This window comes from Oncorhynchus tshawytscha, unplaced genomic scaffold, assembly GCF_018296145.1.
Source record: "Oncorhynchus tshawytscha isolate Ot180627B unplaced genomic scaffold, Otsh_v2.0 Un_contig_3056_pilon_pilon, whole genome shotgun sequence".
Lineage (NCBI taxonomy): Eukaryota > Metazoa > Chordata > Actinopteri > Salmoniformes > Salmonidae > Oncorhynchus > Oncorhynchus tshawytscha.
This window is the reverse complement of record NW_024609584.1, coordinates 78,761-150,016: the sequence shown is the minus strand read 5'-3', so window position 1 is coordinate 150,016 and position 71,256 is coordinate 78,761. Positions and strand designations below refer to the sequence as shown.

The 71,256-nt window shown below is 44.7% G+C and overlaps 3 protein-coding genes and 1 long non-coding RNA gene across 4 annotated transcripts in view; 2 read left to right on the top strand and 2 right to left on the bottom strand.

Annotated features, from left to right (window-relative positions):
- Nucleotides 1–839, bottom strand: part of LOC112247768 (E3 ubiquitin-protein ligase RNF128-like) — a 2,032-nt gene extending 1,193 nt beyond the window's left edge. Inside the window, exon 1 of the mRNA XM_042316069.1 lies at nt 1–839. This exon is cut by the window's left edge and continues 1,193 nt beyond it. Coding sequence (XP_042172003.1) covers nt 1–647 — 647 coding nt within the window. The 5' untranslated portion in view covers nt 648–839.
- Nucleotides 840–15,774: 14,935 nt separating this feature from the next.
- slc24a5 (solute carrier family 24 member 5) lies at nt 15,775–33,177 on the top strand. The gene is made up of 9 exons (XM_042316063.1): nt 15,775–16,093; nt 16,423–16,602; nt 16,685–16,768; nt 16,905–17,008; nt 19,370–19,470; nt 21,917–22,188; nt 23,172–23,378; nt 30,728–30,829; nt 31,433–33,177. The coding sequence occupies exons 1-9, from the start codon at nt 15,934–15,936 to the stop codon at nt 31,753–31,755; spliced, it is 1,533 nt and encodes a 510-aa protein (XP_042171997.1). The 5' UTR covers nt 15,775–15,933; the 3' UTR covers nt 31,756–33,177.
- A 698-nt stretch (nt 33,178–33,875) lies between these two features.
- Nucleotides 33,876–47,800, bottom strand: myef2 (myelin expression factor 2). The gene is made up of 17 exons (XM_042316064.1): nt 47,623–47,800; nt 46,366–46,766; nt 45,500–45,552; nt 44,529–44,536; nt 41,973–42,066; nt 41,467–41,664; nt 40,984–41,137; nt 40,118–40,167; nt 39,703–39,767; nt 39,404–39,504; nt 38,923–38,967; nt 38,756–38,815; nt 35,502–35,606; nt 35,092–35,151; nt 34,744–34,892; nt 34,419–34,470; nt 33,876–34,259 (listed from the first exon to the last, which is right to left on the bottom strand). Exons 1-17 carry the CDS (start codon nt 47,706–47,708, stop codon nt 34,096–34,098), a joined length of 1,845 nt encoding a protein of 614 aa, XP_042171998.1. The 5' UTR covers nt 47,709–47,800; the 3' UTR covers nt 33,876–34,095.
- Nucleotides 40,692–40,920, top strand: LOC121845204. The gene is made up of 2 exons (XR_006082430.1): nt 40,692–40,770; nt 40,884–40,920. It is a non-coding gene; the product is annotated as an uncharacterized LOC121845204 (long non-coding RNA).
- Nucleotides 47,801–71,256: the final 23,456 nt, after the last annotated feature.

The window sequence follows — 71,256 nt, the reverse complement described above, 5'->3', positions numbered from 1 at the left end:
ACCCTGAGACTATGCAGTCGGTGGGCGGAGATGAATCCGAAGTAGACAATGGAGGCGCCCGTCACAATGAAGAAGGCGATAGACAGGAAATAGAGCCAATAGGTGTCCATCCAGGGCCCATGGGCTTTGCCCACCTCGATCACCATGGAGACGGCCACACCACTCCGCACTATGTTGGCGATCTCAACCCCCTGGAGGTTACCGATCATGATGGCCACAGTGCCAGAGGTGTCGCTGTGAGCCATGTAATCTGAGCTGTTACCAGTTCCATCCAGGTTATAGACCACTACGGCCGCCGCCCCCCTGGCCCACGCTGCCCTGATCTTCTCACTGAAGGTACAGTTTCCCCTCTTGACCAGAGCGATCCAGAACCCCTGGGTGGTGGTGTTGGCGTTGGAGGGGTAGGGGTCCAGGCTGCAGCCCTGGGGGTCTGAGGCAGGGAGGACAACCATCCCGGCAGCACTCTCCAGAGGGGAGGAACGCCCGTACACCCCACACTCACAGAACCTGGTCTCTGTCTGGTTAGTGCTGCTGTCGTAGAAATGTACCCCGACGTACGCCGTCCAGAATATCATCGCTGTCGTAGACTGGACCAGCCCGGACAGACAGACGAAGAACAGGACAAACATATCTGTCTGTTTAGCCATGGTCGCTCACTAACACTACCACTAGGACCAGTCTCTCTTTGTTAGGACTTCTTCAGTCTTCTGTTTGTCTGCTGTTCTGTTCTGTTCCACAGTTGTTAGTTAGTTAGTTGTTGTTCTCACTGCGTTCAGCGTCTCTCTACCTGTCTACCTCTCTCTCTCTAGCTGTGTTTGTGACCTGTGTGTTGATAGTAATCAGATAGCAGCCTGCTGTAACCCTGCCTCGCTCTGCGTCAGCTCTTCAGACTTATTATCTAAATGGACATTGGACTGTTGGGTAGAGACCAACTATACAGCCAGGCAGAAGGGCTTGTGGTCTACATAGTACAGGTCTAAGGCCACAGGTTCCAGGTACCGGCTACGGTAAGGAACAGCACAGCACACAGCCATAAGGACATAAGCAAACACAGAGATAACAACGCCATTAAGGAGCATTCCAAGGGAACTGTTGTGAAACTGTTAGTTTTAGATGTGTCATGCTGCTGAGAGGATACGCCCACAGTTATAACAGAGGTTTTAATAACTAACTGTGGCACTTTATCCTCTTACTTCTCAGAAGATATTATGTTGTTTCCATGAGTCACACAAACCAGGTGACAATACACTGGGTATACTAAACATGCTCTTTCCATGACAGACTGACCAGCTGAATCCAGGTGAAAGCTATGATCCCTTATTGATGTCACCTGTTAAATCCACTTCAATCAGTATAGATGAAGGGAGGAGACGGGTTAAATAAAGATTTTTAAGCCTTGAGACAATTCAGACATGGATTGTGTAAGTGTGGCATTGAGAGGGTGAATGGAAAATATTTAAGTACCTTTGAACAGGGTATGGTAGTAGGTGCCAGGCGCACCGGTTTGTGTCAAGAACTGCAATGCTGCTGGGTTTTTCACACTCAACAGTTTCCCGTGTGTATCAAGAGTGGTCCACCACCCAAAGGACATCCAGCCAACTGTGGGAAGCATTGGAGTCGACATGGACAAGCGTCCATGTGGAACGCTTACGACACCTTGCAGAGTCCATGCCCCGATGAATTGAGTCTGTTCTGAGGGGAAAAGGGGGGATGCAACTCATTATTAGGAAGGTGTTCCGAACTGCAATCAGGTCAAGACCCTGGTGAGGATGACGAGCACGCAGATGAGCTTCCCTGAGACAGTTTGTGCAGAAATTCTTTGGTTGTGCAAACCCACAGTTTCATCAGCTGTCCGGGTGGCTGATCTCAGACGATCCCGCAGGTGAAGAAGCCAGATATGGAGGTCCTGGGCTGGTGTGGTTACATGTGGTCTGAGGTTGTGAGGCCGGTTGGAAAACTGCCAAATTCTCTAAAATAACATTGGAGGCGGCTTATGGTAGAGAAATTAACATTACATTCTCCGGGCAACAGCTCTGATGGACATTCCTGCAGTCAGCATGCCAACTGCACACTCCCTCAAAACTTGAGACATCTGTGGCATTGTGTTGTGTGACACAATTGCACATTTTAGAGTGGACTTTAATTGTCCCCAGCACAAGGTGAACCTGTGTAATGATCATACTGTTTAATCAGCTTCTTGATATGCCACACCTGTCAGGTGGATGAATTATCTTGGCAAAGGAGAAATAATATTTTTTGTCCGTATGGAACATTTCTGGGATGTTATATTTCTATCAGGACTCAGGATATGACCCAGATGCAGACCCAGGAGGCAGATGGTTCAGTTCTCAGATCATTTATTATAACATGGGGAGCAGGCAAAGGGCAGGTCGAGGACAGGCAGAGGTTCGTAACCAGATCAGAGTTCGACAGGTACTGGACGGCAGACAGGCTCAGGGTCACGGGCAGGCAGAAAAGTCAGAACCAGAAAAGCTAGAAACAAAAAACTAGAGAGCAGGGAAAACCAGGGAAAACGCTGGGATGACCGGACAATACAAGACGAACTGGCAACAGACAAACAGAAAACGAAGGTATAAATACACAGGGGATAATGGGGAAAATGGGAGACACCTGGTGGGGGGTGGAGACAAGCACAAGAAAGGTGAAACAGATCAGGACGTGACAATTTCAGCTCATGAAACATGGGACCAACACTTTTTTGCGTTTATATTTTTGTTCAGTTTAAAATATTTTTCTCCCAGAATTGGACACTATGAAACACACACACAAACACACGCACACACACACACACAGGGATATATAAGTGGAGTATCTGTCTGTAGTAGATGAAACCTTTAGAGCTAAAAAGGTCTGAGGAACTGCCTGCATTCACACAAGCACCCTCTGACTCAGTCACTTTGCTTGTGTGTGTGTGCGTGCGTGCGTGCGTGCGTGCGTGCGTGCGTGTGTGCGTGCGTGTGTGTGTGTGTGTGTGTGTGTGTGTGTGTGTGTGGCTTTAAATCTACTGATCATCAAAAAAGGCTATAGGATTATACAGCTCCCTACATCCATTAAGAGGCTGGATCGTTAGTCACATGACTTGGTAAAACCTCATTCCATCCCGAGGCCTGAGATAGATGACCAGCTCATAGAGATGTCCATAGTGTCAGAATAAAACACTGTTCTGCATCTATCTATCTATCTATATATCCCTCCCTTCCTCCATCCCTCCCTCCATCCATCCAGCACTCCATCTATCCCTCCCTCTCTCCCGCCTTCCATCCCTCCATCTATCCCTCCATCCATCCCTCCATCCATCTATCCCTCCCTTCCTCCCGCTATCCCTCCCTCCCTCCGTCCCTCCTTCTATCCATCCTTGATAGTCATACTGGCTCCTATTGTCTCTAACTCTAATGAATGACGTATTAGCTTAATTGCGGTGAACTAAAAGGGCTGGAGAAGGTGGAAGGGAAGAGAGGAAAGGGGCAGGGGGCTGGAGAGAGTGGAGGGGAAAAGAGGAAAGGGGAAGGGGGCTGGAGAGAGTGGAGGGGAAGAGAGGAAAGGGGCAGGGGGCTGGAGAGAGTGGAGGGGAAGAGAGGAAAGGGGCAGGGGGCTGGAGCGGGGTGGAGGGGAAGAGAGGAAAGGAGCAGGGGGCTGGAGAGAGTGGAGGGGAAGAGAGGAAAAGGGCAGGGGGCTGGAGAGAGTGGAGGGGAAGAGAGGAAAAGGGCAGGGGGCTAGAGAGAGTGGAGGGGAAGAGAGGAAAGGGGCAGGGGCTGGAGAGAGTGGAGGGGAAGAGAGGAAAAGGGCAGGGGGCTAGAGAGAGTGGATGGGAAGAGAGGAAAGGGGCAGGGGGCTAGAGAGAGTGGAGGGGAAGAGAGGAAAGGGGCAGGGGGCTGGAGAGAGTGGAGGGGAAGAGAGGAAACGGGCAGGGGGCTGGAGGGAGTGGAGGGGAAGAGAGGAAAAGGGCAGGGGGCTAGAGAGAGTGGAGGGGAAGAGAGGAAAGGGGCAGGGGGCTGGAGAGAGTGGAGGGGAATATAGGAAAGGAGGCAGGGGGCTGGAGAGAGTGGAGGGGAAGAGAGGAAAGGAGCAGGGGGATGGAGAGAGTGGAGGGGAAGAGAGGAAAGGGGCAGGGGGCTGGAGAGAGTGGAGGGGAATATAGGAAAGGAGGCAGGGGGCTGGAGAGAGTGGAGGGGAAGAGAGGAAAGGAGCAGGGGGATGGAGAGAGTGGAGGGGAAGAGAGGAAAGGGAAGGGGCTGGAGAGAGTGGAGGGGAAGAGATGAAAAGGGAAGGGGCTGGAGAGAGTGGAGGGGAAGAGAGGAAAAGCGAAGGGGGCTGGAGAGAGTGGAGGGGAAGAGAGGAAAAGGGCAGGGGCTGGAGAGTGGAGGGGAAGAGAGGAAAAGGGAAGGGGGCTGGAGAAGGTGGAGGGGAAGAGATGAAAAGGGAAGGGGCTGGAGAGAGTGGAGGGGAAGAGAGGAAAAGGGCAGGGGCTGGAGAGAGTGGAGGGGGAGAGAGGAAAGGGGAAGTGGCTGGAGAGAGTGGAGGGGAAGAGAGGAAAAGGGAAGGGGCTGGAAAGAGTGGAGCGGAAGAGAGGAAAGGGGCAGGGGGCTGGAGAGAGTGGAGGGGAAGAGAGGAAAAGGGAAGGGGCTGGAGAGAGTGGAGGGAAAGAGAAGAAAAGGGAAGGGGGCTGGAGAGAGTGGAGGGGAAGAGAGGAAAAGGGAAGGGGGCTGGAGAGAGTGGAGGGGAAGAGAGGAAAGGGGCAGGGGCTGGAGAGAGTGGAGGGGGAGAGAGGAGGAAGCCAGGGGGTGGACAGACTGGAGGGGAGAGAGGAAAGGGCAGGGGCTGGAGGGGGTAGAGGGGAAGAGAGGAAAATGGAAGTGGCTGGAGAGAGTGGAGGGGAAGAGAGGAAAAGGGAAGGGGCTGGAGAGAGTGGAGGGGAAGAGAGGAAAAATGGGCAGGAGGCTAGAGAGAGTGGAGGGGAAGAGAGGAAAAGGGAAGGGGCTGGAGAGAGTGGTGGGGAAGAGAGGAAAAGGGAAGGGGCTGGAGAGAGTGGAGGGGAAGAGAGGAAAAGGGCAGGGGCTGGAGAGAGTGGAGGGGGAGAGAGGAGGAAGCCAGGGGGTGGACAGACTGGAGGGGGAGAGAGGAAAGGTGAAGGGGGCTGGAGAGTGTGGAGGGGAAGAGAGGAAAATGGAAGGTGCTGGAGAGAGTGGAGGGGAAGAGAGGAAAAGGGAAGGGGCTGGAGAGAGTGGATGGGAAGAGAGTAAAAGGGCAGGGGGCTGGAGAGAGTGGAGGGGAAGAGAGGAAAATGGAAGGGGCTGGAGAGAGTGGAGGGGAAGAGAGGAAAAGGGAAGGGGCTGGAGAGAGTGGAGGGGAAGAGAGGAAAATGGAAGGGGCTGGAGAGAGTGGAGGGGAAAAGAGGAAAAGGGCAGGTGTCTAGAGAGAGTGGAGGGAAAGAGATGATAAGGGCAGGGGGCTGGAGAGAGTGGAGGGGAAGAGAGGAAAAGGGAAGGGGCTGGAGAGAGTGGAGGGGAAGAGAGGAAAAGGGTCTGGAGAGAGTGGAGGGGGAGAGAGGAAAAGGGCAGGGGGCTGGAGAGAGTGGAGGGGAAGAGAGGAAAAGGGAAGGGGCTGGAGAGAGTGGAGGGGAAGAGAGTAAAAGGGAAGGGTCTGGAGAGAGTGGTGGGGAAGAGAGGAAAAGGGAAGGGGCTGGAATGAGTGGAGGGGAAGAGAGTAAAAGGGAAGGGGCTGGAGAGAGTGGAGGGGAAGAGAGGAAAAGGGCAGGGGCTGGAGAGAGTGGAGGGGAAGAGAGGAAACGGGTCTGGAGAGAGTGGAGGGGGAGAGAGGAAAAGGGAAGGGGCTGGAGAGAGTGGAGGGGAAGAGGAAAAGGGAAGGGGCTGGAGAGAGTGGAGGGGGAGAGAGGAAAGGGGAAGTGGCTGGAGAGAGTGGAGGGGAAGAGAGGAAAAGGGAAGGGGCTGGAGAGAGTGGAGGGGAAGAGAGGAAAGGGGCAGGGGGCTGGAGAGAGTGGAGGGGAAGAGAGGAAAAGGGAAGGGGCTGGAGAGAGTGGAGGGAAAGAGAAGAAAAGGGAAGGGGCTGGAGAGAGTGGAGGGGAAGAGAGGAGGAAGCCAGGGGGTGGACAGACTGGAGGGGAGAGAGGAAAGGGCAGGGGCTGGAGGGGGTGGAGGGGAAGAGAGGAAAATGGAAGTGGCTGGAGAGAGTGGAGGGGAAGAGAGGAAAAGGGAAGCTGCTGGAGAGAGTGGAGGGGAGAGAGGAAAAGGGAAGGGGGTGGACAGACTGGAGGGGAAGAGAGGAAAGGGCAGGGGCTGGAGGGGGTAGAGGGGAAGAGAGGAAAATGGAAGTGGCTGGAGAGAGTGGAGGGGAAGAGAGGAAAAGGGAAGGGGCTGGAGAGAGTGGAGGGGAAGAGAGGAAAAATGGGCAGGAGGCTGGAGAGAGTGGAGGGGAAGAGAGGAAAAGGGAAGGGGCTGGAGAGAGTGGGGGGAAGAGAGGAAAAGGGAAGGGGCTGGAGAGAGTGGAGGGGAAGAGAGGAAAAGGGCACGGGCTGGAGAGAGTGGAGGGGAAGAGGAGGAAGCCAGGGGGTGGACAGACTGGAGGGGGAGAGAGGAAAGGGGAAGGGGCTGGAGAGTGTGGAGGGGAAGAGAGGAAAATGGAAGGTGCTGGAGAGAGTGGAGGGGAAGAGAGGAAAAGGGAAGGGGCTGGAGAGAGTGGAGGGGAAAAGAGGAAAAGGGCAGGTGTCTAGAGAGAGTGGAGGGAAAGAGATGATAAGGGCAGGGGGCTGGAGAGAGTGGAGGGGAAGAGAGGAAAAGGAAGGGGCTGGAGAGAGTGGAGGGGAAGAGGAAAATGGAAGGGGCTGGAGAGAGTGGAGGGGAAGAGAGGAAAAGGGAAGGGGCTGGAGAGAGTGGAGGGGAAGAGAGGAAAAGGAAGGGGCTGGAGAGAGTGGAGGGGAAAAGAGGAAAAGGGCAGGTGTCTAGAGAGAGTGGAGGGAAAGAGATGATAAGGGCAGGGGCTGGAGAGAGTGGAGGGGAAGAGAGGAAAAGGGAAGGGGCTGGAGAGAGTGGAGGGGAAGAGAGTAAAAGGGAAGGGTCTGGAGAGAGTGGTGGGGAAGAGAGGAAAAGGGAAGGGGCTGGAGAGAGTGGAGGGGAAGAGAGTAAAAGGGAAGGGGCTGGAGAGAGTGGAGGGGAAGAGAGGAAAAGGGCAGGGGCTGGAGAGAGTGGAGGGGAAAGAGGAAACGGGTCTGGAGAGAGTGGAGGGGGAGAGAGGAAAGGGGCAGGGGCTGGAGAGAGTGGAGGGGAAGAGAGGAAAAGGGAAGGGGCTGGAGAGAGTGGAAGGAAAGAGAAGAAAAGGGAAGGGGGCTGGAGAGAGTGGAGGGGAAGAGAGGAAAAGGGAAGGGGCTGGAGAGAGTGGAGGGGAAGAGAGGAAAGGGGCAGGGGCTGGAGAGAGTGGAGGGAAAGAGAAGAAAAGGGAAGGGGGCTGGAGAGAGTGGAGGGGGAGAGAGGAGGAAAGGGGGTGGACAGACTGGAGGGGAGAGAGGAAAGGGCAGGGGCTGGAGGGGGAGGGGAGGGGAAGAGAGGAAAAATGGAAGTGGCTGGAGAGAGTGGAGGGGAAGAGAGGAAAAGGGAAGGGCTGGAGAGAGTGGAGGGGAAGAGAGGAGGAAAGGGGGTGGACAGACTGGAGGGGAGAGAGGAAAGGGCAGGGGCTGGAGGGGGTGGAGGGGAAGAGAGGAAAATGGAAGTGGCTGGAGAGAGTGGAGGGGAAGAGAGGAAAAGGGAAGGGGCTGGAGAGAGTGGAGGGGGAGAGAGGAGGAAGCCAAGGGGTGGACAGACTGGAGGGGAAGAGAGGAAAGGGCAGGGGCTGGAGGGGGTAGAGGGGAAGAGAGGAAAATGGAAGTGGCTGGAGAGAGTGGAGGGGAAGAGAGGAAAAGGGAAGGGGCTGGAGAGAGTGGAGGGGAAGAGAGGAAAAATGGGCAGGAGGCTAGAGAGAGTGGAGGGGAAGAGAGGAAAAGGGAAGGGGCTGGAGAGAGTGGTGGGGAAGAGAGGAAAAGGGAAGGGGCTGGAGAGAGTGGAGGGGAAGAGAGGAAAAGGGCACGGGCTGGAGAGAGTGGAGGGGAGAGAGGAGGAAGGCCAGGGGGTGGACAGACTGGAGGGGAGAGAGGAAAGGGGAAGGGGGCTGGAGAGTGTGGAGGGGAAGAGAGGAAAATGGAAGGTGCTGGAGAGAGTGGAGGGGAAGAGAGGAAAAGGGAAGGGGCTGGAGAGAGTGGAGGGGAAAAGAGGAAAAGGGCAGGTGTCTAGAGAGAGTGGAGGGAAAGAGATGAAAGGGCAGGGGGCTGGAGAGAGTGGAGGGGAAGAGAGGAAAAGGGAAGGGGCTGGAGAGAGTGGAGGGGAAGAGAGGAAAATGGAAGGGGCTGGAGAGAGTGGAGGGGAAGAGAGGAAAAGGGAAGGGGCTGGAGAGAGTGGAGGGGAAGAGAGGAAAAGGGAAGGGGCTGGAGAGAGTGGAGGGGAAAAGAGGAAAAGGGCAGGTGTCTAGAGAGAGTGGAGGGAAAGAGATGATAAGGGCAGGGGGCTGGAGAGAGTGGAGGGGAAGAGAGGAAAAGGGAAGGGGCTGGAGAGAGTGGAGGGGAAGAGAGTAAAAGGGAAGGGTCTGGAGAGAGTGGTGGGGAAGAGAGGAAAAGGGAAGGGGCTGGAGAGAGTGGAGGGGAAGAGAGTAAAAGGGAAGGGGCTGGAGAGAGTGGAGGGGAAGAGAGGAAAAGGGCAGGGGGCTGGAGAGAGTGGAGGGGAAGAGAGGAAACGGGTCTGGAGAGAGTGGAGGGGGAGAGAGGAAAGGGGCAGGGGGCTGGAGAGAGTGGAGGGGAAGAGAGGAAAAGGGAAGGGGCTGGAGAGAGTGGAAGGAAAGAGAAGAAAAGGGAAGGGGGCTGGAGAGAGTGGAGGGGAAGAGAGGAAAAGGGAAGGGGGCTGGAGAGAGTGGAGGGGAAGAGAGGAAAGGGGCAGGGGCTGGAGAGAGTGGAGGGGGAGAGAGGAGGAAGCCAGGGGGTGGACAGACTGGAGGGGAGAGAGGAAAGGGCAGGGGCTGGAGGGGGTAGAGGGGGGAAGAGAGGAAAATGGAAGTGGCTGGAGAGAGTGGAGGGGAAGAGAGGAAAAGGGAAGGGGCTGGAGAGAGTGGTGGGGAAGAGAGGAAAAGGGAAGGGGCTGGAGAGAGTGGAGGGGAAGAGAGGAAAAGGGCAGGGGCTGGAGAGAGTGGAGGGGGAGAGAGGAGGAAGCCAGGGGGTAGACAGACTGGAGGGGGAGAGAGGAAAGGGGAAGGGGGCTGGAGAGTGTGGAGGGGAAGAGAGGAAAAGGGAAGGGGCTGGAGAGAGTGGAGGGGAAGAGAGGAAAAGGGAAGGGGCTGGAGAGAGTGGAGGGGAAGAGAGTAAAAGGGCAGGAGTCTAGAGAGAGTGGAGGGGAAGATATGAAAAGAGCAGTGGGCTGGAGAGAGTGGAGGGGAAGAGAAGAAAGGGGCAGGGGGCTGGAGAGAGTGGAGGGGAAGAGAGGAAAAGGGTCTGGAGAGAGTGGAGGGGAAGAGAGGAAAATGGCAGGGGGCTGGAGAGAGTGGAGGGGAAGAGAGGAAAAGGGAAGGGGCTGGAGAGAGTGGAGGGGAAGAGAGTAAAAGGGAAGGGGCTGGAAAGAGTGGTGGGGAAGAGAGGAAAAGGGAAGGGGCTGGAAAGAGTGGAGGGGAAGAGAGTAAAAGGGAAGGGGCTGGAGAGAGTGGAGGGGAAGAGAGGAAAAGGGAAGGGGCTGGAGAGAGTGGAGGGGAAGAGAGGAAAAGGGCAGGGGGCTGGAGAGAGTGGAGGGGAAGAGAGGAAAAGGGAAGGGGCTGGAGAGAGTGGTGGGAAGAGAGGAAAATGGAAGGGGCTGGAGAGAGTGGAGGGGAAGAGAGGAAAAGGGAAGGGGCTGGAGAGAGTTGAGGGGAAGAGAGGAAAAGGGCAGGGGGCTGGAGAGAGTGGAGGGGAAAAGAGGAAAAGGGTCTGGAGAGAGTGGAGGGGGAGAGAGGAAAAGGGAAGGGGGCTGGAAGAGTGGAGGGGGAGAAAGGAGGAAGCCAGGGAGCTGGAGGGAGTGGAAGGGGAGAGAGGAGGAAGCCAGGGGGATGGACAGACTGGAGGGGGAGAGAGGAGGAAGACAGGGGGCTGGACAGAGTTAAGGAAGTTGGATTGACTACAGAAGTTGGTGTGAAGATAGGTTATGGTTTGGATAAGGTATCACAAATTGATTTAACTCTGGTATGTTTCTGTGATTATGTACGACCCTTCAGTAGGATCAGCTGATAAACTGAACCAATAAAATACAAGAATGTAATTCTCCTGGCCAACTCTACTGCATTCAGATACTGCATTCTATATGAAGCAGATGTTTGCAGTGTCATTTCCATCCAAGGACCTTCCTAAAACTATGTTACTTTGATGATCAACTTACATAGGCCTTTAATTATGTTGCTATCATATTGTGCAAAACTATACATTAAAGAATAAACTAGTTCAACAGCTGTTTGAAATCATTCTCTTCTTAAAACGGTATGGTCTGAGTGTGAAATGAGGCACACTACAAGGGTGATTAGAACAGGTTTAACTAATAGATATTATTCCACATGAACCAAGTCTGTCCTCTAGTGGTCTTTGAGAGCTCCAGTCCGTTATGTTACTGTGACAGTGGAGGCCAAGAACAGAAAAGGGTTTCTTTCTGAAACCATCACATGGGGGCGCCGCAACCCAAGATGGTGATGACCTACCACAGCCGTAGAACCATTGTGTACAACTGTTAGCCACCTGCAACAGGTATGTTGAAGTCATGTTCCACCTAATTCTAATGTCATAATGGGGCGGCAGGGTAGCCTAGTGGTTAGAGCGTTGGACTAGTAACCGGAAGGTTCCAAGTTCAAACCCCTGAGCTGACAAGGTACAAATCTGTCGTTCTGCCCCTGAACAGGCAGTTAACCCATTGTTCCTAGGCCGTCATTGAAAATAAGAATTTGTTCTGAACTGACTTGCCTAGTTAAATAAAGGTCAAATAAAAATAAAAATATTAAATTACATGCAGCTTATAAAGACTTCATAAAGCCTTATTAAATACTACATAAATGTGTTACAAATAATCTAGAACTGTATGTCATGCTTTATAAAGGGTTCATAAATGTGGCATAACTGTGTGACATCACCCACAGTGTAAAATATGACATAAACCTGTGCTTTGTAAAGGGTGGCATAAGCACTGCTTTAAAGGCCTTATAAATCATATTAAATTGAGGCTTCACAAACCCTGTCATGCATCTTTAAACACTCATACGTAAAAATGCCTTTTTGGATCTGACCTCAACTTCCCCACAATGCTGTGCTGGAGGATGGAGGATGGAGGATGACCCACACTCTAAAGTACAGTCATGCACAGCAAAAAACATTGGTAGGGCCTTTTAAAATCAGTTGTTATTTTTTGCCTACTTCTGATATTTTCCCAAAATCCATTATCTTGGTTTTGCAGGTTTCCCAATTTTTTCTGGTTTATCCCAGTTTTTTCACACTTGTTTATTAGAAAAGCAATCAAATTCAAATGAGATTTTCTGTGTTCACAACAGTGCCTAAACCACATCAGGGGATGACTTTTGAGCTCTGGCAAAAATCTAAGAAACGTACATTTGTGTGTGTAGTTGTCCTTCAGTGGGCATGCCCTGCACTGTTGTTTGGTGAGCAGGTTATCTGTAGTGCAGTAATCACAAGTGATGTGACTCGGCCACCAATGGAGTGGGTGGAGTGAAGGGTCAGCAACCCTGTATTATTCTGAGCCCCATGAAATGACACCAGATATACATTGTACAGGTCCTACTGAGTATTCCCATCAATACATTTACTGCACCACCAGAATACATCGTGCTCTAAACCACTATGTATTGGCTTAGAGCAAGTGATTCGCATTGGGGGCAATTATCTGACTTTGCAACATGTTTTAAAAGCCTATTTAATGCAAATGTCACTAAAATATGAACAAATATGAATCATTGTTAATGTTTAGATAATTATTTTGTTATATATAATGAATTATTATTATTGATTATTATTTTTATTGACACTTTTCTGTTATTACTTGGGTACTTTTAGTTTGACATTTTTCGAAATTTAGTTTGTGGCCAAGAAAATAGCAGAAACATTGCAAAGGCCTGCTGTTCAACATGTGAACTTACAAGTTATCCACAGAAAATGTACTTTTTAGAAGTTTACAACTATAGAGGCCTATATAAAACATTTGAAGCCTGCGCTATTAGCCTGTAACAGAGGCCGATATAAAAGGTTTTTATAAATGGGTATGTCATTGTTCTGCCAACCAGTGAGTTAAAACATGACTACTTTGATTTGAGTAGAGCTTCCACTTTATTCACAGGTAGGCAAATCTGTCAATTACATCAACACCGAAATGAAACAAAATGCCATCTCCATCTTACCATTTTAACACCAGGCGTTTGTTCTTTCATCTCGCTCACAATGCTCACACAGGCTTTGCAACACATGGAACAATGTTCAATGTCATTTTTTAATTATGTAGCCTATCAACCAATCAATGAAATGTATTTATAAAGCCCCTATTACATCAGCAGATGTCACAAAGTGCTTATACAAAAACCCAGCCTTAAACCCCAAACAGCAAGCAATGTAGATGTAGAAGCATGGTGGCTAGGAAAAACTCACTAGAAAGGCAGGAACCTAGAGGAACCAGGCTCTGAGGGGTGGCCAGTTTTCTTCTGGCTGTACTGGGTAGAGAGGAACCAGGCTCTGAGGGGTGGCCAGTCTTCTTCTGGCTGTACTGGGTAGAGAGGAACTAGGCTCTGAGGGGTGGCCAGTCTTCTTCTGGCTGTACTGGGTAGAGAGGAACCAGGCTCTGAGGGGTGGCCAGTCTTCTTCTGGCTGTACTGGGTAGAGAGGAACCAGGCTGAGAGGGGTGGCCAGTCTTCTTCTGGCTGTACTGGGTAGAGAGGAACCAGGCTCTGAGGGGTAGCCAGTCTTCTTCTGGCTGTACTGGGTAGAGAGGAACCAGGCTCTGAGGGGTGGCCAGTCTTCTTCTGGCTGTAATGGGTAGAGAAGAACCAGGCTCTGAGGGGTGGCCAGTCTTCTTCTGGCTGTACTGGGTAGAGAGGAACCAGGCTCTGAGGGGTGGCCAGTCTTCTTCTGGCTGTAATGGGTAGAGAGGAACCAGGCTCTGAGGGGTGGCCAGTCTTCTTCTGGCTGTACTGGGTAGAGAGGAACCAGGCTATGAGGGGTGGCCAGTCTTCTTCTGGCTGTGCCAGTGGAGATAATAAGAGTACATGGCCATTAATTCCAGATTGTTCTTCAAGATGTCCAGCAGGGTCAAGTAATAATGCAACATTAAGAAAGCAGGTGCGGTAGAGAGAGAGAGAGAGAGAGAGGCATTATTTATTCCTAAAAGAATCGCTTACTGTCTCATAGTCACATTCTCTATAGGTCTACTAGAGACTTTTTTCTCAACAATTTGGATTTAGGCTACTCTACTCTTCATCTATGTAGTCCATATAGAAAAACAATATATTGACATAAATATTTTACATGTATTTAAGCCTTATATATACATATATTTAAATAGGCTATATGTACAAAAATATATGGACATACAGTGCATTCGGAAATAAATAAAAAATCCACATTTTGTTATGTTAAAACCTTATTCTAAAATGGATTAAATAAATAAAAATCCTCACCAATCTACACACAATACCCCATAATGACAAAGCAAAAACAATTTTAGAAATGCTTACAAAGGTATTACAAATAAAAACTTAAATACCTTATAATTATTCAGACCCTTTGCTATGAGACTCGAAATTGAGCTCAGGTGCACCCTGTTTCCATTGATCATCCTTGAGATGTTTCTTGGAGTCCACCTGTGGAAAATTCAATTGATTGGACATGATTTTGGACAGGCACACACCTGTCTATATAAGATCCCAGACAGTGCATGTCACAGCAAGAATCAAGCCATGGAGTTGAAGGAATTGTCCTTAGACCTCTGAGACAGGATTGTGTCGAGGCACAGATCTGTGGAAGGGTACCAAAACATTTCTGCAGCATTGAAGGTCCCCAAGAACACAGCGGCCTCCATCATTCTTAAATAGTGAAGTTTGGAACCACCAAGACTCTTCCTAGAGCTGGCCACCTGGCCAAACTGATCAATCGGGGAGAAGGGCCTTGGTCAGGGAGGTGACCAAGAACCCGATGGTCACTCTGCCAGAGCTCTAGAGTTCTTCTGTGGAGATGGGAGAATCTTCCTGAAGGACAACCATCTCTGCAGCACTCTACCAATCAGGCCTTTATGGTAGAGTGGCCAGGCGGAAGCCACTCCGCCACATGTGGATAATGCAGAGACAGAGAGTTAGTGAAACAATTCCACAAAAGATGATTAATAAATAAGGGGTAAATGTTCATGAAGACGTTTAAATTCAATTGGGAACTAGCTAGCTAAATGATACTAAAGACTACTTCCATTGGCTGGGGTCTGTCCATAGCCAGCTAAGACAGCAGGGAAATATATATATTTTTTTGCTAGAAAATACCTATTTATATCAGAGACACCCAACCCTCACTAAAGCTAGCTAAATTAGCTAGCCAACAAGCAACACATAACTTGGCTAGCCAAGAACATTTAACAATAGCTTTGGCAATTCAATTATATCTAATACATACATGACATTAACTCTACTGAACTTAATTTTTCAAACTTCTTACCTTGGTCAGTCACACTGCATGTTGTTGGCAAGCTAAAGGTGCTAACGTTAGCTAGCTAGCTGTGTTAGCAAGCTCGATGAAAACCCTTGTTGTGGGCAAGCTAAAGGAGCTAACGTTAGCTAGCTAGCTGTGTTAGCAAGCTCGATGAAAACCCTTGTTGTTGGCAAGCTAAAGAAGCTAACGTTAGCTAGCTAGCTGTGTTAGCAAGCTCGATGAAAACCCTTGCTTGCAGTTGAAGAAATTATCACCCACCAGGTTAAAAACATATTTAATTCAATGTTGTGAATGTATAAATAAAATAAAATGCCAACATCCACTAGAAAGCTCTATGGCGGTGACAGAAAACGTTTGACCTCTGTCATTGTCAACAAAGGGTATATAACAAAGTATTGAGATAAACTTTTGTTATTGACCAAATACTTATTTTCCACCATAATTTGCTAATTAATTCATTAAAAATCCTACAATGTGATTTTCTGAATTTTCTTTTCTCATTTTGTCTGTCATATTTGAAGTGTACCTATGATGAAAATTACAGGCCTCTCATCTTTTTAAGTGGGTGAACTTGCACAATTGGTGGCTGACTAAATACTTTTTTGCCCCACTGTATATACAAAATATATATTTACATATATTTTATTTATATATTGGATGAATACATGATAAAAACATTTCCCCAATATATTTAAATTTGATTGAAAAACATTCCAATATAGAATTGTTCCGTATGGGAGCCTAGGCCTATATGGGCACCATGAGTGAGGCCTTTCTAATAATATTAAATGGGTGTAAATGTTTATTTCCAGGAAATATCTTTCCTATCCTGAGACTTTTCTATGGTGGTCAAATTGAATGGGGGGAGGAGGGAGCGAGTTACAGGGGGCTGAGGTGCCTTCAGCTAGAATAACTTCATCCCGTGATCTCTCACTCTCTCTCTCTCTCTCTCTCTCTCTCGTGTTTCTCTCTGTCTCTGAACACAGGCCTTAAAATATGCTTTTCTCCCCCATGATCTCTCTTCAGCCCTAATAGAGCAGGGTAGTGGTAGTAGTGGTATTTGTGAGTTAGGTTAGTTAGTAAGAGGCTTGTTGTATGTTTACTGGCTTATGAGTGAACTCATGACGCACTGCAACAGTAGTTAATGAAACCATTTTTTTACCAGTTTCTATTCTAAAACCATGTATAGAGACAGAGTGCTGCACAAGAAGAACAGAAAAGACTTTCTACCTTATTTTCTAGGACTAGTTTTAGTTTTCTATTGCACGGTTCATCTTGTGTCTTTCACTGCAGCAGCAGCTCAGGAGGACTCCCATTCCAACAGAGTGCGCCGGGCGCTGGGTGAGTGTTAATATCTCCCCATCAAGCCTGATAATCAATTAGATCAAGCCAATAAACGGTGACAATGTTATTAGCAGCTAATGGCGGTGACTAATTGAGAACGAATCCCCATAACGTTCCTCAGAAGAATAGACACAATGTTGGCACTGTGGTCATCCAGTAATGTTACAGACATTTATTCAAAAAGCCTATAATTATGTTATTGTAGACTGTTACTTTCTTTTTTTTACTTCAAATGTTTATTTTTATTGTATAAGTTTCATACCTTTTACTGAGTTTGTAGACTGTTACTTTCTGTAACTTTGACAACTCTGTGTGTGTTGTTTCAGAGAATGAGACAGAGTGTATTACAACGCAGTCGTCTGAGTTTCCAGAGGGGTTCTTCACACTACAGGAGAGGAAGGATGGAGGACTCCTCATACACTTTATGATCATATTTTACATGCTGCTGGCAGTTGCTATAGTCTGTGACGACTACTTCCTACCTTCTCTAGAACTTATCAGTGACCGTAAGTCACTCTTTCTCTGTGTGTGTGTGTGTGTGTGTGTGAGAGAGAGATAAATGGCAACATCTCTTGGTCTCCGTTCCAGGTCTGGGTCTATCTCAGGACGTAGCAGGAGCCACCTTTATGGCAGCAGGCAGCTCTGCTCCTGAAATGGTCACTGCCTTTCTGGGTACGTAAGGCATCTGAAACATATGCACAACATATAATTACTATGGTTTGCTGAGAATAACTGCACCTCACTAAAATCATCATCAGCATCATGTGTTAACAATTGTGTGTGTGTGTTTGTGTGTGTGTCTACCCAGGTGTGTTTGTGACAAAGGGAGACATCGGTGTGAGCACCATCGTAGGATCAGCTGTCTACAACCTCCTGGGGATCTGTGCTGCTTGTGGACTCCTGACCAAAGTGGTATGTGTACAGTACACACATTATGGGAAGCATTACCTAACCATAAAGAGCTCAGTGGTATAATAATCATCCATTCCAGCCAGGGGCAGCTTTAGTAGGTCAAGGAGGGGAGATGATTGTGTAAACTGTTATGGTGTGTGTGTGTGTGTGTGTGTGTGTGCCGGTCCTGGCCGTTCTGCCACCCACGTTGAAATCAGGTTCATTTTCAGTTCTGAATGGAAGTTGAAAAGATGCAATTTTTGGACATCTATGTTTGGGCCATATCAAGGGGCTGGACGGAACCAAAGCAAAGAAAGTAAATCTCAAAGCCCCCTCTCCTATCTTACCTGCCTACACACTTCTTACCTAATTTAGCACCACCTGGTGCCCTCACCAAAATACAGGGGGTGGTCCGCCCAGGTCTTACCTAGTGTGCCTAGACAGTGAATATACTATGGGTATATGTATGCCCGCGGGCCTCTTGCCTAAGCACTCCCTAGGTGCTTTCCCCTTCCCCCCTGGGAACAAATGAAACAGAATATTAAACAATTTCAAACAAACAAACTAAGAAACAAAGAACATAAAATAAGCTCTATCTGATAATGCAACAAACTAACACAGTACATACCAACTGCCTGTATCTTTCTGCAATCAATCTTTCTGCAATCAATCTTTCTGCAATCAATCTTTCTGCAATCAATCTTTCTGCAATCAATCTTTCTGCAATCAATCTTTCTGCAATCAATCTTTCTGCAATGACCTCCCAAAATTGATCTCTCTTCTGAACAGAACACTGGCTTTTATATAGCTTCAGAAGGAATGGGTAATTGGAGACAGCTGCGTCTTGACGAGGGGGCGGTGTCAGCTCTCCAATTAGCCATGGAGTCGACCAATCAGCTGCTTGGGGAGAATTCAGGAAGCCATCTCCTGAAACACACACTCAAATACACAAGCTATAACACAGAAACTGGGGAACGTAACACATACCGGACCAAATCTGAACCAAGCATAAACATCTAGGATTGGTTATGATTTGGTCCCGGACGGTCCGGACGAATGTCCATGGTGGAAATCAAGGCCAAAAGGCATCCAAAAGGCGTTGGCGTCAGTCTGTGGTTACTGAGGCCTAGAGTGTCACCTGAAATAAACTGTTCTGAATGCCCATCCATGGTTTAGGCCCACCAATTGTAAAACATGCCGTTGCATTGGCTGTCCTGATTCCTGTGATTTGGCTATTTAAGCTCTGAATGTCAGCTACCCAACTGTATCAGGAGGAGTCATCTCTATTTGCAATGTGTTTAAACAGCTGGAAATGCACAAGTATTTTCTTCTTTGCTATGATCAGCTCATCAAATTGTCTGGATACAAACCTGAAACCACTGATGATGACAGTTTGGCCCACGGGATGAATCTCCTGGACAGCAGTTGTGGGCAGCCTGATTGTCCAGACCATATTGTCCCTTTTACTTTGACCTGTCCTGTTTTTAGGATATGTTGTTTGTTAACATGTCAGCGCAATTTTGATTTGATTGGGCACCATTTAGGTTAAACTATTTGATTGGAACAACCTGCATGATGTAAGAAGTTTCTGTCTATTTACATTGTCATACATTTTATCTCCAGCCTGTAAGCTACAGGCAGGTAGCCAAGTAGTTAGAGCGTTGGGCCAGTAACCAAAAGGTTGCTGGATCGAATCCCTGAGCTGACAAGGTAAAAATCTATTGTTCTGCCCCTGAGCAAGGCAGTTAACCCACTATTCCCCGGGCGCCGAAGATGTCGATTAAGGCAGCCCCTGGACCTCTCTGATTCAGAAGGGTTGGGTTAAATGCGGAAGACACATTTCAGTTGAGTACATTCAGTTGGACAACTGACTAGGTATCCCCCTTTCCCTTATAGAAAAGGCCGCATATTCTTTCTACCATATCCTATATGTGCTAGATGATTTGTCTGACAGAATGTTAGTAGAGCGCTCCAGAAATGCATCTCTCCATCAGCACCCTGCAAAGGCACACTGGCAATGGACAAGATAAATATTCTGCGTCCCTGCCTTTTACAAAGTAGACACTGATTATCACAGGGGGGCATCAGCTCTGACCTAAAAAGGCCATATTCAACTGGTTGAGAGAAATTGACATTGTTTTTGGGCAGAATTATGTGAGGTTTAATTTGTTGCTGGAGGTGCATCTAGTCAATCTGCTGCCATAGGCGGTCGCCTAATGAGCTGGCGGGCCCTGTGTGTGTGTGTGTGTGTGTGTGTGTGTGTGTGTGTGTGTGTGTGTGTGTGTGTGTGTGTGTGTGTGTGTGTGTGTGTGTGTGTGTGTGTGTGTGTGTGTGTGTGTGTGTGTGTACTATAAGCTGTAAACAGTGTGTTTTCTGTCCTAGGTGGGTCGTCTGACCTGTTGGCCTCTGTTCAGGGACTGTCTAGCTTACGCCATCTCTATCTCTGCTGTTATAGCCATCATTTCAGACAACAAAGTCTACTGGTAAGTGTGTGTGTGTGTGTGTGTGTGTGTGTGTGTGTGTGTGTGTGTGTGTGTGTGTGTGTGTGTGTGTGTGTGTGTGTGTGTGTGTGTGTGTGTGTGTGTGTGTGCGTGCGCGTGTGTGGGGACCAGAAGTCCCCACAAGAATAGTAAACAAACAAACATTTCACAAACTGGGGGACATTTTGTTGGTCCCCACAAGGTCAAATGCTATTTCTAGGAGGTTTATAGTTAAGGTTAGAATTAGTGTTAGGTTTAGGTTTAGGGTTAAGGTTAGGTTTTCGGGTTAAGGTTAGGGCTAGGGTTTGTGTGTGTGTGTGTGTGTGTGTGTGTGTGTGTGTGTGTGTGTGTGTGTGTGTGTGTGTGTGTGTGTGTGTGTGTGTGTGTGTGTGTGTGTGTGTGTGTGTGTGTGTGTGTGTGTGTGTGTGGTGTAGCTAGTGCCTTTTGTGTGTGTTTGCAACAGTATAACGTTTCCAGGACAGTGGAAGTGTTACATGTCATTGAGAATTTATTGTCAATAAAGTTAAAGTGCCCTGTGTGTACTGGTAAGTATCTGTGTTCAACTCCACTTCCTCAATCTCAGCATGCAGTAACACTTTACAGCCCAGCGCTGTGAAACTAATTATCAACAATCCTCCTGGGTACACAACCTTCCTATTTTATTACTGCCGGTTACAGAGTCATAAACCAATCAGTTCTAATATACAGTGGGGCAAAAAAGTATTGTCAGACACCAATTGTGCAAGTTCTCCCACTTAAAAAGATGAGAGAGGCCTGTAATTTTCATCATTGGTACACTTCAACTATGACAGACAAAATGAGAAAAAAAATCCAGAAAATCACATTGTAGGATTTTTAATGAATTTATTTGCAAATTATGGTGGAAAATAAGTATTTGGTCAATAACAAAGTTTATCTCAATACTTTGTTAAATACCCTTTGTTGGCAATGACAGAGGTCAAACGTTTTCTGTAAGTCTTCACAAGGTTTTCACACACTGTTGCTGGTATTTTGGCCCATTCCTCCATGCAGATCACCTCTAGAGCAGTGATGTTTTGGGGCTGTTGCTGGGCAACACGGACTTTCAACTCCCTCCAAAGATTTTCTATGGGGTTGAGATCTGGAGACTGGCTAGGCCACTCCAGGACCTTGAAATGCTTCTTACGAAGCCACTCCTTCGTTGCCTGGGCGGTGTGTTTGGGATCATTGTCATGCTGAAAGACCCAGCCACATTTCATCTTCAATGCCCTTGCTGATGGAAGGAGGTTTTCACTCAAAACCTCACGATACATGGCCCCATTCATTCTTTCCTTTACATGGATCAGTCGTCCTGGTCCCTTTGCAGAAAAACAGCCCCAAAGCAGGATGTTTCCACCCCCATGCTTCACATTAGGTATGGTGTTCTTTGGATGCAACTCAGCATTCTTTGTCTTCCAAACATGACGAGTTGAATTTTTACCAAAAATTTATATTTTGGTTTCATCTGACCATATGACATTCTCCCAATCTTCTTCTGGATCATTCAAATGCTCTCTAGCAAACTTCAGACGGGCCTGGACATGTACTGGCTTAAGCAGAGGGACACATCTGGCACTGCATGATTTGAGTCCCTGGCGACGTAGTGTGTTACTGATGGTAGGCTTTGTTACTTTGGTCCCAGCTCTCTGCAGGTCATTCACTAGGTCCCCCCGTGTGGTTCTGGGATTTTTGCTCACCGTTCTTGTGATCATTTTGACCACACGGGGTGAGATCTTGCATGGAGCCCCAGATCAAGGGAGATTATCAGTGGTCTTGTATGTCTTCCATTTCTTAATAATTGCTCCCACAGTTGATTTCTTCAAACCAAGCTGCTTACCTATTGCAGATCCAGTCTTCCCAGCCTGGTGCAGGTCTACAATTTTGTTTCTGGTGTCCTTTGACAGCTCTTTGGTCTTGGCCATAGTGGAGTTTGGAGTGTGACTGTTTGAGGTTGTGGACAGGTGTATTTTATACTGATAACAAGTTCAAACAGGTGCCATTAATACAGGTAACGAGTGGAGGACAGAGGAACCTCTTAAAGAAGAAGTTACAGGTCTGTGAGAGCCAGAAATCTTGCTTGTTTGTAGGTGACCAAATAATTATTTTCCACCATAATTTGCAAATAAATTCATAAAAAATCCTACAATGTGATTTTCTGGATTTCTTTTCTCATTTTGTCTGTCATAGTTGAAGTGTACCTATGATGAAAATTACAGGCCTCTCTCATCTTTTTAAGTGGGAGAACTTGCACAATTGGTGGCTGACTAAATACTTTTTTTGCCCCACTGTACATGTACAAGTGATTGTATTTGTTTTAGCATTTAACTCTCCTCTTCCCTCCTCTCTTCTCCTTTCTTCAAATCCCTTCCCCTCCCCTCCTCTCCTTCCATCCCCTCCTCCCCTCCCGTCTCCTCTCCTCCCCTCTCCCCAGGTATGATGCAGCCTGTCTGTTGCTGGTCTATGGGGTGTACATCGTAGTGTTGTGTTTTGACCTGAGGATCAGTGAGTGTGTTCTGAGGAGGTTCAGCCCCTGCTGTACTTGCCTGGGGAAAGGTTCCGGGGATCACAGCGAGACACAGCCATTGGTTGACACCACTCTGAGGGTCCACAGACGTTCTAGAAGCGACAGCGGAATCTTCCAGGATGATTCAGGATACTCACACATTTCCCTCAGTCTGCATGGCCTGAATGAGATACCAGAGGGTAGCTGACTCTATCTGTCACGTAAAAGTTTTTAAGTATTTGGTTTTAAATATACTTAAGTAATCAAAATTAAATGTAATTGCGAAAAAATACAATTAAAAATTACTTATATTAAGCAAACCAGACGGCATAATGTTTTTGTTTTTTAAATTTACGGATAGCCAGAGGCACGCTCCAACACTCAAACATAATTTACAAACTAAGCATGTGTTTAGTGAGTCTGCCAGATCAGATGCAGTAGGGATGACCAGGGATGTTCTCTTAATAAGTGTGTGAATTAGACCATTTCTTGTCCTGCTAATCATACAGAATGTAACGAGTACTTTAGGGTGTCAGGGAAAATGTATGGAGTAAAAATTAAAAGCAAAAGTTCTCAAAAATATAAATTGTAAAGTAAAGTACAGATACCTCAAAAAACTACTTAAGTAGTACTTTCAAGTATTGTTACTTATGTACTTTACACTGCCACACACACACACACACACACACCGCTCTGGTATATGACACATTGATGCCATGCAGACTGAGGAAGGGGTGTGTGTGTGTGTGTGTGTGTGTGTGTGTGTGTGTGTGTGTGTGTGTGTGTGTGTGTGTGTGTGTGTGTGTGTGTGTGTGTGTGTGTGTGTGTGTGTGTGTGTGTGTGTGTGTGTGTGTGTGTGTGTGTGTGTGTGTGTGTGTGTGTGTGTGTGTGTGTGTGTGTGTGATTTACTCCAGTGGGGAGTTTGCGGGGACAGAGGAGAACAAATTGCAACATTTTTCCTGCCAAACAACAACAACACAGCAAGAGGTGCCGCTAATTAAAACACAGATCTGAGAATCACACACACACATATTTTCTCTTGAACGCTTTCTCTGGCTTCTACATAAAATTTCACAATTTGTGTGAGAACTTATTCAAGTAAATCACACCTGTGTGTTTCATATGAGAACAGGGATTGACACCACTTGTGTTATCTCTCTCTCTCTGTGTATGTGTGTTCCAGACCACAAGAGTGTGTTCTCAATGCCAGAGAATGACCTGAAGCGAATCCTGTGGGTGCTGTCCCTCCCGGCCATCGTGATTCTCTACCTGACGATTCCAGACTGCAGGAGACGGTTCTGGAAAAAATGGTTCATGTTCACCTTCTTTATGTCCGCTGTCTGGATCTCAGCCTTCACATACGTACTGGTCTGGATGGTCACTATCGTAGGTAAATATATATATATATATACTGTATACTACCGTTCAAAAGTTTGGGGTCACTTAGAAATGTCCTTGTTTTTGAAAGAAAAGCTCATTTTCGGTCCATTGAAATAACATCAAATTGATCAGAAATACGGTGTAGACATTGTTAATGTTGTAAATTATTATTGTAGCTGGAAACGGCAGATTTTATATACATAGGTGTACAGAGGCCCATTATCAACAACCATCACTCCTGTGTTCCAATGGCACGTTGTGTTAGCTAATCTAATTTTAAAATTGATCATTAGAAAATGCTTTTGCAATTATGTTAGCACAGCTGAAAACTGTTCTAATTAAAGAAGCAATACAACTGGCCTTCTTTAGACTAGTTGAGTATCAGGAGCATCAGCAATTGTGGGTTCGATTACAGCCTCAAAATGGCCAGAAACAAAGAACTTTCTTCTGAAACTCATCAGTCTATTCTTGTTCTGAGAAATTAAGGCTATTCCATGCGAAAAAATTGCCAAGAAACTGAAGAACTCGTACCACGCTGTGTACTACTCCCTTCACAGAACAGTGCAAACTGGCTCTAAGTTCCTCTGTCCAGTGTCTGTGTTCTTTTGCCCATCTTAATCTTTTATTTTTATTGGCCAGTCTGAGATATGGCTTTTTCTTTGCAACTCTGCCTAGAATGCCAGCATCCCTGGAGTCACTTCTTCACTGTTAACATTGAGACTGATGTTTTGTGGGTACTATTAAACGAAGCTGCCATTTTGTTGTTACAGCCTTATTCTAAAATGTATAACATTTTTGTTTAATCCTCAGCAATCTACACACAATACCCCATAATGACAAATGTATAAAAAATAAAAACAGAAATACCTTATTTACATAAGGTATAAGACTCGAAATTGAGCTCAGGGGCATCCCTGTTTCCATTGATCACAGTTGTAAATTCAATTGATTGGACATGATTTGCAAAGACAAACACCTGTCTATATAAGGTCCCACAGTTGACAGTGCATATCAGAGCAAAAAACAAGCCATGAGGTCAAAGGAATTGTCCGTAGACCTCCGAGACAGGAGTATGTCGAGGCACAGATCTGGGGAAGGGTACCAAAACATTTCTGCAGCATTGAAGGTCCTCAAGAACACAGTGGCCTCCATCATTCTTAAATGGAAGAAGTTTGGAACCATCAAGACTCTTCCTAGAGCTGGCTGCCCGACCAACATGAGCAATTGGGGAGAAGGGCCTTGGTCAGGGAGGTGACCAAGAACCAGAGCTCCAGAGTTCCTCTCTGGAATGGGAGAACCTTCCAGAAGGACAACCATCTCTGCAGCACTCCACCAATCAGGCCTTTATGCTAGAGTGGTCAGACGGAAGCCACTCCTCAGTAAAAGGCACATGACAGCCCACTTGGAGTTTGCCAAAAAGGCACCTAAAGACTCTCAGACCATGAGAAACAAGATTCTGTGCTCTGATGAAATCAAGATGGAACTCTTTGGCCTGAACGCCAAGCGGTCACGTCTGGAGGAAACCTGGTACCATCCTTACGGTGAAGCATGGTGGTGGCAGCATCATGCTGTGGGGGTGTTTTTCAGCGGCAGAGACTGAGAGACTAGTCAGGAGTGAGGCAAAGATAAATGGAGCAAAGTACAGAGAGATCCTTGATGAAAACCTGCTTCAGAGCACTCAGGACCTCAGACTAGGGCAAAGATTCATCTTCCAACAGGACAACGACCCTAAGCACACAGCCAAGACAACACAGGAGTGACTTTGGGACAAGTCTCTGAATGTCCTTGAGTGGCCTTGCCAGAGCCCGGACTTGAACCTGATCGAACATCTCTGGAGAGACCTGAAAATAGCTGTGCAGCAACGCTCCCTGTCCAACCTGACAGAGCTTGAGAGGATCTGCAGAGAAGAATGGGAGAAACTCCCCTAATACAGGTGTGTCAAGCTTGTAGCTTCATACCCAAGAAGAATCAAGGCTGTAATCGCTTCCAAAGGCGCTTCAACAAAGTACTGAGTAAAGGATCTGAATTACTTATGTAAATATGATATTTCAGTTTTTATTTTTTATAAATTAGCAAAATTTTCTAAAAACCTGTTTTTGCTTTGTCATTAAGGGCTACTGTGTGGAGATTGATAAGGGTGGGGAAATGATTCCATACATTTTGGAATAATGCTGTAACCTAACAAATGTTGAAGGAGTTAAGGGGTCTGAATACTTTCCCAAGGCACTGTATATACTGTATATATATATATATATATACACTGCTCAAAAAAATAAAGGGAACACTTAAACAACACAATGTAACTCCAAGTCAATCACACTTCTGTGAAATCAAACTGTCCACTTAGGAAGCAACACTGATTGACAATACATTTCACATGCTGTTGTGCAAATGGAATAGACAACAGGTGGAAATTATAGGCAATTAGCAAGACACCCCCAGTAAAGGAGTGGTTCTGCAGGTGATAACCACAGGCCACTTCTCAGTTCCTATGCTTCCTGGCTGATGTTTTGGTCACTTTTGAATGCTGGCGGTGCTTTCACTCTAGTGGTAGCATGAGATGGAGTCTACAACCCACACAAGTGGCTCAGGTAGTGCAGCTCATCCAGGATGGCACGTCAATGCGAGATGTGGCAAGAAGGTTTGCTGTGTCTGTCAGCGTAGTGTCCAGAGCATGGAGGCGCTACCAGGAGACAGGCCAGTACATCAGAAGACGTGGAGGAGGCTGTAGGAGGGCAACAACCCAGCAGCAGGACCGCTACCTCCACCTTTGTGCAAGGAGGAGCAGGAGGAGCACTGCCAGAGCCCTGCAAAATTACCTCCAGCAGGCCACAAATGTGCATGTGTCTGCTCAAACGGTCAGAAACAGACTCCATGAGGGTGGTATGAGGGCCCGACGTCCACAGGTGGGGGTTGTGCTTACAGCCCAACACCGTGCAGGATGTTTGGCATTTGCCAGAGAACACCAAGATTGGCAAATTCGCCACTGGCGCCCTGTGCTCTTCACAGATGAAAGCAGGTTCACACTGAGCACATGTGACAGACGTGACAGTCTGGAGACGCCGTGGAGAACGTTCTGCTGCCTGCAACATCCTCCAGCATGACCGGTTTGGCGATGGGTCAGTCATGGTGTGGGGTGGCATTTCTTTGGGGGGGCCGCACAGCCCTCCATGTGCTCGCCAGAGGTAGCCCGACTGCCATTCAGGTACCGAGATGAGATCCTCAGACCCCTTGTGAGACCATATGCTGGTGCGGTTGGCCCTGGGTTCCTCCTAATGCAAGACAATTCTAGACCTCATGTGGCTGGAGTGTCAGCAGTTCCTGCAAGAGGAAGGCATTGATGCTATGGACTGGCCCACCCGTTCCCCAGACCTGAATCCAATTGAGCACATCTGGGACATCATGTCTCGCTCCATCCACCAATGTGGCGTTGTACCACAGACTGTCCAGGAGTTGGTGAATGCTTTAGTCCAGGTCTGGGAGGAGATCCCTCAGGAGACCATCCGCCACCTCATCAGGAGCATGTCCAGGCGTTGTAGGGAGGTCATACAGGTACGTGGAGGCCACACACACTACTGAGCCTCATTTTGACTTGTTTTAAGGATATTACATCAAAGTTGGATCAGCCTGTAGTGTGGTTTTCCACTTTAATTTTGAGTGTGACTCCAAATCCAGACCTCCGTGGGTTGCTAAATTTGATTTCCATTGATCATTTTTGTGTGATTTTGTTGTCAGCACATTCAACCATGTAAAGAAAAAAGTATTTAATAAGAATATTTCATTCATTCAGATCTAGGATGTGTTATTTTAGTGTTCCCTTTATTTTTTTGAGCAGTGTATAAACACTGGTCTGGAGGGTCACTATCATAAGAAAATATATACATATTGGTCACTAGGTAAGTCAGGCTCCTTTACATCAGTGTTACCATTGTCTGACGTCAGACTGAGTGACGATTCCCTCTGCATTGTCTGGTTAAGGGACGAGCTTTGCGTAGGAGTGACGCCACCTGTCGGATATCAATGTCGTTTTTATCAATGCTTTTCACAATATATCCTCAATACACAATACATCCTTCATCAATATATTGCCTTAGGCCCTGTGTACACTCAGGTTGTACAACTGATGTACAGTACATTTGACACAATGTTTGAGTTTGTCTGAACCGTTGTTGTGTCTCCATAACAAGTGTGTAATTATTTCTGTGCAAATGTGTTGTACCTTAGTGGTATAACTTGTGTGTGTATGAGGTCTAAGTGCCTGCTTCCAGACTGCAGGTGTTATTGAGCAAAACATTTGCAATTTTTACATGAAAAGAAGGAATCACATTAGTTGAAACCATTTTCATGTTACTCAATCAGAGAGTTATGGAAGTCCAAACGAGGAGGTTTAGAATGTGTATGAGAACATGTCAGATGTTAGAGTCGAGTCACATGCTGATTCCAGGGATTCCAGAGCAGAGCTGGGTCCTACAGGCTTAGTGGCGCTCCAATGGCCCGGTGGCCAGACACTAGCCCAGCCAGCACCGGGATTACACACATACACGCACACACACGCATGGATACACACATGTGTGAACGCATGCACACATGCAGACACATGCAAATGAAGGCACACAAACGCAGGCACACTTAAACACATTAAACACAGACACAGGTTCACTTAAACACATTAAACACAGACACAGGTTCACTTAAACACATTAAACACAGACGCAGGTTCACTTAAACACATTAAACACAGACGCAGGTTCACTTAAACACATTAAACACAGACGCAGGTTCACTTAAACACATTAAACACAGACGCAGGTTCACTTAAACACATTAAACACAGACGCAGGTTCACTTAAACACATTAAACACAGACACAGGTTCACTTAAACACATTAAACACAGACACAGGTTCACTTAAACACATTAAACACAGACACAGGTTCACTTAAACACATTAAACACAGACACAGGTTCACTTAAACACATTAAACACAGACACAGGTTCACTTAAACACATTAAACACAGACACAGGTTCACTTAAACACATTAAACACAGACACAGGTTCACTTAAACACATTAAACACAGACGCAGGTTCACTTAAACACATTAAACACAGACGCAGGTTCACTTAAACACATTAAACACAGACGCAGACATGGACAGATGCACGTACACACACAACATGCACACATCCAGAACACGTGCACACACACACACAGACGCACACACACAGCAGTCAGATTACCGCCTGCTTCACCTCACACACTGCATGGCTGCCAGGAGACATGTGAGCTTCGGGTGGGAATAGCCTCTAGGCACAGATCTAGGATCAGCTATCCCCAAGCTTTACCATTACAGAGAAAACACAAAGAACTGACCTTACATCAGTGTTGAGGACTGATGTTGTCATGTGACGTTAGTAGACATGAGAGTATAATGGGATTATTATGTTTTAACCTTCAGAACAGCTCACATGAGAGAAAGAGAGAGAGAGAGAGAGAGAGAGAGAGAGAGAGAGAGAGAGAAAGAGGGAGATGGGGGAGAGAGAGGCAGAGCAAAAGAGATGGCCTTATGGGGAAGAGAGAGAGAGAGAGAGAGGGTGTGATAAAGAGAAACCAAGAAAGAAAGGGGGATAACAGAGAGTAAAATAAAGAGTTCATCAATGGGGGCATTTGTGTGTATTTCCCTGTGGTGTTTCTCTGTCGCCTGAACTTTGTAATGTGACTAGTAAGGCTTGGGATTTGTGAGGAGGTATAGGGGGAAAGATGGAAGAAGGGATAGAGGGAGGGATGAGAGAGTGATGGGCTCCCGAGTGGCGCAGCGGTCTAAGGCACTGCATCTCAGTGCTAGAGGCGTCACTACAGACCCTGGTTTGATTCCAATCTGTATCACAACTGGCCGTGATTGGGAGTCACAAATATCTACCTGTATCCTGTGTGTTTTATCTACCTGTATCCTGTGCTGTGTTTTATCTACCTGTATCCTGTGCTGTGTTTTATCTACCTGTATCCTGTGTTGTGTTTTATCTACCTGTATCCTGTGTTGTGTTCTATCTGACCCTGTGTTGTGTTCTATCTGACCCTGTGTTGTGTTGTATCTGACCCTGTGTTGTGTTGTATCTGACCCTGTGTTGTGTTCTATCTGACCCTGTGTTGTGTTGTATCTGACCCTGTGTTGTGTTCTATCTGACCCTGTGTTGTGTTGTATCTGACCCTGTGTTGTGTTCTATCTGACCCTGTGTTGTGTTCTATCTGACCCTGTGTTGTGTTCTATCTGACCCTGTGTTGTGTTCTATCTGACCCAGTGTTGTGTTCTATCTGACCCTGTGTTGTGTTCTATCTGACCCTGTGTTGTGTTCTATCTGAACCAGTGTTGTGTTCTATCTGACCCAGTGTTGTTTTGTATCTGACCCTGTGTTTGTGTTCTATCTGACCCTGTGGTATGTCTGAGATGTAACAGGTGACACTCTGGGTATCCCAGACACAGTGATGGGCCTGACTTTATGTCCTGTGTATCTGACTGTGTGTTCTCTGTGTTGTGTGTATCAGGAGAGACTCTGGGTATCCCAGACACAGTGATGGGCCTGACTTTATGTCCTGTGTATCTGACTGTGTTTGTGTTCTATCTGTTATCTGTGTTGTGTGTATCAGGAGAGACTCTGGGTATCCCAGACACAGTGATGGGCCTGACTTTATGTCATGTGTATCTGACTGTGTGTTCTCTGTGTTGTGTGTATCAGGAGAGACTCTGGGTATCCCAGACACAGTGATGGGCCTGACTTTATGTCATGTGTATCTGACTGTGTGTTCTCTGTGTTGTGTGTATCAGGAGAGACTCTGGGTATCCCAGACACAGTGATGGGCCTGACTTTATGTCCTGTGTATCTGACTGTGTGTTCTCTGTGTTGTGTGTATCAGGAGAGACTCTGGGTATCCCAGACACAGTGATGGGCCTGACTTTATGTCATGTGTATCTGACTGTGTGTTCTCTGTGTTGTGTGTATTAGGAGAGACTCTGGGTATCCCAGACACAGTGATGGGCCTGACTTTATGTCCTGTGTATCTGACTGTGTGTTATCTGTGTTGTGTGTATTAGGAGAGACTCTGGGTATCCCAGACACAGTGATGGGCCTGACTTTATGTCCTGTGTATCTGACTGTGTGTTCTCTGTGTTGTGTGTATTAGGAGAGACTCTGGGTATCCCAGACACAGTGATGGGCCTGACTTTATGTCCTGTGTATCTGACTGTGTGTTCTCTGTGTTGTGTGTATTAGGAGAGACTCTGGGTATCCCAGACACAGTGATGGGCCTGACTTTATGTCCTGTGTATCTGACTGTGTGTTCTCTGTGTTGTGTGTATTAGGAGAGACTCTGGGTATCCCAGACACAGTGATGGGCCTGACTCTGTTAGCTGCAGGGACCAGTATACCAGACACAGTGGCTAGTGTCATGGTTGCCAGAGAAGGTAATTACTACTGTAGCTTCATTTCTGATCCTTTCTGACCTTTAGTCCCCCTGAGATACATCTCTTTTCTAGGTCAGTAGATACATAGAGACATATTACTTCAGGGCGAAATGGAGCCCACAGCTGCTAATTATTCCACTAGATGTCCCCCTTATCATAATCGTTCAAGTCATACTTAAGTCCCATCTCTCTCTTACACTATATACACATAAGTATGTGGACACCCCGTTGCTGTCAGGTGTATAAAATCGAGCACACCGCCATGTAATCTCCATAGACAAACATTGGCAGTAAATGGCCCCTAATTAAAGAGCTCAATGACTTTCAACATGGCACCGTCATAGGATGCCACCTTTCCAACAAGTCAGTTAGTCAAATTTCTGCCCTGTTAGAGCTGCCCTGGTCAACTGTAAGTGTTATTATTGTGAAGTGGAATGTCTATGAGCAACAATGGCTCAACCACGATCCTCCTCCCCTCTCTCCTCCTCCTCTCTCTTCCCCTCTCTTCTCTCATCGCTCCTCCTCCTCTCTCTCCCCTCTCGCTCCTCCTCTCTCTCCTCCCCCCTCTCCTCCTCTCCACCCCTCTCTCCTGCTCTGTTCCAGGTAAAGCCGATATGGCCATGTCCAACATCGTGGGTTCTAATGTTTTTGACATGCTGTGTCTGGGTCTTCCCTGGTTCATTAAGACAGTGTTTGTGGACACGGTCAACCCTGTGGAGGTCAACAGCACCGGTCTGGTTTTCATCTCCGCCACCCTCCTCCTCTCCATCGTCTTTCTCTTCGTGGCGGTCCATATAAACGGCTGGAAGCTGGACTGGAAGCTGGGGATCGTCTCTCTGTTCTGCTATGTTGTTTTTGCCACTCTGGCCATCCTCTACGAACTGGGCATCATAGGGAACAACCCTGTCAGACTGTGCGGCGATTGATACACTGATAAACACACAGAGATGTACAACAACACACACGGCAGCACACACACAGCGCTGCTGCAGGCCGCACTCATCAGACTGTGTAGTGTCTGAGCGGCAGCGATGGAGTCCACACTGCAGCCCTCCCCAGAACCAGACCACCCAGAACCAACCTCTTTGACACATAGACCATTTATACAGAACCCAGATACAGGGCACAGATTCACAGAGTACTGATATAGGATCAGGTCCGCCCTGTCCACGTCCTCTTATTCATTATGATCTAAATCAGTGGAATTCGAAGTTGGGTCGCGACCCCACTAGCAGTTGGGTTTGTGGACAGATTAGGAGTGTTGGATCACCAAATTCAAATACATTTTTTTTAACAAAAAAATAACAGTACAAATTATTGTATGGGACACTATACAAACATTTTTGAGAAAAATAAAATTGTATCGAGTAAATGTATTTATTGGTTTGTTTTTGTTTCGATAAGAGATGAAAATACAATGAATGGAAGGTTATTTGCTGATGTATTGGTGGAGTCGCGAGAAATGGTGAAAAAAATGTGGTCCCCACTGAAAAAGTTTGAATACCGCTGATCTAAACACTCCTACTGACACACTTTATGAATACAGGCCCAGGACTGGGTGCCAAGACCAGGATCCAAGATAAAGGCTACATCTCAAATGACACCTTTCCCCAATGTAGGTCTCTGGCCAAAAGAAGTGTAAATAAATGTAGGGTAGGGGTACTCAACTCTGACCCTATGAGGTCTGGAGCCTGCTGCCTTTCTGTTCTACCTGATGATTAACTATAGCCATGCCGAAATCATTTCCTGATTAGATCAAATGCAGTGGAACTGGCTTCAATGTCCAGAGTTGAGTTTGACGGGTGCAGGGTGTGATTTGAGATGCAGCCCCACGCAGACTCCATACTACCTGTGAGAATGACCCAGCAACACTGCCTTTCACCTCTGACCTCTAACTCAGGGAAATAAAGCTGCTTTGTAATATTCTACTGGACTCCTCTGACCTTATCTGGTCATTACCAGAGAGGAAGAGGCAAAACGAGAGGGATAACGAGAGGGCCAAAAATCTGTCTCCAGCAGGTGGCATTTACTTCATTTTTTTCACACAAGCCAAGTTTCTGTTTGGAGGTTTGTCATATTTGGTCAACAGAAAAATGGAACGGCCTTCTTGCTACATGAGGTTAATTTGATCAAATAGTAATTTCGCAATGCTTAAGTTATGAGTGTACTGATATAAGGACACATGACTTCCCAGCAACTTTATATAAGAGTTGTGCCTGTTCACAAGTGTTTCTGCCCTCTCAATGGCTAGAATGTTCCCAGCTGAGCTTGCCTCCTCCCAGCTAGAATGTTCCCAGCTGAGCTTGCCTCCTCCCAGCTAGAATGTTCCCAGCTGAGCTTGCCTCCTCCCAACTGCATTCCATTTTTAAAGAGATATTTCATTGTTAAAGCAGTCACTTGTCTGGTCAATATAATGGATAACCTGTCATTACTCAATGCTGGTGAACGAGGAAGGTGAATGAGGGAGGGAAGGGGCTATTGTCCAGGCAGAACAGATAAGCGTTTACAAGCAGCCTGTGTTGCTCAACAGTAAGGAGAGTGAGGACACGCTCGTAAAGAGAAGAAACCCAAAAGTTTCCACTGGTCTTGACTGTCAGGACAGAGACAGCGCCTGAAACTGTTTAAGATAAAGGCAAAGTATCCATTCAGTTGTCCACTTGTCATGAACACCATTTCAGTTGGTGCCCAGTTCCAGCTAGCAGAGCTGGTTTAAGACTCCCAGTGTATACTAACCAAAGATCCTATTACATTACAATACTATGATACGAGCAAACTAAACATTTATGGACACTAGTAGTTTCACACATTTTGTCAACGTGAGTCACATCAGTTAACTTCACTACATGATTCTCCTACAGCATTGTGATCTGGTTCCCTCCGGTGTAGAAAAGGTCTTTAGTTAGTGATATTTTGGCTAGCTCCAGAGGACATTTTATTTATGGTGTTTTACCTGCAATTAACCTTTGTATTCAATTAAACACACCCACACAGGCCTTCTATGAACTAGCCAGTAGCCTTTGATCCCACAGTAACATTTACAACAAAGTTGAAAAATTAAAATGTTTATTCATTCAAATAAACTTATGACCCACAAAAAGAAAAGGGCTTACAAAAAAAAAAAACTATGGAAGATTAAAAGAAAAACAGACCTTATACACATCCAATAGTCATGGAAACGCGGATACGTGGAAAATGTGTTTTTAAAACAAAACAAAAGCAGTTGGAGATGGAACGCGCAGTTGTCGTAACCGTGTATATGTGTGATTCTAGGCGTTGCGGTCGATGCGGACGTCAACCTCGCGACCGCTGATCTTGGTTCCATTCATCATCCTGCAGGCCTGGTTAGCGCTCTCTGGGGAGTCAAACCTGACCGTACCACAGCCCTTAGACTTTCCTCCCTCCATCTTAATCTCTGCAAACATCACCTGGCCTGGAGAGGGAGTAAGAAATGGGTGATGAGAGAGAAGAAAGAGCAGTAGACAGTGTTTAAGCACTGACACTGCTAAAGCCATTTCATTACTGCAGATCAAAGCTACATTCAATCCATCTGCAGGTTATTGAGTACAGTAGACTGATTGAAGAGGCTTACCACAGACACTGAACTTCTCCTTCAGTTTCTGCCAGGTCAGGTCATAGGACAGCTACAACACAACACAGGACATTAGAACACAGGGGCATACAATTCTAACTACTTTAGGGGGCATTTTCACAGAGCTAGATGACACCTACTCTGTCTACAAGTGCTTCCAATTCACACTACTTAATTTGTGTCCTTGATGTAAATACCCAGCAGTACATAGTGGGTTTGATCAGCCTCATTAAACATGTGTTCGGTGCTTTAATGTGCTTAAAAAGGGGTGTGTACACATCACATCATAATGCACATTTATACAGTATTTATTTATAAAACATACATTTCTGACAAAGATCTGACATCCTCCCTTGGCTCTGTCAGACATGGCTCCTCCTCCGTAGCCCCCGAACCCTCGGTTCATGGCCATGCCCCCCCCCATACGGTCATAGCCAGAGCCCATCCGCTCCATGGACCGGCTGCCCAAGCCACCTAGTAGAGGACACAGGGAATATGAGTGAGCACCGCAGATCGGAATCCCTACCGTAATGGTATTCAGGGGTTGTGCAGGCTTTAGTTCCAGCCCAGCATTCCCACACATCAAATCAAGGTCAAGCACAGTGAAACATTGGCAGTATGAAATGGGTGTGCTAACAGACAGTGAGAGATGTTAATGTAATGTTCGGTGTACCTAATCCTCCCCCAATGGGCCCCATGCCAAAACTGCTCATGTCTCCTCCATAACCTCCTCCTGATGGAGAGAACGCACGGCATCACACACACGTTACCACAACCTATCAGCACATCACAACACAAACAAGTTACAGCACACAAACATCTGTCAGTAACATGTTGGAGCTGAATGCTAACTTGACCAGTGTTGTGTTACCCATACAGGAGTTGTGATTCAGCTCTTAGTACAGTCTACCTGCAGGTTCCACAGGTTCCAGTTCCAAGCTGCTACATGCCCAGTATAATGCCCACCACGGACCATGCTGTTAGTGGATGGATATATGAGGACTATGGAATGGGTTATACCTATGATGACTGACAGTGACAGGTGTGTGTGAGAGAAAGTGAGGGAGGGTGTAAACTACTCACCCATTCCTCCAAAGGAGTCTCCGAAGCCTCTGCTCATGGACATGTCACTGCGACCAAAGTCTCTGTCCATCCCTCCTCCCATCCCCCCTGAGCGGTAGGACATGTCTGGAGAGGGGGAAGTGAAGAGAAGGAGAGAGAGAGGACGATGGCACAGTCAGAAATATACTCAGTGGAAAGTTCACATTAAACTTCAGGAGCATTTAAACAATTTGAGACAATTATTTTGTCCTTAGTGGTGATGGGGGGGTCTATAGTTACATAGCAATATTATTTTGGATGATATTATCTTGATACTTTGACTCCAAGTATAGTTTTTTGCTAGGTAGCGTTAGCTAGCGCTAGTCAGCTGTACCTGCACCAAACGCCGGTATTTTTTATCCTATAGCTTGTTCTCATCTTTTTAAATAGTGAGTCAACATGTTTTCAGCACTTATATATTTCCCTGATTGATCAAAACTCATTTTCTCATGCTGTCTCATGTCTACAGACATATCATGAGCAATATGTTTTGTAACATCAAATCCCAGTATCGAATGACAATGCATACAGCGGGGCAAAAAAGTATTTAGTCAGACACCAATTGTGCAAGTTCTCCCACTTAAAAAGATAAGGCCTGTAATTTTCATCATAGGTACACTTCAACTATGACAGACAAAATGAGAAGAAAAAAATCCAGGAAATCACATTGTAGGATTTTTTATGAATTTATTTGCAAATTATGGTGGAAAATAAGTATTTGGTCAATTACAAAAGTCTCTCAATACTTTGTTATATACCCTTTGTTAGCAATGACAGAGGTCAAACGTTTTCTGTAAGTCTTCACAAGGTTTTCACACACTGTTGCTGGTATTTTGGCCCATTCCTCCATGCAGATCTCCTCTACAGCAGTGATGTTTTGGGGCTGTTGCTGGGCAACACGGACTTTCAACTCCCTCCAAAGATTTTCTATGGGGTTGAGATCTGGAGACTGGCTAGGCCACTCCAGGACCTTGAAATGCTTCTTATGAAGACACTCCTTCGTTGCCCGGGCGGTGTGTTTGGGATCATTGTCATGCTGAAAGACCCAGCCACATTTCATCTTCAATGCCCTTGCTGATGGAAGGAGGTTTTCACTCAAAATCTCACGATACATGGCCCCATTCATTCTTTCCTTTACACGGATCAGTCGTCCTGGTCCCTTTGCAGAAAAACAGCCCCAAAGCATGTTTCCACCCCCATGCTTCACAGTAGGTATGGTGTTCTTTGGATGCAACTCAGCATTCTTTGTCCTCCAAACACAACGAGTTGTGTTTCATCTGACCATATGACATTCTCCCAATCTTCTTCTGGATCATCTAAATGCTCTCTAGCAAACTTCAGACGGGCCTGGACATGTACTGGCTTAAGCAGGGGGACACGTCTGGCACTGCAGGATTTGAGTCCCTGGCGGCGTAGTGTTACTGATGGTAGGCTTTGTTACTTTGGTCCCAGCTCTCTGCAGGTCATTCACTAGGTCCCCCCGTGTGGTTCTGGGATTTTTGCTCACCGTTCTTGTGATCATTTTGACCACACGGGGTGAGATCTTGCATGGAGCCCCAGATCAAGGGAGATTATCAGTGGTCTTGTATGTCTTCCATTTCTTAATAATTGCTCCCACAGTTGATTTATTCAAACCAAGCTGCTTACCTACTGCAGATTCAGTCTTCCCAGCCTGGTGCAGGTCTACAATTTTGTTTCTGGTGTCCTTTGACAGCTCTTTGGTCTTGGCCATAGTGGAGTTTGGAGTGTGACTGTTTGAGGTTGTGGACAGGTGTCTTTTATACTGATAACAAGTTCAAACGGGTGCCATTAACCTGTAGTGACACCCCATCCCGTGAACGGGACCGTTGTCATCATCTGACACTAATTAGCATAACGCAACGGACATAAATCTTCCTAGAAAATATTCCTATTCATGAAAATCACAAGTGAAATATATTGGAACACAGCTTAGCCTTTTGTTAATCACACTGTCATGTCAGATTTTCAAAATATGCTTTACAGCCAATGCTAGACAAGCATGTGTAAGTTTATCATAGCATTATGCCTTGCTAGCAGCAGGCAACCTTGTCACAGAAATCAGAAAAGCAATCCAATTAAATCGTTTACCTTTGATGAACTTCAGATGTTTTCACTCACGAGACTCCCAGGTAGACAGCCAAAGTTCATTTTTTCCCAAAATATTATTTTTGTAGGCGGAATAGCTCCGTTTGTTTTTCACGTTTGGCTGAGAAATTGCCAAGAAATTGCGGTCACCACAACGCCGAAAAATATTCCAAATTAGTTCCATAATATCGACAGAAACATGGCAAATGTTGTTTAGAATCTATCCTCAAGGTGTTTTTCTAATATCTATTCGATAATATATCCGTCGGGACAATTCGTTTTTCACTAGGACCGATTGGAATAATGGCTACCTCTGTATTTTACGCGAGAATCTCTCTCGGAGCCACCATGTGACCACTTACGCAATGTGGCCGCCTATGGCTATTCTTCAACAGAAATGCGTAAAACTATGTCACAATGCTGTAGACACCTTGGGAATACGTAGAAAGCGTAATCTCGTTTATGGTACATTCACAGCTGAATAGTGAGTCATTGGAACGCAGCGCTTTCAAAACCTGGGGCACTTCCGGATTGGATTTTTCCCAGGATTTCGCCTGCAACATCAGTTCTGTTATACTCACAGACAATATCTTTACAGTTTTGGAAACGTTAGTGTTTTCTATCCAAAGTTGTCCATTATATGCATATTCTAGCATATTTTCCTGACAAAATATCCCGTTTAAAACAGGAACGTTTTTTCCCCCCCCAAAAATGAAAATACTGCCCCCTAACACCAAGAGGTTAATACAGGTAACAAGTGGAGGACTTCTTCTTAAAGAAGTTGTTACAGGTCTGTGAGAGCCAGAAATCTTGCTTGTTTGTAGGTGACCAAATACTTATTTTCCACCATAATTTGCAAATAAATTCATTAAAAATCCTACAATGTGATTGTCTGGATTTTTTCTCATTTTGTCTGTCATAGTTGAAGTGTACCTATGATGAAAATTACAGGCCTCTCATCTTTTTAAGTGGGAGAACTTGCACAATTGGTGGCTGACTAAATACTTTTTTGCCCCACTGTATATAGAATTGTGATAACTACATAAGATAGTATTGGCACCTAAGTATCGGTATAATGTCGCATCGTAAGGTCCCTGGCAATTCCCAGCCCGAGATGTGTGTCCCCTTACCTCCCATCCGTCCCATGTCTCTGGCTCCGAATCCCCCCATGCTGTCCATGCCACCGAACCCTCCAGGAAACACACAGTATTATATTAATGGATAGTCACAACAACTCATGTGTTGTCCAGTCATGTAACAAAGTGAATCAGTAGAGATATATTATCTAGGACCTTACCTCCTAGTCTGCTCATCCCTCCATACCCAGGTCCTCCTTCCATACCTGACAGACAGAATCACACACTTCACATCTCACATGGATTTGTTTTGTACTAAAGCTTATTCTACATGACCTCTAGACAACTTTCCACCCATTTCAGTGGTCGGGGGTGGGGGCGTCAGTGGTCGAAAGGGGGGCGTCAGTGGTCGCGGGGGGGGTCAGTATGTGATGTAAGTGCTTGGAGAAGGTACAGGAACCACAGACAGAGGGTTTAAAACATACAGCTACTCTTCACAACCGATAACTATCGTATGTATGAACCGACTTGATCCTCCACTAACCTGCAGTCTGTGTGTGTGGTATAAATAGTAACAGTGTGTTTGCTGGAGTACTATGGCGAGGTTAGGGGTCAGTACTGACCTGCAGTCTGTGTGTGTGGTTTAAATAGTAACAGTGTGTTTGCTGGAGTACTATGGCGAGGTTAGGGGTCAGTACAAACCTGCAGGGCCCATGTTGCCCATTCCTCCTCCACCACTCAGCCGGTTGGCATTGATAGGTTGTCCTCCTGGTCCCAGGCCCATCCCAATCCCCCAAGACCCCCTACACACAGAGGACACAGAGAGTTGGAGTTTGACCACACAAACATAACATCCCTTATGTAATGCCTTGGTTCACTGGAGAACAGAACACTGAGCCAACTAGCTGACAACACGACCCATTTCTGATAGAGATAATGCTGAAGTCATTCTAACATGTAGGTGTTTTCTAGAGATAGTCAGAAAGGGACAGGATGTGTACTCACGTGGTAACTGAGGAGCTTTCTCCACCGGGTGGAAATCATCAGCTGGCATAGACTTGTCATCCTGAAACACACAGAAACAACATATCAAGAGGTGGTTCTCACACAACATATTACCACACCAACATGTAACAGCCTCTATTTTATTTAACTAGGCAAGTCGGGTAAGAACTCATTCTTATTTTCAATGACAGCCTACTGGGGAACAGTGGGTTAACTGCCTTGTTCAGGGGCAGAATGACGGATTTTTACCATGTCAGTTTGGGGATTCGATCTTGCAACCTTTCGGTTACAAGTCCAAAGCTCGAACCACTAGGCTACCTGCCACCCCAATGACCTCTATGATCTTCCAAACACATTAACTGTGTACAGTGTTTGGAAATCAGAAACATGCAAATAACAAAGCACACGTACCATCTTAACATGCATCTGTCTGTCAAACAGCATTTGGCCGTTGAACATGGCTAGAGAACAGAGTTAAGAATGCCAACAATAAAAAATAAAACTGTCACATGCTTCCTAAACTAACAGTGAAACGTAGTGTATAATATATAAAGATACAGATAGAATCTGCAGCCTGTTGGAAGGTGGGTGTGTTCTGTGGTAGTGTATAATATATAAAGATACAGATAGAATCTGCAGCCTGTTGGAAGGTGGGTGTGTTCTGTGGTAGTATATAATATATAAAGATACAGATAGAATCTGCAGCCTGTTGGAAGGTGGGTGTGTTCTGTGGTAGTGTATAATATATAAAGATACAGATAGAATCTGCAGCCTAGTATATATATATATAAAGATACAGATAGAATCTGCAGCCTGTTGGAAGGTGGGTGTGTTCTGTGGTAGTCTACAGATAGAATCTGCAGCCTGTTGGAAGGTGGGTGTGTTCTGTGGTAGTGTATAATATATAAGTGTATAATATATAAAGATACAGAATCTGCATAGCGTGGGTGTGTTCTGTGGTAAATATATAAAGATACAGATCTGCAGCCTGTTGGAAGGTGGGTGTGTTCTGTGGTAGTATATAATATATAAAGATACAGATAGAATCTGCAGCCTGTTGGAAGGTGGGTGTGTTCTGTGTATATAAAGATACAGATAGTATAGATATAGCCTGTTGGAAGGTGGGTGTGTTCTGTGGTATAAAAAGATACAGATAGAATCTGCAGCCTGTTGGAAGGTGGGTGTGTTCTGTGGTAGTGTATAATATATAAAGATACAGATAGAATCTGCAGCCTGTTGGAAGGTGGGTGTGTTCTGTGGTAGTATTTAAAGGATACAGATAGCCTGTACAGCCTCCAGGGCCTGTTCGAAGGTAACAGTCCCCATCCCTCTGCTCTTCCCATCCTTATCCTCCTTCACGTCAGCCCTCTTCACTGTTCCTGCCATACCAAACACCTCCTTCAGCTTCTTCCAGCCCACCTTGAAGTCCAGCTGGGAGGAGACCGCAGAGGGGAGGGACCGGGTTAGCATAGAAACAACTTACCACACAACACATCTAAACAGACAGGAGAAGACAGAGTTAGCAATAGCATAGAGAACAGTGAAACTAACATGGTCAACATGGAACATCAAGTTCTAGGAAGACGCAGTTGGACTTGAGATTTAGAGTGCACCGCTCTTCAATTGGTAAACCGGAATATTGGTAGGTTAACTTGGTACTTCAATACAGCAGATATAAATCTAGTGAGGGGAGATGGTCAGAGACAAAGGCACAGAGAAGAGAAACAGACAGAGAGTATAGTGTGTATGCTTGTCCTCACGTTGGCTACGAACACAGTGGTCCCTAGGCGTCCGACCCGTAGAGAGCTGATGACTTCATGGGGGACGTTGGGGTTGTTAGCGATGGAAGGGGGTACACCTACACCACCCGGTCCCCCCTCCTGCCCCCTGCCTCCCCCTCCAGGGTACATCCCCCCTGTACGCTGCAGCACACGCCGAGCACGCTCACCATCAGGATCCTGAAAGAGGGAAACAGATAACCCTAAACTTTGACCTATTACTTCAACTCTGAGCTTTAGCCATCCACATCAGGGTTCTGGAGCAGGGAAACAAGGGGTTAAACACCTATGGCCCCATCCTTTGACCTCTGACCTATAATTACAACTCTAAACTTTGACGTTAACTAGGCCTAGTTCTGTGATTACAGTTACAAACCATGTTAATGTAACCACATTTCCAGCAGGCTGGATTAAAGTGCAGATTTAGCACACCACTAAGTTTAATCTCTCATCACCGTGTGGTGCCTAGAGTGTGAACAGGTCCTTACCGCCATGATATTGAGGGGCCTTCCATTCAGATCATATTTGTTCATGACTTCTATGGCCTTCTTCACAAACTCCTCATCTTTGAACTCCACAACACTGCAGGACAGACAGTCAGTGGATGAAGACATGTATAACTGCCTCATGAAATTAAGGTGCATCTGAAATAGACCCTATTCCCCATGTTATAGTACACTACTTTTGACCAGAACCCTATTAGCCGCCCCACGTGACTCTGGTCAAAAGTAGTGTACTGAATGGGGAATATAGGGCCCTACACGAGGACGGTACCACAGAATCCAGACAATAAAATTAAAAAATGTATTGAACTTTAAAAATATATATTTTACTAGGCAAGTCAGTTAAGAACAAATTCTTATTTTCAACAACGGCCAGTGGGTTAACTGCCTGTTCAGGGGCAGAACGACAGATTTGTACCTTGTCAGCTCAGGGGTTTGAACTTGCAACCTTCCGGTTACTAGTCCAATGCTCTAACCACTAGGCTACCCTGCCGCCCCAACTTAGTAGGGAATCAACTAAATGTCTGAAAAAAAGTATGAATTTGCCCAAGTTTATCATAAGACATTAACAGAATGCGTCAATGATTTGTATTTCCTGCAACTTTCTGAAGAGGCAACAAGAATTCCCCCCACCTGTGCGTGCAGCTACCCCTTTATGTAGCCGTTTGCTAATGCTAATAAACTCTTCTGGTAGATGGAAAGGCTCACCCAAAAACCTTCTACACTAAATGTTCACTACAAAGTAGCCTATGCTTACCTGGCTGAATAATTATTTGCATAAATCCAGTGGGTATCTGTTTGGCAAACACTACAATCACATACACTACAAAAACAAAGCAAAATAAAAGCCAATTGATAGGTGCTGTGTATACCAAAAAAATGACATTGAAGTGTTTTCCCCAGGCCTCAAAATTGGCCTCCTGAGGTGGTTTAAGCATTGAGCAAAACCTGAAAACTGAAACTTGGACAAATAAAAACGGAGAAAACTGAATTTGGGGAGAAGCAAAACGGAGTCACGCAATAGAATTCATACAGATTGTATAGGGCCCTAGGAATAGGGTGTCATTTGAGAAGCACCCCGTGTCCGCCTGGTCTCAGACTAGACTTAACATATTACAAGTAAATCCGGGACACTGAAATTAGTATGACTTGACACTTTTTTTTAACATGAAACAGAAGTTTACTTAAGGCAAAAAACTAAATGGTGGTTGGTTGGGGTGGATATATAACGTCTAGCAACCCAAAGGTTGCATGTTCGAATCTCAAGGACAACTTTAGCAACTACTTACTACTTTTTAGCTACTTAGCATGTTGGCTAAACCTAACCCGTTAACTTCTCTAGGATAGGGGGCAGCATTCGGAATTTTGGATGAAAAGCGTGCCCAAATTAAACTGCCTGCAACCCACACTCAGAAGCTAAGATACGCATATTATTCTAGATTTGGATAGAAAACACTGAAGTTTCTAAAACTGTTAGAATCATGTCTGTGACTATAACAGAACTTATTTGGCAAGCGAAACCCCGACAAATCATTCAGATTTTTTTTGTTTTTGAGGTCACTCTTTTCAATGGGTTTTCATTGGGAATCCAGATTTCTAAGGGACCTTCTTGCAGTTCCTATCGCTTCCACTGGATGTCAGTCTGTAGATATTGGTTGAGGTTTTTCCTTTGAGAAATGAAGAAGTAACACTGTTCAGAATGAGGGAAGTGTACTCTTTGTTAGAGGCACGTGACCTGAAAGCTAGCTACACTTTGTTTTCCTCCGGTATTGAACACAGATCATCCCGTCTTCAATTTTATACATTAAAAAATACCTAAAGTTGTATTACAAAAGTAGTTTGAAATGTTTGGACAACGCTTACAGGTAACTTTTGTTGTCATGTTGAGCGAGTTGGAACCGGATCAAACGCGCCAAATAAATGGACATTTTGGATATATATCGACGGAATTAATCGAACAAATGGACCATTTGTGATGTTTATGGGACATATTGGAGTGCCAACAGAAGAAGCTCGTCAAAGGTAAGGCATGAATTATATCATTATTTTTGTGTTTTGTGTCGCACCTGGATGGTTGAAAAATGCTTGTCTGTCTTTGTTTACTGGGGTGCTATCCTCAGATAATAGCATCGTTTGAATTCGCCGTAAAGTATTTTTGAAATCTGACACGTTGGCGGGATTCACAACAAGTGTAACTTTAACTTGGTATATTGAATGTGTGATTTCATGGAAGTTACATTTTTATAGTAATTTATTTGAATTTGGCGCTCTGAATTTTCCCTGGATTTTGGCCAGGTAGGAGGCTAGCGTCCTACATAGAGGTTAACCTAACCCTTAACCTAGCTAATGTTAGCCACCTAGCTAGCATTGGCCAGAAATTGGAATTAGTAATTGTAATTAACATTTCATATGAAATGAACACATACCATACGAAATGTAAAACATCATATTAAAGGGAGTGTGTCAGATTTAGGTACAGGATCATACGAAATGTACTGAGACCATGTTGCAAAGTTAGACAGGTAAAGTTTGGTTCCTTACCCACATCCCTGTACAGATAACACCAGGGGATCCAGAGACACAGATCCATAACAGAGGGAATGAACAAAGACAGTGATTAGACTGACAACAGTTAACATCATTATTACACATTTGACATCATGCTATCAGTGGATTACATAATCCATCTTGAAGGGCCAGCTAACAGGCCTTGATGTGGGGAGTGTGTTTTGCTTGTATTCAAGGTAAAAAGTTAAGTGAATTTAAAAGACATAGACTTGGTTTGCTATAGACTTGTTTTTTTTGTTCCCAGTAGAGACATGGTACCCTTACCGTCTTCAGTGGAATAAAAGAACTCAGGATATACTTACAAATATGTCCGTTCTGTGTCTATGTTTGTTTAGGAGTATATACTAAACAGTCCATTTCTCAAACTACATATTATATTAAATGGCTGAATTGAATACATTCACAGCCTAGTTTGCAAATTCCTGGCTGCATCATAATATTACAGATGAATAAACGATGGTGAGATTTTACTGTGAGCCGCTGGAGAAAGAAGAAAGTTACTTTATACAAAATCTACAATATTTTAGAAATAATTAGTTTGTTCATGAAGAGATAATTGTGCCATTGATCCAAATAAAAAGGTAACAATTTGAAGACCGAAAAGTAAAATGTCAATCAATAAGACATCAAAATCCCTTTGAGAAATGGTCAACTGCCAAACTTTGACACCAATTGAGAAAACTACAACAACTTAAAAACAAATGTGTACTAAGTTTCAGATGAATTCAAGTTAGTGTTCCAGAATCAACAAGAAGACATCCTCCATCACTCTACAGCCAACTAGGCTATAACAGGCTCTAGCTAACAGCCACCAACATATCATCCCATAGACATACATGGATAACCCCTTGGATCAGTGCCTTACAGAACACTTGGTAAATAAAGATATACTGCAGTGGAGGGCATTTAAAACCTCGTGCAGTGAGTTGGTCCACATCACTTACCCTTGACTTTCCTTCAGCATCCTTAAAGAGCTCCACGTATGTAACCTCACCAACTTCATGAGACATACAAAGGAAAAATACCAAGAGAACAAAGGCATTTAAAATCACCAGTCGACTGTTGAACCACCACTCTCGCTCCAGGGCAGGCCGTTGCCTTGGTTATGCCGTTACGATGCTTCCCCATGATTGGTCAACAGTGAGCCCAGACCAATAGTCACCACACAACCCCTTCCAATGCCTTCCTGGGCTCGACTGAGACAGACACACAGTCAGTCAACTACTGTCAACCTGGGAATTCAGATCACACTTCAGTATAGAAGAACAGTTTGGTCAACACGGTTCCTGTCAACATAGCAAGAAGTCACTACAGTTTAAAAGGTGTCCTTTTCACCTTGAAAAAAGACTTTGTGAAGAGCTAAAGACCCAATAGTTCAGTGCACAGAAAGACAATGGTTTCATTCATACAAAACAATCATTTGTCACCTTAACACAGGTTCAACTGAATCAAGTAGTCAATACTACTAATTGTCTGAGGTTACATTTTGGAGCTGTAAGTCAATATCATAAAACCAATAGTAGCTAACTACATAACAACTTTAACAAGCACAGACATTTCAATTCAATCCAAGCTAAATTGGTGTCCACCAAGGAGTAAAAAAATGAAAAATCCAGAAATGTCTATTCTACTGACTTAATAATATCGGCAATACAATAACATGTTGCCTCAAAAGAAGGAACTACGAGAAGATATGGCTAGGTCTATGTTCTGGTCACAAAGAGGACTGAGAAAGCTCCTGTTGAGCTGGAAAGAATAGGGCTCATCTCTATAGGGAGAAGCAGCATGGCCCTGTGTGTGGAATGATTACCTTTCTCTCTCATCAGATCTTTAATAGCCTGCCACTTCGTGTCATAGGGGATATTGCTAATGAACACACGGTTCCTGTGACCCCCTCCTCCGCCCTTCTTGTCCCCAGTGACCTGCTTCTCTTTGTAGGGGTGGAAGCGGTTCCCTTTGCGGCCTCCTCCGGACATCTTTTCTTTGAGCTCAGACTTAGTATTTTGGGTTGGGGCGGTTGCAGGGGCATCAGTAGAGTCATCTGCAAGGGTTTCGGCATCATTGATAGGGGCGTCATCGATAGGGTCACCATCGAGAGGGGTATCATCATCACCAAGGACCTCATCTCCAAGGACCTCGTCATCACCCAGGCCTAGGTCCTCTTCTTCTGCAGGGACATCTTCACCAAGAACCTCGTCTTCTTCCGGCTCTCTGAAGAAAACAGAAGAGGACAGTATTAATGGATGCAGCTAGCTTGTCTGTTATAGGTAATGTTACCTAAACCTACATGGCATGGTCATTTCACCCACATCCCAAATAAAGATGTGCACATAAATTTATGCAACTTCAATCTCCCTTAACATGGGTTTATCGACACAAACGGCTAGTTAGCTACAAAGTCAACTTTTCACAGAGAGGAGAGGAAAGTTACTGTAGGCAACTCTTGATTCAACTACAAATTGACTCCATTCAAACTGCCGGCTCTACATTACTACCAATTGTCTGTTGTTGGCTAACTAACTGTTCGCTAGCTAAATCTCCATTAAGGGACTGTGAACCTAAACCAGCCAGTTTATGGCTGTGGATTGTCTGCATTGTCTGAATGGAATGTTGGCATTCCAAAAAAATATGGAATCATTCCTCTAAAGCTGGCTAACATAGAGTAAGGATACATTTCTCAAATTCATTATTTACAGTCTTTTCACAGTACTGGCAAACAATGGTTGACCAACTGCCTGCCCAAAATGGCTGACCTTTATCCGCCAAACGGTTCATAATTCTATGAGTTAAACGCACTAACGTTAGCTAGCTACACATGGTTGGATGGATAAAACTAATTTAGTTATCTGCATAACTACCTAGTAAAATAACGATATTACACAAATCTAAAACCAAATTTGACGATCAACGAAGACGACGACAACCAACAAGTTAGCTAGCTAGCAAGCAAAGTAGCAACTAGATAGCAAGCCATAGCTAGTTTGATGCTAGCTGTAATGCTAGGCTAACGTTAGCTAGCCTCCATCTTGCAGCACAGATTATCAGAAAAATACGATATTTTAGTTACATTGTCAGGCCATTCGTGCCATCCTGAGATGTTCCCTCTGTCTCAGCCTCAATGGGTTCAATAATTTCCTGGACAATATCTGCCATATTCGTCGGTTTGCAGAGAAAGCTAATTCAATCGAGAGATGCGCCTCCGCTAACACTGCGCAATTTAAAATTAGTGACGCTCCAGGCCTCCACCAACGCGAGAAAATGCGAGAATTTGGCCTGGTTGTCTTTCATAGCCTAAAACCGAAACACCCTTAGGTTTCCCACAAACAATTGATATATTTCTACAGTTTCGATCGAAACACATATATATATATATATATATATATATATATATATATATATATATATATATATATATATATATATATATATATATATATATATATATATATAGTAGTCAAAAGTTTGGACAGTAATTTCAAAAAAATATTTAACTAGGCAAGTCAAAGAACAACCAGGGAACAGCCTTGTTCAGGGACAAAAGTACAGATTGGTACTTTGTCAGCTCAGAGATTCGATTCAGCAACCTTCAATTATTGGCCCATCACTCTAACCACTAGGCTGACACGGGGTTACTACATGATTCCATATGTGTTATTACATTGTTGATGTTTTCACTATTATTCTACAATGTAGAAAATAGTTTTAAAAAATCAAGAAATACACACACACACACATAGGCCCACCACTTGGGAGCCAGGCACAGCTAATCAGAATGAGCTTTTCCCAACAAAAGGGCTTTATAACAGAAACAAACTCCTCAGTTTCATCAGCTGCCTGGGTGGCTGGTCTCAGACGATCCCGCAGGTGAAGAAAAATGGATGTGGAGGTCTTGGGCTGGCGTGGTTACACGTGGTCTGCTGTTGTGAGGCCAGTTGGACGCACTGCCAAATTCTCTAAAGCAACGTTGGAGGTGGCTTATGGTAGAGAAATTTGATTATTTGGCAACAGCTCTGGTGGGCATTCCTGTAGTCAGCATGCCAATTGCACGCTCCCTCAAAACTTGAGAAATTGTAGCATTGTGTTGTATGACAAAATTTCACATTTTAGTGACCTTTTATTGTCCCAAGCTCAAGGTGCACCTGTGTAATGATCATGCTGTTTAATCAGCTTCTAGATATGCCACACCTGTCAGATTGATGGATTATCCTGGCGAAATGTTCCCTAACAGGGATGTAAACAAATTTGTGCACAAAATTTGATATATTAAATAAGCTTTGTGTGTATATGGAACATTTCTGGGATCTTTAATTTCAGCTCATGAAACATAGGACCAACACTTCACATTTTGCATTTATATTTTGTTCAGCGGCATTATGTTTGACACCCCTTCTTTAGCCTCTCTGCATCTCTCTCACACTCTCTATCTCTCTATCGCTTTCTCTCTGAACCTAAGGCCCTTTAACTTTGTACATTCATAACAGTCCAAAGCATCTCTTTCTTCTATGAATTGATAACATATTTCCAATCAATATAAACATATAAATATGATTCATTAACTGAACATCAATAATGTAATAATGATTTTAAAAAATTAGATTAAACATCCAACCAGGTCCAAAGTGTCATGTTGAACAGCCAGAAGCCCAAATATATATCTGACCATGTGCTTGTTGCGTCAAGTTGATATCTTTGGGTTCTGAGAGGGAGCCAGAGATGTTTGGCAAGTGGATGTTGTTATCAGGTCCACAACCAAACGGGTACGCAGGGCATGTGCCCTGGGGGCCCAAACCTCCAGGGGGCCCACAACCCTTGTAGAATTGCAGGAAATTAGCTTTAAAACCGCATACTTTTCTCTCAGCCTAATGGCAAAATGTGAAGAATAGTATGAGATATTATTTCTCTCTGTCCCATGGCAAAATGTGTAGAATTGCAGCAAATGTGCTTTAAAACGGCAAAATGATCTCTCTGCCCCATGGTAAAATGTGTTGAAATGCAGGAAGTTAGCGGTTATCCCCCTCAAAATATGTTTTACTAAAAAAATAGAGGTAGGTGCCCCGGGGCCCCAAATGTGGTAGTCTGGCCCTGATCAGGTACATTCAGTGACACTGACACTTCTCACTATTTGAGGTCTGCATGTGACTTGTGTAATGTATCTTGTACATACACTAATAACAGTGAAGTGATGCCACTGAATGCCCACTGTAGAATAATGTGAATGTAAGTGGTCAGGTGATACCACTGATGGCCCACTGTAAAATAATGTGAATGTAAGTGGTCAAAGAGGAGCATGAGGGGTGTGGCAGTATTTTGCAGATATAAAACCAGTAAGCTTAATAAAGATGTCTCAGCAACTGGGCTCTGATTGGAGAGAGTGCAGACTGCGTCTCTGTTCTTAATGTCTCTGTAAGTCAATAACCAAATAACCATTACCACAGGACTCTCTGTAATGACCCAACGGGACACAGGCCAGAGAATGATGTGATTACATTCATCATGAAAAACGTCAGCCTGTCTCAAAGGAGAGAGAGAGAGAGAGAAAGAGAGAGATCAAATAGAGCAGAGAGAAAGGGAGAGATCAAATAGAGCAGAGAGAGAGAAAGAGAGATCAAATAGAGCAGAGAGAGAGAGAAAGAGATATCAAATAGAGCAGAAAGAGAAAGAGAAATAGAGAGATCAAATAGAGCAGAGAGAAATAGAGAGGAAGAGAGAGATCAAATAGAGCAGAAAGAGAGAGAGAAAGATCAAATAGAGCAGAGAGAGAGAGAGATCAAATAGAGCAGAGAAAAAGAGAGAGAAGGAGAACGAGAAAGAGAGAGATCAAATAGAGCAGAGAGAGATCAAATAGTGCAGAGAGAGATCAAATAGAGCAGAGAGAGAAAGAAAGAGAGAGATCAAATAGAGCAGAGAGAGAGAGAAAGAGAAAATAGAGCAGAGAGAGAGAAAGAGAGATCAAAGAGCAGAGAGAAAGAAAGAGAGATCAAATAGAGCAGAGAGAGAGAGAGAGAAAGAGAGAGATCAAATAGAGCAGAGAGAAAGGGAGAGATCAAATAGAGCAGAGAGAGAGAAAGAGAGATCAAATAGAGCAGAGAGAGAGAGAAAGAGATATCAAATAGAGCAGAAAGAGAAAGAGAAATAGAGAGATCAAATAGAGCAGAGAGAAATAGAGAGGAAGAGAGAGATCAAATAGAGCAGAAAGAGAGAGAAAGATCAAATAGAGCAGAGAGAGAGAGAGATCAAATAGAGCAGAGAAAAAGAGAGAGAAGGAGAACGAGAAAGAGAGAGATCAAATAGAGCAGAGAGAGATCAAATAGTGCAGAGAGAGATCAAATAGAGCAGAGAGAGAAAGAAAGAGAGAGATCAAATAGAGCAGAGAGAGAGAGAAAGAGAAAATAGAGCAGAGAGAGAGAAAGAGAGATCAAAGAGGAGAGAGAGAGAAAGAGAGAGATCAAATAGAGCAGAGAGAGAGATCAAATAGAGCAGAAAGAGAAGGAGAGAAAGAGAGAGATCAAATAGAGCAGAGAGAGAGAGAAATAGATAGATCAAATAGAGCAGAGAGAGAAATAGATAGATCAAATAGAGCAGAGAGAAAGAGAAAGAGAGAGAGATCAAATAGAGCAGAGAGAGAGAGATCAAATAGAGCAGAGAGAGAGAGAAAGATCAAATAGAGCAGAGAGAGAGAGAGAGAAAGAGAACGAGAAAGAGAGAGATCAAATAGAGCAGAGAGAGAGAAAGAGAGAGATCAAATAGAGCAGAGAGAGAGAAATAGAGAGATCAAATTAGAGCAGAGAGAGAGAAATAGAGAGATCAAATAGAGCAAAGAGAGAGAGAGAGATGTACCAGGTCTAAAGGTTACATTAGCACTGAGCCAAAGATCAAAGCGCACTAATGAGTCTAGTAATGTGAGGCGGCAGGTAGCCTTGTGGTTAGAGTGTTGGGCCAGTAAACGAAAGGTGACAAGGTAAAAATCTGTCGTTCTACCCCTGAGCAAAGAAGTTAACCCACTGTTCCCTGGCGCCGAAGATGTCAATTAAGGCAGCCCCCCGCACCTCTCTGATTCAGAGGGGTTGGGTTAAATGCGGAAGACACTGCTTTCTCAGTCAGGCAGTAGACTGCTTCCTGCTGTAGATGAGCAACCCAGAACTGTGTGAGTGTTTGTCTCAAAAAGCATCTTGCTTCAATTAGTTTATTCCAGTTAAGAATCAAATGTATTACTTGTAACAGCAACAGTTCCAACCTAAACTTGTTTTCAGCAATAATTTCTACAGTAAAATGTACAGAAGGCCAGTTAATTTTTCACCTGTACTGTTTTTTAGGGTTGCACTATCAGTAGTTAGCTAGCTTGCTTTGGCTAATATCAGCTAGCTATTAGCTGAGTACAAGGGGATTGTTTGAAAGAGAAACTCACATCTACTACTATGAGAGACAGTAGTCCCTTATTTCTGCTTATCACCATCACCTGTTATAAAATGACAATGCCGTGCTAATTTCCTGACGCATTCTGCCCTGTTCTGAAATAACTCCCTGTTTAACGTTAACGTCATGTTGTGCCAGGATGTTTGGTCAGGACATGTCATTTTATTAATTTGGTCGTGTCGAGAGACTCATTACTAAACACTTCCCCACACAAAACAGATTGTGGGCGCTCCTCGATATTTCTCAAAGTTTGTATGAAAGAGACAAAAAGTAATCACTGTATTTGCTCAGTCAGAACTTGTGGCTAGCAGGAGTCCATTTCATGACAGCGGTGAGTGATGGCGAGTGGGAATAACAATCAGTGGCTTGAACAACAGCGCTGCAGCGTGTGGGTCGCGGAGTGATCTTCAAGAAAACTGCAGAAAAAAGATCCGGTAAACAGCGAAGCACATGGGCATCTCCCTCTACAACCTCTCCCCAAACTGAGACCGCTGATAAGCAGAGACCAACCATTAACAGGTCCACGACCCACTTTGGGTCTCGACCCATACTTTAAGAAACGCTGGTCTAGAATGTCATTGTATGCTGTAGAGTTAAGTTTTCGCTTCACTGGTCACATTGGCAGTAAACCTACCCGAACCAGAAACCGTGGATAGATGGCTGCCAATGTTTGTCTATGGAGATTGCATGGCCGTGTACTCGATTTTCTATACCTGTCAGCAACGGGTGTAACTGAAATAGTCAAATCCACTCATTTGAATGGGTGTCCACATACTTTTGTATATATAATGTATCTTCTACTTATTTTGAGATTAATCTCATCATTGATAACCCAATATTTCCACTGGTGATAATATGCTATGTGTGCATACAGTATCTGCTCATTCTGCAAAGGTATCTGGCACGATCAAATCTCAATCTACTAATGTTCTATTGTAATTACTTAGGACTTTAATTCTATTTCTATAGGGGTAGATCAGCTTTAATATTACAGACAGATTGTAGCTTCCATCAATGTAATTGTCTGCATATTTTCCAATCCCCCATCTTTTTGGGGGTATACACACACACACACACACACACACACACACACACACACACACACACACACACACACACACAAACCCACATATATATAAACATACATACACATACACATATTTTAAAAAATATATATTTTCCTTTATTTCCTGCAAACCCTACCATCCCTCCCCTAGTTGGAGTAAACTAATAAACAATAACACTTAGGCTTCTACTTCCAGCTTATACATACTATGTACATTTTACAGACACAATCTATTTTGCAATAGTTATATTTTGTTTGTTTTTAGTCCTTCATCTATTTCTGATGTCCACACAATTTGATTTCTATTTGCCATATTTTTAACTGTGCTATTTCACAACGGTTCTGAACCTATATACATTTTACAGACACTGTATATTTTTCAATGACTTTGGACTTTCCTGGAGTAGGCTACAATATGCAGTGTTATCAAAAAATGACATCTTAAAACGGGAACAGCAGTAAAGGTTTGGTCACGCAGGTTGAGGATGTGAATACAGTTGCCTCCTCAAGCCCCAAAGGTAATTTACTAGGTAAAAGTTGAGTGGGAGCACATTCTCTCTTGTACAATAAATAGCCTAATGACCTGGAGAAGAAAGGCAGAGCATGATAATATGCATACAGTGGCTAGTGAAAGTATTCACCCCGTTGGCATTTTGCCTATTTTGTTGTCTTACAACCTGGAATTAAAATAGTTTTTTGGGGGGATTGTATCATTTAATTTACACAACATGCCTAACACTGTGAAACAAACAAGAAATAAGACAAAAAAAAACAGAACTTGAGCATGCGTACTATTCACCCCCCCCCCAAAGTCAATACTTTGTAGAGCCACCTTTTGCAGCAATTACAGCTGCAAGTCACTGAGGGTATGTCTCTATAAGCTTGGCACATCGAGCCACTGGGATTTTTTACCATTCTTCAAGGCAAAACTGCTCCAGCTCCTTCAAGTTGGATGGGTTCCGCTGGTGTACAGCAAACAGCAAGCTTTAAGTCATACCACCGATTCTCAATTGGATTGAGGTCTGGGCTTTGACTAGGCCATTCCAAGACATTTAAATGTCTCCCCTTAAACCAATCGAGTGTCACTTTAGCAGTATGCATAGGGTCATTGTCCTGCTGGAAAGTGAACCTCCGTTCCAGTCTAAAATCTCTGGAAGACTGAAACAGATTTCCCTCAAGAATTTCCCTGTATTTAGCGCCATCCATCATTCCTTCAATTCTGACCAGTTTCCTTGTCCCTGCCGATGAAAAATGGGATGGTGTTCTCTGGGTAATGAGAGGTGTTGGGTTTGCACCAGACATAGTGTTTTCCTTGATGGCCAAAAAGCAACATTTTAGTCTCATCTGACCATAGTACCCTCATCCACATGTTTGGGGAGTCTCCCACATACCTTTTGGCGAACACCAAATGTGTTTGTTTATTCTTTAAGCAATGGCTTTCTTCTAGCCACTCTTCAGTAAAGCCCAGCTCTGTGGAGTGCACGGCTTAAAGTGGTCCTATGGACAGATACTCCCATCTCTGCTGTGGAGCTTTGCAGCTCCTTCAGGGTTTTCTTTGATCACTTTGTTGCCTCTCTGATTAATGCCCTCCTTGTCTGCTCCATGTGTTTTGGTGGGCGGTCCTCTCTTGGCAGGTTTGTTGTGGTGCCTTATTCTTTCCATTTTTTAATAATGGATTTAATGGTGCTCTGTGGGATGTTCAAAGTTTCTGATATTTTTTTAGAACCCAACCTTGATCTGTACTTCTCCACAACTTTGTCCCTGACCTGTTTGGAGAGCTCCTAGGTCTTCATAGTGCTGCTTGCTTGGGGGTGCCCCTTGCTTAGTGGTGTTGCAGACTCTGGGGCCTTTCAGAACAGGTTCCGCTGGTGTACAGCGATCATGTGACACTTAGATTACACACAGATGGACTTTATTGAACTAATTATGTGACTTCTGAAGGTAATTGGTTGCACCAGATCTTATTTAGGGGCTTCATAGTAAAGGGGGTGAGTACATATGCACGCACCACTTTAACTTTTTTAATAGTTTTTTTTTTTCATTTCACTTCACCAATTTGGACTACTTTGTGTATGTCCATTACATGAAATCCAAATAAAAATCTATTTAAATTACAGGTTGTAATGCTACAAAATAGGAAAAATGCCAAGGGGGTGAATACATTTGCAAGGCACTGTAGTATTGTAAGAAGCTGCAGGTGATGCTGCAGTGATTGTTTTACAGTTGATTATGTCAGTGACCCCGCTGTCCAACTCTCTCTGATAAAGACACTCAATTTCAATTTCAATTCAAGGGGCTTTATTGGCATGGGAAACATATGTTTACATTGTCAAAGCAAGTGAAATAGATAATAAACAAAAGTTACATAAACAATATCAAATGTACAGTAAACATTACACTCACAAACGTTCCAAAAGAATAAAAACATTTCACATGTCATAGTATGTCATATACAGTGTTGTAATGATGTGCAAATAGTTCAAGTACAAAAGGAAAATAAATCAACAAAAATCTAGGTTGTATTTATAATGGTGTTTGTTCTTCACTGGTTGCCCCTTTTCTTGTGGCAACAGGTCACAAATCTTGCTGCTGTGATGGCACACTGTGGAATTTCACCCAGTATATATGGGAGTTTATCAAAATTGGATTAGTTTTCAAATTATTTGTGGGTCTGTGTAATCTGAGGGAAATATGTGTCTCTAATACAGCCATACATTTGGCAGGAGGTGAGGAAGTGCATCTCAGTTTCCACCTCATTTTGTGGGCAGTGAGCACATAGCCCGTCTTCTCTTAAGACCCAGGTCTGCTTTCGGCGGCCTTTCTCAATAGCAATGCTCACTGAGTCTGTACATAGTCAAAGATTTCCTTAATTTTGGTCAGTCACAGTTGTCAGGTTTTCTGCCACTGTGTTTAGGGCTAAATAGCATTCTAGTTTTTTGTAAATTCTTTCAATGTGTCAAGTAATTATCTTTTTGTTTTCTCATGATTTGGTTGGGTCTAATTGTGTTGCTATTGGGGCTCTGTGGGGTCTGTTTGTGAACAGAGCCCCAGGACCGGCTTGCTTAGGGGACTCTTCTCCAGGTTAATTTCTCTGTAGGCGATGGCTTTATTATGGAAGGTTTGGGAATCACTTCCTTTTAGGTGGTTGTAGAATTTAACTTCTCTTTTCTGGCTGGTATCGGCCTAATTCTGCTCTGCAAGCATTATTTGGTGTTTTACATTGTACACAGAAGATATTTCTATTGTCAAAGATTCACTTGCGGGTGAAGCACATTCCAGATGACGAATCTGATAACAGTGATTCTATTGTGACTTTTGTGAAGCCACAGGGTTCATTAAAAGCCCATCCCTCTATCCCTACATCCCCCTGTTCCTCCACCTTGCAATCCCATCATCAATTCATCCCTCCATCCACATCCCTCCATTCCTACATCCCACCATCCCTCTGTCATCAGGCAGTGTCTGGTAATGAGTGTTTAATTAGATGGGCTGTTTCAATTATCAGCCAGCCAACAGTAGCACCAATTACACTACATATTATACAACCCATTGGGGAGGAGACTGGCTTATGTAGCAGTATACCTACATGGTGAATATGACCTCATAGTGTAGCAGTATACCTACAGGGTGAATATGTCCTCATAGTGTAGCAGTATACCTACAGGGTGAATATGACCTCATAGTGTAGCAGTATACCTACAGGGTGAATATGTCCTCATAGTGTAGCAGTATACCTACAGGGTGAATATTGCTGCATAATGTAGCAGTATACCTACAGGGTGTATATCATAGACCTCATAGTATGACCTAGCAGTATACCTACCTCATAGTGTAGCAGTATACCTACAGGGTGACAGGTGTGAATATGACCTCATAGTGTAGCAGTATACCTACAGGGTGTGTATGGGTGACCTCATAGTGTAGCAGTATACCTACAGGGTGAATATGACCTCATAGTGTAGCAGTATACCTACAGGGTGAATATGACCTCATAGTGTAGCAGTATACCTACAGGGTGAATGACCTCATGAGTATACCTACAGGGTGTATATGACCTCATAGTGTAGCAGTATACCTACAGGGTGAATATGACCTCATAGTGTAGCAGTATACCTACAGGGTGAATATGACCTCATAGTGTAGCAGTATACCTACAGGGTGAATATGACCTCATAGTGTAGCAGTATACCTACAGGGTGAATATGACCTCATAGTGTAGCAGTATACCTACAGGGTGAATATGACCTCATAGTGTAGCAGTATACCTACAGGGTGAATATGACCTCATAGTGTAGCAGTATACCTACAGGGTGAATATGACCTCATAGTGTAGCAGTATACCTACAGGGTGAATATGACCTCATAGTGTAGCAGTATACCTACAGGGTGAATATGGCTTCATAATGTAGCTGTATATCCTGCAGCATTAACAGAGCAGTACCTATAGAGATCAGTAGCTGGAGGGGCCTGCAGGCAAAACCATCACATTCCTCATATTCGGATGGATCTAGAAAATAAAAATAAAGAAGAGCAGAAGGAGTGGGAAAAGGAGGAGGAGAAGAAGCAGTGGTGGAGAAAGAGGAGGAGGGAGAGGAGGGCTGTTGCTGCAGCCCCAGTACTAGTGCAGCAGAGGGAGAGCGTGTGTGTGTGTGTGTGTGTGTGTGTGTGTGTGTGTGTGTGTGTGTGTGTGTGTGTGTGTGTGTGTGTGTGTGTGTGTGTGTGTGTGTGTGAGCGAGAGAGAGAGAGAAACAGCAGACTGACTGGCTGTGTGAGACTAACAAATGGTTGCCATGCAGCAGGAGGGGGGAACGTGCTTTTGGAGGGAGAGGTAGAGAGACAGAATGATAATGAAGAGGAGGAGGAGGAGGCAGCGAACCTGATGCTGAGCCATCTGACCAGCAGATAGGGGTTAGTCTTGTGTATCTAATGAGAGGACTATGGATGGAGAGAGATATTTACGGAGGGAGGGCTGTGTGTGTGTGCGTAGCGTGCTCTAGGAAACAGCAGTTCTCCAGTAGAAACAGAAACAGCAGCAACAGGTTGGAAAGAATGTCACGACAGTGAGCTGCCTGCCTTCCTGCTGCCTACCTCTTCTCTACCCAACCACATCACATCTTCTGTCAACAGCACATCGTCTCTCTCCCTCCCTCTCTCCTTTTCTCCCTCCCTCTCTCTCCTTTTCTCCCTCCCTCTCTCACTCTCTCTCCTTTTCTCCCTCCCTCTCTCTCTCTCTCTCCTTTTCTCCCTCCCGCTCTCTTTCGCTATAACTCTCATTCTCGTACACTCTTTCTCCCACTATCTTCTCCCTCTCTCTCTCTCTCTGATCCATCTTTCTCATTTTCTCCTCTATCCCTCTCTCCCACTATTTTCTCTCTCTCCTCTCTCTCTCTTGCCACCTGCTGCTCAGTCATACCCCAGGCAGAAAGAGGCTAGTGTTGGTATCGTATGAGAGCAGTCCTCATTCCTCACAGACCTCTGTCTTTTCTCCTTTCTGTTATCATGTGTTGTCAGTCTCCATCACCTCCTTTTGTGATGAGATTACACCATCTGTCCAGCTGCTACTCACAACAAGCAACAGGTACAGAGGCTTTCTCCTTATTATACTATGCATCACAATGCATGTGTGATGTCAGGTTTTTGTTTGATATCCTATCGCTTATATGGTTTATGCCATGATGCATTTTCATTTAGTTATGGCATCAATGGAGAATAAGTCGGATTGAATTGGACATAGTCTTTGAACCGCATGTTATTGTTGTGCGGACTGTGTGTTTTTGATGTTATGACTGAACGTTAGATTGTCGTGTCTCTGTCTGTCGTCCTCTGTCTCTCTGGTGTGTATGTCCATGTTAGCGGTCTGCCGACTTCAGTTATGTGTACGATGAACAGAAGAGCTGGAGCGTGTGGATGTTTTAACGTTGTGTTTGATTAGATATTTACAGAGGAGCTATTTATACATGACTATTTATTAATGTTTCATTTCATTCAGTTCAATCATATTGGGTGGTTTCATTGGATGGTTTAGATACGTACAGTTGCCAAAGTAAATTATTTATATTAAATTGTATGTTATAGTAAATTCTAAACAGTACAGGAATTTAGTCTCCTTATGGGATCCTTTTATGACACAACATGCAGATATACAGTGAACAATCTAAGGTAAACGACTCCAACACAGCACCAACCCCCTCTCTTCCTCTGCTCTCTCTCTGTCTTTCTCTCTCTCTCCACTCTCTGCCTCTGTCTCTCTCTCCACTCTCTGTCTCTCTCCAGGTAGCATGCAGGCTTCTCCCCGTCTGGGCGTGTGTTCACCATGTGAAGCTAGCTTCCTGCTATGAGCGTGTGTTCACCAGGGTCATATTCATTTGTGTACACTGTAGCAAAATGGAAAACAAAAACAAGCGTTTCTCATTGGACAAGTCCAGGTAGTCCCCCCTGTTTCAGTCCGTTTTCTTCAGTTTGGTGCTAGTGAACACCACCCATGTGTAGCCTCCACTATAACCACTCCCCGACTGCTATGAGTGACAGTGAAATGCTTCTCAACTCCTTGATCCTATCGGAGCAGAAGGCAGCATTTGCCTTCATAGGGATGTTGCTGCTGGTCCTGGGCCTGCTCATAGTCCGGTGTTTCAGGATCCTTCTGGACCCCTACAGTAGCATGCCCTCCTCCAACTGGTCTGACGGGATAGAGGGCCTGGAGAAAGGGACATTTGAATACGCACTGACCTAACACAGAAGGATACACACATCACATACATTGATTGCAGAGGCACGTATGCACGTACACAAGCATGCACACAGGAACGAGTATGCATTCATGCACACGCACGCAGAAAACACACACACACCACAGACACTTTAGATCCCAGCCAGCCCCTGAAAACTGGAATGAATTGACTGAAGATGAAGCTGTTTCTGTGAGCTTTTACTGAAACTCTGTCCAGCTCATTGTCTTAGATAGGCTTTGCTTTCGTCGTCCGAGGGACTACAGCGTCACGTAGGGCTGACGCCACCTGTGGAAAGACAATGCGTTCCACATGGGTAACATGTGATTTGGTATTGAGCCTGGTTAGAGAGAACAGAGAACCATGCCTGTGGCAAGATGGAGGTCTCAGGGAAAACCACACATCTAGTGATTCATTTGGAGAAAGGTGAGAACGGACTAATTCTGATCCTGATTCAGACAGGAGTAACATGGAGGAGAGGATCCCATCTATCACATGGCTCTGCTCTACACAACACAGCAATGTACGGATGGAAACAGGGTAATACAAGAATACCATACCAGAGCTAATCAACCATCAAAGTGCTGTTTGCCTGTCATCCTAATGGATTGGTGTGTTGTTCATTTAGGACGGTCCTATAGAACAAGATTGTTATATTACAGTAAGGCTGATATTGACTGACCAACATTGTTCTCAGTTTCAAACGGATGATGTTGATGATGGCGAAGATGAGGAGGAGAAGAAGGATGATGATAATGATGATGATATTTTTTTTTTAACCTTTATTTAACTAGGCAAGTCAGTTAAGAACAAATCCTTATTTACAATGACGGCCTACTTGGGCCAAACCCGGACGACGCTGGGACAATTGTGGGCCAATTATGCGCTGCGCTATGGGACTCCCAATCACGGCCGGATGTGATACAGCCTGGATGATGATGATGGTGATGATGATGATGGTGGTGGTGATGATGATGATAATGATGATGATAATAATGATAATGATGATGATAATAATGATAATGATGATGACTAGTGCATTACATGTGTGTCATGTTCTTTTGTAAACCTACTGATCTGGCAGAGAGATACTATGTCTGAACTGTGATTTATCTGGACATGGTGTACGGAACTGTTTCTAATCAATGCAACAATGGTCTTCAGAGTGAGTACTGTATGTATGTACTGTTGATGAGAGGAGAGAAGAGAAGAGAAGAGAAGCGAAGAGGCTGTCATCTCTGAGACAAAGGTTTTTAACGTTGGGAGAGTCTGTCACTGGCTGTCTCCTGAGGGAAAGGTTACTGGGATAATGATGGTGGAGGAGTGTTTATCCACACTGCACACGCCTCACCCTTCTTCACACCTCCTACCCTGCACAGTCTTATCCCCTCCTCACTCATCCTCCCCTGCACATGAGTCCCTCTCTCACCCCTCCTCCCTAGCACAAGACTACCTCTCTCACCCCTCCTCACTCTTCCTACCCCCTCCTTCCTCTCCTTTATCTACTCACCCTTCCTCCTCCTCACCCATACTCACTCCTCCACACCATCCTCCTCACTCTTCCTCACTCCTCCTAACCCCTAGGAATGGAGGAGAGAGCCCTCACCTAGACAGAAACAGAATGTTAATCTCAGAATGTTCATCTCAGTGCTGTGAATCTGCCTTACTGTGACCTATGGGTTTACGTGCCTTTGCTTAGAAATATTTGCCCGTGTGTGTGTGTGCACATGCTTGTGTGTGTATCTGTGTGTGCACGCACGTGTGTGTGTGATCATGCTTGTATGTGTGCGTGCGTATGTCATGATGACTGATGACGGTGTATCTACTCAACTGTTGCTCAGAGCCAGAGGAAGAGACAACTCATTGCTGTTGGAATAAATCATGTCAAATAAAAACTACTTTATTTAAACAAATGTATTATTAATGCTTCCTGTGTCTACAAAATATATGATAAAACAATTCACACATCTATTCAATTGAAGTGATTGATGTATTACTGATTTATGGACTAAAACGGATACCACGACGGCCCTCAAAGAACTTCACTGGACTTTACTGGAAACCACGTATCCTGAGGCTGCATTTATTGTAGCTGGGGATTTTAACAAAGCAAATTTGAGTAAAAGGCTCCCGAAATTCTATCAACATATTGATTGTTGTACTCGCGCTGCTAAAACCCTCAACCGTTTCTATACTACTTTCCAGAAAGCATATAAGGCCCTCCCCCGCCCTCCAGTCGGGCAATTCGGACCACAATTCCATCTTGCCTCTCCCCTCCTATAGGCAGATACTCAAACAGGATACACCCGATACACCAAAAAAATCCGATACCGATTAATCGGACAATTTTTTTTGTAATAATGACAATTACAACAATACTGAATGAACACTTGTTTTAACTGAATATAATGCATCAATAAAAATCTATTTAGCCTCAAGTAAATAATGAAACATGTTCAATTTGGTTTAAATAATGCAAAAACAAAGTGTTGGAGGAGTAAAAGTGCAATATGTGCCATGTAAAAAAGCTAACGTTTGAGTTCCTTGCTCAGAACATGAGAACATATGAAAGTTGGTGGTTCCTTTTAACATGAGACTTCAATATTCCAAGGTAAGTGGTTTTAGGTTGTAGTTAATATAGTATTTATAGGACTATTTCTCTCTATACCAGTTGTATTTCATATACCTTTGACTACTGGATGTTCTTATAGGCACTATAGTATTGCCAGTGTAACTGTATAGCTTCCGTCCCTCTCCTCGCTCCTACCTGGGCTCGAACCAGGAACACATCGACAACAGCCACACTCGAAGCAGCGTTACCCATCGCTCCACAAAAGCCTTGCAGAGCAAGGGGAATAACTACTCCCAAGTCTCAGAGCGAGTGACGTTTGAAACGCTATTAGCGCGCACCCCGCTAACTAGCCAGCCATTTCACATCTGTTACACCAGCCATTAGGCTGATAGGCTTGAAGTCATAAACAGCGCTGTGCTTGCGAAGAGCTGCTGGCAAAACGCACGACAGTGCTGTTTGAATGAATGCTTACGAGCCTGCTGCTGCCTACCATCGCTCAGTCAGACTGCTCTATCAAATCATAGACTTAATTATAACATAACACACAGAAATACGAGACTTTGACTTATCATTTTGAAAACAAGTGAAATATGGAACCGTTCGGCATTTTATCTAACGGATGTCATCCCTAAGTCTAAATATTGCAGAACCATCAATGTTATGTCATAATTACGTAAAATTCTGGCAAATTAGTACGCAATGAGCCAGGCGGCCCAAACTGTTGCATATACCCTGACTCTGCGTGCAATGAACGCAAGAGAAGTGACACAATTTCACCTGGTTAATATTGCCTGCTAACCTGGATTTCTTTTAGCTAAATACAGTGCCTTGCGAAAGTATTCGGCCCCCTTGAACTTTGCGACCTTTTGCCACATTTCAGGCTTCAAACATAAAGATATAAAACTGTATTTTTTTGTGAAGAATCAACAACAAGTGGGACACAATCATGAAGTGGAACGACATTTATTGGATATTTCAAACTTTTTTAACAAATCAAAAACTGAAAAATTGGGCGTGCAAAATTGTTCAGCCCCCTTAAGTTAATACTTTGTAGCGCCACCTTTTGCTGCGATTACAGCTGTAAGTCGCTTGGGGTATGTCTCTATCAGTTTTGCACATCGAGAGACTGACATTTTTTCCCATTCCTCCTTGCAAAACAGCTCAAGCTCAGTGAGGTTGGATGGAGAGCATTTGTGAACAGCAGTTTTCAGTTCTTTCCACAGATTCCCGATTGGATTCAGGTCTGGACTTTGACTTGGCCATTCTAACACCTGGATATGTTTATTTTTGAACTATTCCATTGTAGATTTTGCTTTATGTTTTGGATCATTGTCTTGTTGGAAGACAAATCTCCATCCCAGTCTCAGGTCTTTTGCAGACTCCATCAGGTTTTCTTCCAGAATGGTCCTGTATTTGGCTCCATCCATCTTCCCATTTTTAACCATCTTCCCAGTCCCTGCTGAAGAAAAGCAGGCCCAAACCATGATGCTGCCACCACCATGTTTGACAGTGGGGATGGTGTGTTCAGGGTGATGAGCTGTGTTGCTTTTACGCCAAACATAACGCTTTGCATTGTTGCCAAAAAGTTCAATTTTGGTTTCATCTGACCAGAGCACCTTCTTCCACATGTTTGGTGTGTCTCCCAGGTGGCTTGTGGAAAACTTTAAACAACACTTTTTCTGGATATCTTTAAGAAATGGCTTTCTTCTTGCCACTCTTCCATAAAGGCCAGATTTGTGCAATATACGACTGATTGTTGTCCTATGGACAGAGTCTCCCACCTCAGCTGTAGATCTCTGCAGTTCATCCAGAGTGATCATGGGCCTCTTGGCTGCATCTCTGATCAGTCTTCTCCTTGTATGAGCTGAAAGTTTAGAGGGACGGCCAGGTCTTGGTAGATTTGCAGTGGTCTGATACTCCTTCCATTTCAATATTATCGCTTGCACAGTGCTCCTTGGGATGTTTAAAGCTTGGGAAATCTTTTTGTATCCAAATCCGGCTTTAAACTTCTTCACAACAGTATCTCGGACCTGCCTGGTGTGTTCCTTGTTCTTCATGACGCTCTCTGCGCTTTTAACGGACCTCTGAGACTATCACAGTGCTGGTGCATTTATACGGAGACTTGATTACACACAGATGGATTGTATTTATCATCATTAGTCATTTAGGTCAACATTGGATCATTCAGAGATCCTCACTGAACTTCTGGAGAGAGTTTGCTGCACTGAAAGTAAAGGGGCTGAATAATTTTGCACGCCCAATTTTTCAGTTTTTGATTTGTTAAAAAAGTTTGAAATATCCAATAAATGTCGTTCCACTTCATGATTGTGTCCCACTTGTTGTTGATTCTTCACAAAAAATACAGTTTTATATCTTTATGTTTGAAGCCTGAAATGTGGCAAAAGGTCGCAAAATTCAAGGGGGCCAAATACTTTCGCAAGGCACTGTATGCAGGTTTAAAAATATATACTTCTGTGTATTGATTTTAAGAAAGGCATTGGTGTTTATGGTTAGGTACAGTCGTCCAACGATTGTCCTTTTTTCGCAAATGCGCTTTTGTTAAATCATCCCCCAGCGTTGCATTGATTATATGCTAGATACGGACACGCTAGATAAACTAGTAATATCATCAACCATGTGTAGTTATAACTAGTGATTGTTTTTTATTTGATAAGTTTAATGCTAGCTAGCAATTTACCTTGGCTTCTACTGCATTCGCGTAACAGGCAGGCTCCTCGTGGAGTGCAAAGAGAGGCAGGTGGTTAGAGCGTTGGACAAGTTAACTATAAGGTTGCAAGAATGGATCCCCCGAGCTGACAAGGTGAAAAATCTGTCGTTCTGCCTCTGAACAAGGCCGTTATTAACCCACCGTTCCTAGGCCGTCATTGAAAATAAGAATGTGTTCTTAACTGACTTGCCTAGTTAAATAAAGGCATAAAAATAAATAAAAAAATAGGCAAAATTGGTGGCCAAAAATACCGATTTCCGATTGCTATGAAAACTTGAAATCGGCCCTAATTAATCAGCCATTCTGACCTCTAGTGAGGACTATTCAACGCTGGTCTGACCAATCCGAATCCGCGCTTCAAGATTGTTTTGATCACGTGGACTGTGTTTTGATCACGTGGACTGGGATATAGCTTCAGAAAATAACATTGACACATATACGGATACGGTGAATGAGTTTATGTATTACTGATATATAGCTCTCGCCAGTTCGTACAACACTATTGTTTCTAAGATGGCGTAGCAGTCAGACGTCTTTGTCTTGTCTCGTCCCATGTAGATATATATATATATCTTTCTTTTTCCTCGCATTCTTTAAAAAAAAAAATCCTAAACCTCAACTTCAAAATACTCTCCTGCAACCCGCCTCACCCAATGTGGTGTGCATCTGTTTTTTTTCTAAAGTATTTCCATTTACCTTCCGAACTGGAATACCTCAACTGAAGCTAGCTAGCTAACTAGCTACCAGCTATCAGTCAGCTAACCACTGCTACAGGTCATCAGCTAACCTTTAGCTCGGAAAGCTCTCGCCAGTTCGTACAACGCGTTTCAAACCAGAGCACACCGGACCTATTTTTCTCTCCATATCCCAGGATTCCTACCTAAAACTCTGAACCTTTTCATCTGGATCATGGCAGCTAGCTAACTGCAATCCGGGTTGACTACTCCTGGCTAACGTTTCCGTCCCGGAGCAAGCACCAACTAGCCTGGAGCTAGCCCATGCTAGACCCATCTCCCGGCTAGGGCTCCTGAGCTACTCCTGAAGCCCACTCCTCGGCTACAATATCCGGACCCTTTCTACTGCCGGTACGGGGCACGGAACCCCGCTGATCCTTCACGACTGGAATACCGACATAATCTGCCCGAGGATCCCAACAGGCCCCTCAGGCGCGACGTCCCCTGAAGGCCCATTCTGCTAAATGCGGCCTGCTAGCTGTCTATAGCATATTGGACTGTTAGCTGATCAATCGGCCAGTTTCTTGGACCACTATACCCATTTTGCCAATTGGACTTGGACCCCTCTGCTACCCTACTAATTCCATGACTGGTCTATCGACGTCACCGCACGAGGAGGCAAAAACAGGCTTTCCCCCATCGCGACGTCCCTCTAAGTCTCTTATGCTAGCTTGCTAGCCCCAGCCTGCTAACTGCTAGCTTTCTAGCCCTGGCCTGCTAACTGCTAGCTTGCTAGCCCTGGCCTGCTAACTGTCTGAATCGCCGTGTCCCCAGCCAGCCCAACCACTCACTGGACCCATACGATCACTTGGCTACGTATGCCTCTCCCTAATATCAATATGCCTTGTCCATTACTGTCCTGGTTAGTGATTACTGTCTTATTTAACTGAAGAGCTTCTAGCCCTGCTCAATATGCCTTAACCAACCATGTTGTTCCACCTCCCACATATGCGATGACATCACCTGGTTTAAACGTCTCTAGAGACGATATCTCTCTCATCATTACTCAATGCCTAGGTTTACCTCCAATGTACTCTCTTCCTACCATACCTTTGTCTGTACATGCCTTCAATCTATGCTATCATGCCCAGAAACCTGCTCCCTTTACTCTCTGTTCCGAATGTGCTAGACGGCCAGTTCTTCTAGCCGTTAGCCGTACCCTTATCCTACTTCTCCTCGGTCCCTCTGGTGATGTAGAGGTTAATCCAGGACCTGCAGTGCTTAGCTCCACTCCTACTCCCCAGGTGCTCTCATTTGTTGACTTCTGTAACCATAAAAGCCTTGGTTTCATGCATGTTAACATTAGAAGCCTACTCCCTAAGTTAGCTTTATTCACTGCTTTAGCACATTCTGCCAACCCAGATGTTTTAGCCATGTCTGAATCCTGGCTTAGGAAAACCACCAAAAACCCGGAAATTTCCATCCCTAACTATAACATTTTCCGCCAAGATAGAACTGCCAAAGGGGGCGGTGTTGCAATATACTGCAGAGATAGCCTGCAGAGTTCTATCTTACTATCCAGGTCTGTACCAAAACAATTCGAGCTTCTACTTCTAAAATTCCACCTTTCCAGAAACAAGTCTCTCACCGTTACCGCTTGCTATAGACCACCCTTTGCCCCCAACTGTGCCCTGGACACCATATGTGAACTGATTGCCCCCATCTATCTTCTGAGCTCGTGCTGCTAGGTGACCTAAACTGGGACATGCTTAACACCCCGGCCATCCTACAATCTAAGCTTGATGCCCTCAATCTCACAAATTAAAAATGAACCTACCAGGTACAACCCCAAATCTGTAAACACGGGCACCCTCATAGATATCATCCTAACTAACTCGCCCTTCAAATACACCTCTGCTGTTTTCAACCAAGATCTCAGCGATCACTGCCTCATTGCCTGCATCCGTAATGGGTCTGCGGTCAAACGACCACCCCTCATCACTGTCAAACGCTCCCTAAAACGCTTCAGCAAACAGGCCTTTCTAATCAACCTGGCCGGGTATCCTGGTATCCTGACATTGACCTCATCCCTTCAGTAGAGGATGCCTAGTTATTCTATAAAAGTGCCTTCCTCACTATCTTAAATGTAAAAAAAAATTGAACTTAGAACAAAAAAATGTAGAACTAGGAATAGATACAGCCCTTGGTTCACTCCAGACCTGTCTGCCCTTGACCAGCACAAAAACATCCTGTGGCGTTCTGCATTAGCATCGAATAGCCGCCGTGATATGCAACTTTTAAGGGAGATTAGGAACCAATAGACACAGGCATGCTTTTTAGGAAAGCTAAGACTAGCTTTTTTAAACAGAAATTTGCATCCTGTAGTACAAACTCAAAAAGGTTCTGGGACACTGTAAAGTCCATGGAGAATAAGAGCACCGCCTCCCAGCTGCCCACTGCACTGAGACTAGGAAACACTGTCGCTATTGATAAATCCACAATAATTGAGAATTTCAATAAGCAGTTTTCTACGGCCGGCCATGCTTTCCACCTGGCTACCCCTACACCGGTCAACAGCCCTGCGCTCCCCACAGCAACTCGCCCAAACTTCCCCCGCTTCTCCTTCACCCAAATCCAGATAGCTGATGTTCTGAAAGAGCTGCAAAATCTGGACCCCTACAAATCAGCCGGTCTAGACAATCTGGACCCTCTTTTTCTAAAATTATCTGCAGAAATTTTTGCAATCCCTATTACTAGCCTGTTCAACCTCTCTTTCGTATCATCTGAGATTCAAATAGATTGGAAAGATGCCGCGGTGCTCCCCCTCTTCAAGGGGGGAGACACTCTAGACCCAAACTGCTACAGACATATATCTATTCTACCCTGCCTTTCTAAGGTCTTTGAAAGCCAAGTTAATAAACAGATTACGGACCATTTCGAATCTCACCGTACCTTCTCCGCTATGCAATCTGGTTTCAGAGCTGGTCATGGGTGCACCTCAGCCACGCTCAAGGTCCTAAACGATATCATAACCGCCATCGATAAGAGCCATTACCGTGCAGCCGTATTCATCGAACTGGCTAAGGCTTTCGACTCTGTCAATCACAACATTCTTATTGGCAGACTCAACAGCCTTGGTTTCTCAAATGATTGCCTCGCTTGGTTCACCAACTACTTCTCCGATAGAGTTCAGTATGTCAAATTGGAGGGCCTGTTGTCCGGACCTCTGGCAGTCTATGGGGGTGCCACAGGATTCAAGTCTCGGGCCGACTCTTCTCTGTATACATCAATGATGTCGCTCTCGCTGCTGGTGATTCTTTGATTCACCTCTACGCAGACGACACCATTCTGAAAACCTCTGGCCCTTCGTTGAACACTGTGTTAACTAACCTCCAGATGAGCTTCAATGCCATACAACTCTCCTTCCGTGGCCTCCAACCGCTCTTAAATGCAAGTAAAACTAAATGCATGTTCTTCAACCGATCACTGCCCGCACCTGCCTGCCCATCCAGCACCACTACTCTGGACGGTTCTGACTTAGAATATGTGGACAACTACAAATACTTAGGTGTCTGGTTAGACTAAACTCTCCTTCCAGACTCACATTAAACATCTCCAATCCAAAATTAAATCGGCTTCCTATTTCGCAACAAAGCATCCTTCACTCATCCTGCCAAACATACACTCGTAAAACTGTGACATTCAGCAATGTCATTTACAAAATAGCCTCCACACTCTACTCAACAAATTGGATGCAGTCTATCACAGTGCCATCCGTTTTGTCACCAAAGCCCCATATACTACCCACCACTGAGACCTGTATGATCTCGTTGGCTGGCCCTCGCTTCATACTCGTCGCCAAACCCACTGGCTCCAGGTCATCTACAAGTCTCTGCTAGGTAAAGCCCTGCCTCATCTCAGCTCACTGGTCACCATAGCAGCACCCACCCATAGCACGCGCTCCAGCAGGTATATCTCACGGGTCACCCCCAAAGTCAATTCATTTGGCCTCCTCTCCTTCATGTTCTCTGCTGCCAATGACTGGAACGAACTGCAAAAATCCCTGAAGCTGGAGACTCTTACCTCCCTCACTAACTTTAAGCACCAGCTGTCAGAGCAGCTCACAGATCACTGCACCTGTACATAGCTCATCCCCATACTGTATTTATTTATTTATTTTGCTCCTTTGCACCTCAGTATCTCAACTTGCACATTCATCTTCTGCACATTCTACCATTCCAGTGTTTAATTGCTATATTGTAATTACTTCGCCACCATGGCCTATTTATTGCCTTACCTCTCTTATCCTACCTCATTCGCACATGCTGTATATAGATTTTTCTACTGTATTATTGATTGTATGTTTGTTTATTCCATGTGTAACTCTGTGTTGCTGTATGTGTCAAACTGCTTTGCTTTATCTTGACCAGGTCGCAGTTGCAAATGAGAACTTGTTCTCAACTAACCTACCTGGTTAAATAAAAGGGGAAATTAATAAATAAATCAAAATATCAGGAAGTGCATAGGAGATGTTGTACCCACAATGAGTATTAAAACCTACCCCAACTAGAAACCATGGATAGATGGGAGCATTTGGGCAAAACCGAAAGCCCGAACCTTCGCATTTAACTAGGGCTAGAAGACTGGGAATATGGAAGCACACACAGTGTAGTTATTCCCTCTGCAAAGCAATCAAGCAGGCTAAACGTCGGTATAGGGACAAAGTTGAGTCCTAGTTCAATGGCTCCGAAACGAGACGCATGTGGCAGGGTCTACAGACAATCATGGATTATAAAGGGAAAACCAGCCACGTCGCGGACACAGATGTCTTGCTTCCGGACAGGCTGAACACCTTCTTTGCTCGTTTTGAGGACAATACACTGCCACCGACGCGGCCCGCTATCAAGGACTGTGGACTCTCCTTCTCCATGGCCAACGTGAGTAAGGCATTTAAGCGTGTTAACCCTCGCAAGGCTACCGGCCCAGATGATATCCCTAGCTGTGTCCTCAGAGCATGCATAGAACAGCTGGCTGGTGTATTCACAGATATGTTCAATCTCTCCCTATCCAGGCTGTTGTTCCCACATGCTTCAAGATAGCGAACATTGTCCCTGTACATAAGAAAGCAAAGGTAACTGAACTAAATGACCATCACCCCGTAGCACTCACCTCTGTCATCATGAAGTGCTTTGAGAGACTAGTCAAGGATCATATCACCTCCACTTTACCTGCCACACTCGACCCACTTCAATTTGCTTACCGTCCCAATAGATCCACAGAATGATGCAATCGCCACTACATTGTACACTGCCTTGTCCCATCTGGACAAGAGGAATACCTATGTAAGTGTTATGTTCCCCAGTTTCTGTGTTGTAGATTGTGTATTTGAGTGTGTTTCAGGAGATGGCTTCCTGAAATCCCCCAGCAGCTGATTGGTCGACTCCACGGCTAATTGTAGCTGACCCCGCCCCCTCGTCAGGACTCAGCGGTCTCCAATTTCCAATGCCTTCTGAAGCTATATAA

Excerpts from the sequence above, each read along its gene's own strand:
- slc24a5 (XM_042316063.1), top strand. The coding sequence starts at position 15,934 with ATGTATAGAGACAGAGTGCTGCACAAGAAGAACAGAAAAGACTTTCTA. Across the intron at positions 16,094-16,422 it reads CAGAGTGCGCCGGGCGCTGG|AGAATGAGACAGAGTGTATT; the intron begins GTGAGTGTTAAT and ends GTGTTGTTTCAG. Across the intron at positions 17,009-19,369 it reads GTGGACTCCTGACCAAAGTG|GTGGGTCGTCTGACCTGTTG; the intron begins GTATGTGTACAG and ends TTTCTGTCCTAG.
- myef2 (XM_042316064.1), bottom strand. The coding sequence starts at position 47,708 with ATGGCAGATATTGTCCAGGAAATTATTGAACCCATTGAGGCTGAGACA. Across the intron at positions 38,968-39,403 it reads GGGCAACATGGGCCCTGCAG|GTATGGAAGGAGGACCTGGG; the intron begins GTTTGTACTGAC and ends TCTGTCTGTCAG. Across the intron at positions 35,607-38,755 it reads AGACATGGGACGGATGGGAG|ACATGTCCTACCGCTCAGGG; the intron begins GTAAGGGGACAC and ends CCCCCTCTCCAG.